Source organism: Salmo trutta, chromosome 6 (genome assembly GCF_901001165.1).
Source record: "Salmo trutta chromosome 6, fSalTru1.1, whole genome shotgun sequence".
NCBI lineage: Eukaryota > Metazoa > Chordata > Actinopteri > Salmoniformes > Salmonidae > Salmo > Salmo trutta.
In genome coordinates, this window is record NC_042962.1 from 46991008 (window position 1) to 47054295 (window position 63288).

General features: G+C 43.2%; 5 protein-coding genes and 1 long non-coding RNA gene across 14 annotated transcripts in view; 5 read left to right on the forward strand and 1 right to left on the reverse strand.

Moving 5' to 3' along the window:
- Positions 1-4246, forward strand: part of LOC115196069 (titin) — a 12848-nt gene extending 8602 nt beyond the window's left edge. For all 4 annotated transcript variants that reach the window (XM_029756582.1, XM_029756586.1, XM_029756583.1 and 1 more), the window contains 9 exons: positions 1-593; positions 916-1592; positions 1868-1982; positions 2168-2599; positions 2849-3139; positions 3250-3439; positions 3557-3676; positions 3872-3972; positions 4138-4246. The exon at positions 1-593 is cut by the window's left edge and continues 1030 nt beyond it. In XM_029756582.1, the coding sequence (XP_029612442.1) occupies positions 1-593; positions 916-1592; positions 1868-1982; positions 2168-2599; positions 2849-3139; positions 3250-3439; positions 3557-3676; positions 3872-3972; positions 4138-4188 (2570 nt within the window). In that variant the 3' untranslated portion in view covers positions 4189-4246. The remainder of the gene's footprint in view (positions 594-915; positions 1593-1867; positions 1983-2167; positions 2600-2848; positions 3140-3249; positions 3440-3556; positions 3677-3871; positions 3973-4137) is intronic.
- Positions 4247-11429: 7183 nt separating this feature from the next.
- Positions 11430-20042, forward strand: LOC115196070 (metalloreductase STEAP3). 3 transcript variants are annotated; one of them, XM_029756589.1, is made up of 6 exons: positions 11430-11527; positions 12137-12636; positions 12957-13484; positions 13701-13865; positions 15263-15313; positions 18525-18647. In XM_029756589.1, exons 1-5 carry the CDS (start codon positions 11488-11490, stop codon positions 15266-15268), a joined length of 1239 nt encoding a protein of 412 aa, XP_029612449.1. In that variant the 5' UTR covers positions 11430-11487; the 3' UTR covers positions 15269-15313; positions 18525-18647. The 3 variants fall into 3 exon arrangements, with proteins under 3 accessions (XP_029612449.1, XP_029612447.1, XP_029612448.1); XM_029756587.1 differs by lacking the exon at positions 15263-15313 and having other exon boundaries at positions 11431-11527; positions 18525-20042; XM_029756588.1 differs by lacking the exons at positions 11430-11527; positions 15263-15313 and adding an exon at positions 11544-11715 and having other exon boundaries at positions 18525-20042.
- A 157-nt stretch (positions 20043-20199) lies between these two features.
- Positions 20200-32830, forward strand: LOC115196074 (acyl-CoA-binding protein). Its single transcript, XM_029756594.1, has 4 exons — positions 20200-20311; positions 20928-21045; positions 32028-32090; positions 32192-32830. Exons 1-4 carry the CDS (start codon positions 20303-20305, stop codon positions 32263-32265), a joined length of 264 nt encoding a protein of 87 aa, XP_029612454.1. The 5' UTR covers positions 20200-20302; the 3' UTR covers positions 32266-32830.
- LOC115196071 (secretin receptor) lies at positions 32702-46865 on the reverse strand. Of its 3 annotated transcripts, none has more exons than XM_029756591.1 (13): positions 46089-46865; positions 43823-43922; positions 42943-43038; positions 41815-41912; positions 41537-41646; positions 41208-41340; positions 39835-39988; positions 39605-39665; positions 39435-39504; positions 34073-34164; positions 33780-33820; positions 33560-33601; positions 32702-33408 (listed from the first exon to the last, which is right to left on the reverse strand). In XM_029756591.1, the coding sequence occupies exons 1-13, from the start codon at positions 46152-46154 to the stop codon at positions 33218-33220; spliced, it is 1254 nt and encodes a 417-aa protein (XP_029612451.1). In that variant the 5' UTR covers positions 46155-46865; the 3' UTR covers positions 32702-33217. The 3 variants fall into 3 exon arrangements, with proteins under 3 accessions (XP_029612451.1, XP_029612450.1, XP_029612452.1); XM_029756590.1 differs by having other exon boundaries at positions 33682-33820; XM_029756592.1 differs by lacking the exons at positions 32702-33408; positions 33560-33601; positions 33780-33820; positions 34073-34164 and adding an exon at positions 37000-37163.
- A 595-nt stretch (positions 46866-47460) lies between these two features.
- On the forward strand, positions 47461-49749 carry LOC115196072 (cilia- and flagella-associated protein 221-like). Its single transcript, XM_029756593.1, has 5 exons — positions 47461-47860; positions 48023-48109; positions 48220-48315; positions 48594-48695; positions 49669-49749. The coding sequence occupies exons 1-5, from the start codon at positions 47570-47572 to the stop codon at positions 49708-49710; spliced, it is 618 nt and encodes a 205-aa protein (XP_029612453.1). The 5' UTR covers positions 47461-47569; the 3' UTR covers positions 49711-49749.
- Positions 49750-50324: 575 nt separating this feature from the next.
- On the forward strand, positions 50325-60487 carry LOC115196075 (uncharacterized). 2 transcript variants are annotated; one of them, XR_003878801.1, is made up of 8 exons: positions 50325-50732; positions 52925-53057; positions 53320-53452; positions 55910-56021; positions 57322-57408; positions 59544-59631; positions 59785-59880; positions 60409-60487. It is a non-coding gene; the product is annotated as an uncharacterized LOC115196075 (long non-coding RNA). The 2 variants fall into 2 exon arrangements; XR_003878800.1 differs by lacking the exon at positions 57322-57408 and having other exon boundaries at positions 50329-50732.
- The last annotated feature ends 2801 nt before the right edge of the window (positions 60488-63288 follow it).

Sequence of the window (63288 nt, forward strand, 5' to 3'; positions counted from 1 at the left end):
AGCTGCCCGTCTCTCCACCAGTGGAGCCCAGTGTGGTTGAGCTGCCCGTCTCTCCACCAGTGGAGCCCAGTGTGGTTGAGCTGCCCGTCTCTCCACCAGTGGAGCCCAGTGTGGTTGAGCTGCCCGTCTCTCCACCAGTGGAGCCCAGTGTGGTTGAGCTGCCCGTCTCTCCACCAGTGGAGCCCAGTGTGGTTGAGCTGCCCGTCTCTCCACCAGTGGAGCCCAGTGTGGTTGAGCTGCCCGTCTCTCCACCAGTGGAGCCCAGTGTGGTTGAGCTGCCCGTCTCTCCACCAGTGGAGCCCAGTGTGGTTGAGCTGCCCGTCTCTCCACCAGTGGAGCCCAGTGTGGTTGAGCTGCCCGTCTCTCCACCAGTGGAGCCCAGTGTGGTTGAGCTGCCCGTCTCTCCACCAGTGAAGCCCATCGTGGTTGAACTGCCCACCTCTCCACCAGTGAAGCCCATCGTGGTTGAGCTGCCCACCTCTCCACCAGTGGAACCCATCATGGTTGACCTGCCCATTTCTCCACCAGTGAAGCCCATTGTGGTTGATCTGCCTATCGCTCCAGTGGAAGCTGAGTCGCTTCAGAGATTTGAGGTAGGCTACTCACTCAACTATCCCTTTCAATTCTTAAATCATGGTCCTATTTTAACTGCAATCAGCAATGCTCACGTTTATATGGAAAGGGAAAGTGGTATTCCTAGTCAGTTGTACATGTGAATTCATTCAACTGAAATGTGTCTTCCTCATTTAACCCAACCTCTCTGAATATGGGCTTTTTGTTTTTACTTTCGCTTATTTAGTAAATATTTTCTTAAACTTCATTTTGAGTAAGCATTTCACATTAAGGTCTACACTTGTTGTATTCGGTGCATGTGACAAATGCAATTTGATTGGATTTGTTAATGCCCTTTCCCAGTTTGCCCCACCACCATGGACAAATATTCCACTGAAGGGTCTGACACAGCAACATAGAAAAAGACAGAAAGACGTGGAAATTTCAGTTCCACAGGCCAGAACTACTCAGCCTCCTCCATCCCTATCGGATTATTTCCCTCCACCTACACCAAAGAGATGCCAAAGGGCCCAGGATTTCTTCCCTCCACCTCCAGTGGATCCCATTGTAGCTGAGCACTCCATCTCTCCACCTGTGAAGCCCATCATGGTTGAGCTGCCCATCTCTCCACCAGTGAAGTCCATCATGGCGGAGCTTCCCATATCTCCACCAGTGAAGCCCATCATGGTTGATCTGCCCATCTCTCCACCAGTGGAGCACATCACGTTTGAGCTGCCCATCGTTCTTCCAGTGAAACCCATCGTTGTGGAGCTTCCTATCTCTCCACCAGTGAAGCCTATCTTGGTTGAGCTGCCCACTTCTCCACCAGTGAAGTCCATCGTGGTAGAGCTGCCCATCTCTCCACCTGTGAACCACCAGGATCAACTTGATCAATGGGCCAACTGGAGAATAGAGGCTGGTTCTTCTCTGATTGTCGACGTTCCGGCCTATCTCCCCCTCCCTACATCCTCTCATTTCCCCCAGCAGAGTCCACAGGAGCAGCCTGGAGTCTGCATAGCGTCCCATGGGCTTCTTGCAAAGTAAGTACTTTGTTCATTAACACATCAATGACATCTGCACAGCTACACTGTCTTCCAGATACATTCATGTTTGGATTTGGAGTGCTTTGATTACACTGCCTTTACAGTTAAGTTGATTGAGATTTTGGACCAATGTAATGGAGTTTCAGATTACCTCGATTACCCAGAGTACCTGGATTGAGTTCAGGTCTAAAATCTAAAGACCGTTTCATATCCACGGTGTGAAGCCTCCTTCCACCCATTCTAAACAACCTGGTGTGTTTCCTCTCCTGTAGCATTGGGACTCTTAAGGAGATGATTGAGATTGCATGGCAGAAGTGTCAGGAGTACCAATCTAAGTTCTTCATGTGGTGTTATGTTAACCTGTTGTGCACACGGAGTAGGGCACAGGTACGTTTCTTCATTTGATGAGACAGCATGGTTTAGGATGGATGATGAGGGAGAGGATGATTATTATGGTTTGCATTTTCATAAGTAAGCGAACAGGTATGTTTTAGGCCATGTGTCAATTACATTGTAATTGATCCGTGTTGTTTCTGTACTAACCTTCTGTTTTAATATCACTATATATATAGCCCATCTTTCCTTCAGTGAAGCCCATCGTGTTCGAGCGTCCCATCTCTCCACCATTGGAGCTCATTGTGTTTGAGCTGCCCATCTCTCCACCATTGAAGCCCATTGTTGTTGATCGGCCCATCTCTCCACCAGGGAAGCACATCACGTTTGAGTTGCCCACCTCTCCACCAGTGGAGCCCATCGTGGTCGAGCGTCCCATCTCTCCACCGGTGGAGCCCATCGTGGTCGAGCGTCCCATCTCTCCACCGGTGGAGCTCATCGTGGTCGAGCGTCCCATCTCTCCCCCGGTGGAGCCCATCGTGGTCGAGCTTCCCGTTTCTCCACCAGTGGAGTCCATCGTGGTTGAGCTGTCCATCTCTCCACCAGTGAAGCACGTCATGTTTGAGCTGCCTATCGCTCCAGTGGAAGCTGAGTCACTTCAGAGATTTGAGGTAGGCTACTCACTCCAGACTATCTCTTTTAATATGTAAATCATGGTCCTAGTTTAACTGCAATCAGCAATTCACACATTTATGTAGGCTTTTTTATTTGACTTATTTAGTCAGTCAATCTTTTCTTAACCAACAATGAAGTTAAGAAATTAATAGTTAAGGGCTTGTGAGTAAGCATTTCACGGTAAGGTCTACACTTGTTGTATTCAGCGTATGTAACGTATTTGATTTGTTTATGTCCTTTCCCAGTTTGCCCCACCACCGCGGAAAAATAAGCCACTGAAGGGTCTAACACAGCGACATAGAAAAAGAGAGAAAGACATGGAAACTTCAGTTCCACAGGCCAGAACTACTCAGCCTCGTCCCGCCCTATCGGATTTCTTCCCTCCACCTCCAGTGGAGCCCATCGTGGTTGAGCTGCCCATCGCCCCACCAGTGAAACCCATCGTGGATGAACTGCCCATTTCTCCACCAGTGAAGCACGCCATGTTTGAGCTGCCCATCTGTCCAGTGGTAGCTGAGTCTCTTCAGAGATTTGAGGTAGGCTACTCACTCCAAACTGTCCCTTTTTTAATATGTAAATAAAAGTCCTATTTTAACTGCAATCAGCAATTCTCATGTTTATATTATTTGTTTATGTCCTTTCCCAGTTTGTCCCACCACCGCAGAAAAATGAACTGCTGAAGGGTCTGACACGGCAACATAAAAAAAGACAAAAAGACACTTCAGTTCCAAAGGCCAGAACTACTCTACTTCCTCCCTGCCAATTGGATTTTTTCCCTCCACCACAGGGCTGCCAAACGGCCCAAAATGGAGTTAATCCATATTCAATGAGAGCAGGTGATTGTGCTTTAGCTAGCTCACATTTATTTCACAGAGAGAGAGAGAGAGAGAGAGAGAGTGAGTGAGAGATTTCAGCTCGTCATTTACCTTATATAACACTGATTTCTATTAAAGGTGCTCCAATGGGCAAATACCCAGGTTATCCATGTACAACTACCAAAGCTGGGCCTGGAATATCAGACGCTGCCCTGGCTCACATGCTCAGACCTCTCTCACCGATGTGCGTGCCAGGAGGTAAGTGCCCTTTTGAACAGTAAATATCCTCTCTACTCTCGTAACAAGCCTGAATGGGCTGGTGAACAAAATAATGTTCACCATTGACTATTCTAAATCTTAACTGGGTTCAGGCTTCAATCCCCCCCAAAATTGGTAGCACATGGTTTACATTCAGTTTAACAATTGATTAAGGCTCTCCTGAATTGTGTTCAGATGATGGTGGATGGGACTCTGCTGGGGATCACATGTTCACCCCTGGGACTCCCTTCTACATGGGTTCACTCTTCCGCTGGACCTTTTTTAAGCCCTTTAAGGTACTACATGACTTAACCCAGCTCACCTTTTTGACACAACAATCCAAATTAATATTTTTCAGTAAATGTAATTCCACAGGTTGATATACTGTTAAGTGCACCTTTTCAACAGTAAAGTATGTTTGTGGTAAGGGATGTCACAAACCTTCTCTTTTCTCCCATAAGCTGTTTTGCCCGAAAAAAGGACGCAGTGGAGCAGAGCATATTTGTTTTTAAATAAACTCAAGCATACCCCGATTGGTCTTGTTACATAATAAAATCCAATGAGACCAAGTTTGCTTAGGCCTGTTATTTATTCATTGTAACTACAGTAGATTTTAACCTAGCAATCCCACACTATCAGTTCGTTGGATACCAAAGATACCAAAATGATGTGTAAAACAGTAGCCAGTTTAGATGTTTGTATTGCTGTGACATTGGTAGGTTTTTCTAAGAGGAATAAACCAACACAAATAAGGTGATGGACATAGTTGATGTCCTGCTTTTGATGTGCTGCTTTTTCCACCATTGCAAGTGAAACATTTTTTCTCTATCTCAGACATGAAAAGGGTGATTCAACCCAACACTATCAGAGTCCCATTGTTGATAAACTATCACGTGGAGGACATGAGATGATGCTGGCTGCTGGCACACTGTCAGATCCAGACATATCAAATTTATTTATAAAGCCCTTCTTACATCAGCTGATATCTCAAAGTGCTGTACAGAAACCCAGCCTAAAACCACAAACAGCAAGCAATGCAGGTGTAGAAGCACGGTGGCTAGGAAAAACTCCCTAGAAAGGCCAGAACCTAGGAAGAAACCTAGAGAGGAACAAGGCTGTGAGGGGTGGCCAGTTCTCTTCTGGCTGTGCCGGGTGGAGATTATAACAGAACATGGCCAAGATGTTCAAATGTTCATAGGTGACCAGCAGGGTCAAAGTGGATGTCGAGGGTGCAACAGGTAAGCTCCTCAGGAGTAAATGTCAATTGGCTTTTCAGTAGACGATCCTTCAGAGTATCTCTACATCTCCTGCTGTCTCTAGAGAGTTGAAAACAGCAGGTCGGGGACAGGTTGCACGTCCGGTGAACCGGTCAGGATTCCATAGCCGCAGGCAGAACAGTTGAAACTGGAGCACGGCCAGGTGGACTGGGGACAGCAAGTAGTCATCATGCCAGGTAGTCCTGAGGCATGGTCCTAGGGCTCAGGTCCTCCGAGAGCGAGAAAGAGAGAGAGAGAGTTAGAGAGCATACTTAAATTCACACAGGACACCGGATAAGACAGGAGAAATACTCCAGATATAACAGACTGGTCCTAGCTCCCCGACACAAACTACTGCAGCATAAATACTGGAGGCTGAGACAGGAGTGGTCGGGAGACACTGTAGCCCCATCCGACGATACCCCCGGACAGGGCCAAACAGGCAGGATATAACCCCACCCACTTTGCCAAAGCACAGCCCCCACACCACTAGAGGGATATCTTCAACCACCAACTTAACATCCTGAGACAACACCGAGTATAGCCCACAAAGATCTCCGCCACGGCACAACCCAAGGGGGTTGGCGCGCCAACCCAGACAGGAAGATCACGTCAATGACTCAACCCACTCAAGTGACGCACCCCTCCCAGGGACGGCATGGAAGAGCACCAGTAAGCCAGTGACTCGGCCCCTGTAATAGGGTTAGAGGCAGAGAATCCCAGTGGAGAAAGGGGAACCGGCCAGGCAGAGACAGCAATACTGGGCCATACTACACAATCATAGGACATACTGAAGAGATGAGTCTTCAATAAAGACTTAAAGGTTGAGACCAAGTCTGCGTCTCTCATATGGGTAGGCAGACCATTCCATAGAAATGGAGCTCTATAGGAGAAAGCCCTACCTCCAGCTGTTTGTTTAGACATTCTAGGGACAGTAAGGAGGCCTGCGTCTTGTGACCGTAGCGTACGTGTAGGTATGTAAGGCAGGACCAAATCGGAAAGATAGGTAGGAGCAAGCCCATGTAATGCTTTGTAGGTTAGCAGTAAAACTTTGAAATCAGCCCTTGCCTTAACAGGAAGCCAGTGTAGAGAGGTTAACACTGGAGTAATATGATACATTTATTTGGTTCTAGTCAAGATTCTAGCAGCTGTGTTTAGCACTAACTGAAGTTTATTTAGTGCTTTATCTGGGTAGCTAGAAACTAGAGCATTGCAGTAGTCTAACCTAGAAGTGACAAAAGCATGGATACATTTTTCTGCATCATTTTTGGACAGAAAGTTTCAGATTTTTGCAATGTTACGTAGATGGAAAAAAGCTGTCCTTGAAACAGTCTTGATATGTTCGTCAAAAGAGAGATCAGGGTCCAGAGTAACGCCAAGGTCCTTCACAGTTTTATTTGAGACGACTGTACAACCATCAAGATTAATTGTCAGATTCAATAGAAGATCTCTTTGTTTTTTGGGACCTAGAACAAGCATCTCTGTTTTGTCCGAGTTTAAAAGTAGAACATTTGCAGCTATCCACTTCCTTATGTCTGAAACACAGGCTTCCAGCGAGTGCAATTTTGGGGCTTCACTATGTTTCATCGAAATGTACAGCTGTGTGTCATCTACATAGCAGTGAAAGTTAACATTATGTTTCCGAATGACATCACCAAGAGGTAAAATATATATTGAAAACAATAGTGGTCCTAAAACGGAACCTTGAGGAACACTGAAATTTACAATTGATTTGTCAGAGGACAAACCATCCACAGAGACAAACTGATATCTTTCCGACAGATAAGATCTAAACCAGGCCAGAACTTGTCCGTGTAGATCAATTTGGGTTACCAATCTCTCCAAAAGAATGTGGTGATCGATGGTATCAAAAGCAGCACTAAGGTCTAGGAGCACGAGGACAGATGCAGAGCCTTGGTCTGACGCCATTAAAAGGTAATTTACCACCTTCACAAGTGCAGTCTCAGTGCTATGATGGGGTCTAAAACCAGACTGAAGCGTTTCGTATACATTGTTTGTTTTCAGGAAGGCAGTGAGTTGCTGCGCAACAGCTTTTTCAAATATTTTTGAGAGGAATGGGAGATTCGATATAGGCCGATAGTTCTTTATATTTTCTCGGTCAAGGTTTGGCTTTTTCAATAGAGGCTTTATTACTGCCACTTTTAGTGAGTTTGGTACACATCCAGTGGATAGAGAGCCGTTTATTATTTTCAACATAGGAGGGCCAAGCACAGGAAACAGCTCTTTCAGTAGTTTAGTTGGAATAGGGTCCAGTATGCAGCTTGAAGGTTTAAGAGTCTGTAATTTGCTTTATACTGATCATGATCTTTTCCTCAAAGAAGTTCATGAATTTATTACTGCTGAGGTGAAAGCCATCCTCTCTTGGGGAATGCTGCTTTTAAGTTAGCTTTGCGACAGTATCAAAAATACATTTTGGATTGTTCTTATTTTCCTCAATTAAGTTGGAACAATAGGATGATCGAGCAGCAGTAAGGGCTCTTCGATACTGCACGGTACTGTCTTTCCAAGCTAGTCGGAAGACTTCCAGTTTGGTGTTGCGCCATTTCCGTTCCAATATTCTGGAAGCTTGCTTCAGAGCTCGGGTATTTTCTGTATACCAGGGAGCTAGTTTCTTATGACAAATGTCTTTTGTTTTTAGGGGTGCCACTGCATCTAGGGTATTGCGCAAGGTTAAATTGAGTTCCTCAGTTAGGTGGTTAACTGATTTTTGTACCTTGACGTCCTTGGGTAGGCAGAGGGAGTCTGGAAGGGCATCTTCCAGGATTATGAGGAAAAACATTTAGATCCACAACATTTATTCCATGGGACAAAACTAGGTCCAGAGTATGACGGTGGCAGTGAGTATGTCCGGAGACATGTTGGACAAAACCCACTGAGTCGATGATGGCTCCGAAAGCCTTTTGGAATGGGTCTGTGGACTTTTCCATGTGAATATTAAAGTCACCAAAAATGTGAATATTATCTGCCATGACTACAAGGTCCGATAGGAATTCAGGGAACTCCTTGAGGAATGCTGTATATGGCCCAGGAGGCCTGTAAACAGTAGCTATAAACAGTGATTGAGTAGGCTGCATAGATTTCAAGACTAGAAGCTCAAAAGACAACAATGTAGTTTTTTTTATGGTAAATTGAAATTTGCTATCATAAATGTTAGCAACACCTCCGCCTTTGCGGGATGCGCGGGGGATATGGTCACTAGTGTAACCAGGAGGTGAGGCCTCATTTAACACAGTAAATTCATCAGGCTTAAGCCATGTTTCAGTCAGGCCAACCACATCAAGATTATGATCAGTGATTAGTTCATTGACTATAACTGCCTTGGAAGTGAGGGATCTAACATTAAGTAGCCCTATTTTGAGATGTGAGGTATCACAATCTCTTTCAATAATGGCAGAAATGGAGGAGGTCTTTATTCCAGTGAGATTGCTAAGGCGAACACCGCCATGTTTAGTTTTGCCCAACCTAAGTCGAGGCACAGACACGGTCTCAATGAAGATAGCTGAGCTGACTACACTGACTGTGCTAATGGCAGACTCCACTAAGCTGGCAGGCTGGCTATCTCATTGTGGAGCTAGTGGAGTTAGAGCCCTATGTTCGTAGATAAGATGAGAGCACCCCTCCAGCTTGGATGGAGTCCGTCACTCCTCAACAGGCCAGGCTTGGTCCGGTTTGTGGGTGAGTGCCAGAAAGAGGGCCAATTATCTACAAATGATATCTTTTGGGAGGGGCAGAAAAACGTTTTTCTGATGTGGGTGGATTTGAGCTATGATTTCATCATCAACAGGCCTGGGTATCTCCAAGACAGATTCAATCTCATGTTATCACTTTAGCTGTCTGAATATCTCTATAATCTCGATAATCCAAAATGATATAGTAACAGGTCACTGAAAACATACACATGAAGAGATTAGTGGTCATCGAAGTATGTCGGTTTGTATTAGTCATTTCAAGTCAAGATGAAACAGTTCCTCAAAGAGAAGGACAACAGGACATGGTTTACACACATCTGAGTAACTGCATAACTAAGTTTCTGAGTGGCCAAAGAAAAGGCAGGCTGTTGTGTTCGAAAAGGAAAAGGAAACTCCGGTTCACTGGTTCTTATACGATCCACAATGTGTATAATGGATCTCAAAACTCCCCTCTGTTTTTTATATATAGCACCCATTACATTTCAACCAATCAAAGAAATACACCACTCACAAAAGTATACAAGTTAAATCTATGAGCTTGTTTCTGATTGTGTAGATCTTGAAGAAAAACGAATGTGAGGATCAATTTTATATTAAGTTGGACCTGTTACATATAGCACAAGTGAAATCGAACTCTCTCTGTGCTCCACCCAGTTCAGTATAAACACATTTGTTTCCACCAACAAAGGATAAATGCTTACTGCCTCATTACTCACATGGCTGCTGATGTGACCTTTACCAGGGATTTGAACAATACACCCATGCAAAGAGGGAGGCAGGGCGCACCACTATCCATGCCATGGAGGTCATTGCAATGAACCGACCGCTGCCCTGTGGTAGAGTCGTAGGGTACAATTTCCCTAATCACACATCTCGTTAGGAGGATGCTATGTTTTCAGAGGCCAATGGAGGTAGAGGACTCAATCAAATGTCACATAGCCCAGTACAGTATATCCAACCTTAGTTAGGAACATGCAGACTGACATAGGGTACAATGCAATAGATTTTTTGAAATCATGTGATTCAAATGAGCAATGCCCATTGAAATATCATCAGCAAAATCCCAGGTAAACACAGAATTTTACGTTGATCTGCGCCGCTGTCTATGTGTCTAATTTTGAAGCACCAAAGTGTTCCATTGTCAATACGTTGGCCATGAGTTGCTACTGCTGGCTATACATGTCTGCTCCCAGGCTCCAACTCTAGCCTGACCCAGTTCTCCAGCCCAGTCTGTGTTATCTGATGCAGTGAGACTGACTCACAGGGTCATGGTCCCCTGGGCTGCATTAGCGCCCACTGCCCAGCTCATAATGACAACATGTCCTCAGTTTGGGAGACAGATTTGGGCAGTGGATGACGTGGTGCCAGTGGATGACGTGGACAAAGGTTTTTAGACTTGGCTGGATCTCTGTTGACCTTTGACCCTAAAGGTCACAGAGTGACCGGTAGTCCCTTGTTCTGTTACAAATCAAGTCTTTACATTATACACTTAAAACATGTTGTAGAAGAGAAATAATTTAGCCCCTCACTGTAAATAAACTGAATGTGGCAATGGTTCTCTGCTGCTGGTAGGCAAATGCATTCTTACAGTTGGTGGCATGAAGGGAAATATTATATGTTAAAATAGACTGAACCATAGGTTAATGTATATGAAATATGTATACAATCTTCATGAAAAAACGTTGGTCCTGTATCAAAGACAGTCATTTATTTCCAATAAATCACATCAAATGCTCTGTGATTTATAGATTACAAGATGGATTAGTGTGATATTACACTCAAAATCAGTCACGGACGAGTTAAAGGATGCCAATGGTCATATTTGTGCGATTCTGTAATCAAGGCTGAGGCTTTCCACAGAAATCCCAGCTTTACGCGTTCATCTTGACCGATGGAGCCGGGAAGGTTACAGTAATGCGGCGGAGCAGCCAGGGCTTGGGAGCAAGGCAGGCAGGGAAATGGTTCGGACATGCCTGGCATCCAACATGAGCCCAGATAGAGCTGTCGGCTGAGATGAAAGTTAACCACAAACACTGATGCCATATTGGATCTCAGAGTGTAAAGTCAGAGTTTAAAGTGGCCTTAAATGCTGCAGCAATATATGGCGATGGCTGACATAGGAGAGGCATGGCAATGGAGTCACATAACATTTAGATGTAGCCTACTCATGTCAAAACATATTGCGCAATCAATGTCACATGACTTTCCAAAATTAGATTACAATATCTCCATCATGGGTTATAGTCATAGGTAAAATATGTTAATCAATTATCATCAATAACCACCATTTACAAATGGATAGAAAATGGACAAATGTAGGTTATGTGAGTAGAGAGAAACAGGTGAAACCATGTAAGCCTGAAGGATACATTTAACCTTCTACAGCTGCCAAAGGCAGACTGATGAACAAGTGTTGACAGCCTCTGACCTGCAGTCAAATCTCCCTTTTACTTTTAGTGGGCCTATGTTTTTAATTTACAGTAAATCAATCCCAGGGCTGACTTTTAACAACAGCATTTAAGATCCCCATGGAAAATAAACTTGTGATACAGCAAGCCAAACATCCAATGTAAAATGAATGCACCACAGAGAACATATTGAAAGAAAAATCCTAAATACCCACAGACACTGCAATCAATTTACATACGAGTCAGAGCTTTTTAGAACCATGTTAACAATGGGTTGACTACTGTCTTCTTGATAGGAATAACGTATACTGTTGCTACTGTTAACTGAATGGCCTAGCCTACCGTAGGCCAACTCTCATGTCAGTTTGGGGAAGAACTTATCTTCTTCACACAGAGGGGGCGGTTGGGGCGGGGACGGATTTCTGGGTCACAAAGTTATGAGCGCAAGACAAAAATACACAGACGTCAAGAAAGGAGGTGAGCCAAACAACATGAATTCAACAATAATTTGTGGCTACTGTTTTGCTGTAGCTAGTTAGTTAATGTATACATAGGACAATTTTAGAAGTTGACCAAGTTTGTCTAAAAAAGTTGGTAGTTCCGTGTTCTGTATTTTTGGGCAAAAAGTTAGCTAGCTAGCATTGCGTTCAACCAAGCAAGAACAGGTAGGTAGCCTGCTCAGCTAGCTAACTGTTAGCTAGCTAAGTAAATTAGCGTTCGCTCTCCTTTGTGCAGGAGTAACGTTAGCTAGCTATAATATAAATATGCGCAGCCATGGCTTCAATACCCCAATGTCTAAGTATTGAGGTGTGCACAAATAAAGGATGTCTAGCTAGTAACTCCGCTAGCCTAGTAGTAGTAGTAGTAGTAGTAGTAGTAGTAGTAGTAGTAGTAGTAAGTTCGCTAGCCAGTTAATAAATCAGTTATAAAGCAGGTTGCATTAGCTAGCTAGTTTGCCAGTTGAACCAAGTAGTACATCAGTGCTAGTTTGTCAATAACAAAATCATCTTTACATTGAATGCTGCACAGACACAATTGTCTGTTGATAGACATTTTACAATGTTAGCGACCTTTCGTTTTTTTCAGCTCAGGACAGGATGCCCCAGGAGGAGATGAAGAAGCCTCTTATACTTGGTGGTGCCAGCCCCAGACACCTCAAAACCTCAATTTCTGATCCAAGTACTCCCTTGGTTGGCATCATGGGCACAGGTGACTTCTCCCGCTCCTTAGCCACCAGGCTGGTAGCCTCTGGGTACCGGGTGGTGGTGGGCAGCCGCAACCCCAAGCGCTGTGCCTCCCTCTTTCCCGAGGAGGCTGAGGTGACCACCCAGCACCAGGCTGCCACCCAGGCCGACCTGGTGTTCGTGGCCCTCTTCCCCGAGCACTACTCCACCCTGGCTGGGCTGAGGGAGCCGCTAGTGGGGAAGACTCTGGTGGATGTTAGTAATGGTACTAAGATCAACAGGGATAAGCAGTCCTACGCGGAGCAGCTGGCCAGTATCTTCCCAGAGAGCAGTGTGGTGAAGGCCTTCAATGTGATCTCGGCCTGGAGCCTGCAGACGGGGCCAAGGGACGGCAGCAGACAGGTAAAGCCTAAGTCCTCTGCACACACAACAGTGCCAGAGAAGACAGACAGACATTACTACTCTGAATTACATTTGGACGTGCTGTTTTCTAGTTTTTTGCTCCAAACCGGACAATGTCCACAGTTTATGTAATGTTACATGTTTCACACATTCTCATGTTGCAACCATATTATCACAGGTGTTGGTCATATGGTGTTATTGTAGTTAAACTATGTGATGTAGGCTATTGGTAAAGTATCGTGTCTCTTCAGTTGGGTTCTCCTTGGTGAATATTCCCTTCCCTGACACTCTTCTGTGACACTCGCCTCTTTACTATCCAGGTGCTGATTTGCAGTGACAGTAGTAGGGCCAAGAGCGCTCTACTCCAGATCTGCCGCAGTCTTGGCTTCATCCCTGTTGACATGGGCCGCCTCTCCTCTGCCCAGGAGATAGAGAACACCCCCCTGTACCTCTTCCCCTCGTGGCGCGTCCCATGTCTCTCCACCCTCTGCCTCTTCTTCTTCTTCTATGCCTACAACTTCCTTCGTGACGTCGTCCACCCGTACGCCACGGCAGGGAAGAGCAAATTCTACAAAATTCCGGTGGAGATGGTAAATGTGACACTCCCCTCGGTGGCCTTGGTGACCCTGGCTCTGGTCTACCTGCCCGGCCTTGTGGCTGCCTTCCTGCAGCTGTCGTGGGGCACCAAGTACAGGCGTTTCCCCAACTGGTTGGATCGCTGGCTGCAGCAGCGGAAGCAGTTGGGCCTCTGTGCCTTCCTCTGCGCAGCTCTGCACGCCGTCTACAGCCTGTGTTTGCCCATGCGCAGGTCTGCTCGCTACAATCTTCTCAACGCTGCCTTCAAACAGGTGAGAAAGGCATCAGTAAACTATTTATAAATAGTTTAGCCTACATACTATTAATGAATTAGTATTGAATTATAAATGTATAGTTCTAAAGCATTAAAAACATTACAACTCATCAGCATTTAGAACGCTTTCAATATGGTAAAACATTTGTGATGGCTTATTCATAGTGTAACCACCTGACATCACAGTAAGCAACAATGTGTGTTTACTGTGCAGGTGAAGGTAGACCAGGAGGACTCGTGGGTAGAGGAGGAGGTGTGGAGGATGGAGCTGTATCTGTCTATAGGCATCCTGGCCCTGGGCCTGCTCTCTCTGCTGGCTATCTCCTCACTGCCCACCGTGGGCAACTCGCTCAACTGGAGGGAGTTCAGCTTCGTACAGGTCAGCACATTTGCACAGACACCTTTTCTGTGTACATGAGCAGTAGTTCAATGAAGCAGTCAAAGACTGGCAAAACAAATCAACATTGTAGCCTACTGTAGAAAGACAACCTCTGAGCTGTGTGTGTCAACTCTTCTCCTCGCATGCCACGGAATTCATAAAGGGGGAACTTTACTATTATGGTTCCATTTTCCAGGGATTTGTCCTTTGGAGCGTTTAGAACTTTCCCTTCATATGTATGCTAAGCTGATCCAGTCGGGGCCAGATTAGTCACATGCTGCTAGTCCGTGTGATAAAAGGCCTGTGTTCTGCTTGGCCTGTCAGAATGGCCTGTCTGCCTACAGCCCGAAGCCGCAGTAAAACATTTGAGCATTATTCTCCATCAAGATTACAGTCCTGCAGTCCCTTAAGCTTGCAGCCAGCCAGACAGTGTAGTGAGTTCAGTCCGGCTGATTCGTAGTGTGGACGACAGACGGCCGTCGCTTTAAGTGAGTTAGGCTGGTATTAGGAACTGTTAACTCGCACTGACTCTTAACAGAGCCTCGTATAATTATTGGTAAAATTAGATACATTAAGTATTTTAAGTAATACACGTATACTGTACAAAAATATAAACGCAACATGCAACAATTTCAAAGATTTTACTGAGTTAGTTCTCATAAGGAAATCAGTCAATTGAAATAAATTCATTAGGCCCTAATCTATGGATTTCACATGACTGGGCAGCAGTGCAACCATGGGTGGGCCTGGGAGGGTGTAGGACCACCCACTTAGCAGCCAGGCTCACCCACTGGGGAGCAAGGCCCAGCCAATCAGAATGAGTTTTTCTCCACTAAAGGGAAATTATTACAGGCAGATGCACCCCCCTCAGACGATCCCGCAGGTGAAGAAGCAAGATGTGGATGTTCTGTACTGGTGTGGTTACACGTGGTCTGCGGTTGTGAGGCCGGTTGGACGTACTGCCAAATTCTTTAAAACGACATTGGAGGCAGCTTATGGTATAGAAATGAAGATTAAATTATCTGGCAACAGCTCTGGTGGACATTCCTGCAGTCAGCATGCCAATTACATGCTCCCTCAACTTGAGACATCTGTGGCATTGTGTTGTGTGATAAAACTGCTCATTTTAAAGTGGCCTTTTATTGCCCCCAGCACAAGGTGAACCTGTGTAATGATCATGCTGTTTAATCAGCTTCTTGATATGCCACACCTGCCAGGTATATGGATTATCTTGGCAAAGGAGAAATGCTCACTAACAGGAATGTAAACAAATTTGTGCACAACATTTGAGAGAAATACACTTTTTTTGTGTATGGACCTTTTCTGGGAATTTTTATTTCAGCTCAGGACCAACACTTTACATGTTGCGTTTATATTTTTGTTCCGTGTATATTTAGGGATGAGGATGAAATGGGTGAGTCACGACTGAACCTTCCCACCTGTCAAGGGTAATTATAATTCAGCTGCTCTCTGTAGTGCCCTGTACTGTGCTAATAATTAGAGGGAACACACACACACGGACACAGACACACACACACACACACACGCTGACTACAGGGGCTCATTAAGGACAAATGTTGAGCTTGTAGGTCATACTGTTCCCTTGGGCCTCTTTACTACACTCGTGCTTCCATGATGAGCTAATATACTGCACATATAATATACCACTCAAATCACCACTTCCTTTCACCTCACTAAGATGTTGAGTTATTAAAAGGTTATGTAGAAGGTTCAAAGGTCAACAATCATCTCCCAGGTGTTCTGTACATCTGGGTACGCCAACTTCATTTGCATTTAGTCTTTCATAAAGGGGTTTGATTGGCTATGTATTGGGGGGGTTTATAATAATTTCAAGAGTTTGTAAGTGTATTTTAACGTTTAATATAATATTAATATTAGGTCTTCCCTGTGGCTCAGTTGGTAGAGCATAGTGTTTGCAACGCCAGCATGGTGTGTGCAACGCCAGGGTTGTGGGTTCGATTCCCACGGGGGACCAGTACAAAAACAACAACAACAACAAAAATGTGCATGCATTCAACACTGCATTCACTACTGTAAGTCGCTCTGGAAAAGAGCGCCTGCTAAATGACAAAAAAAAAAAACATGTAAATAACCCAGAGGTGGCACTCCTAGTGGCCGGGGACTTTAATGCAGGCAAACTTAACCAGAAGAAAATAACTCTAGACCACCTTTACTCCACACACAGAGATGCATACAAAACTCTCCCCCGCCCTCCATTTGGCAAATCCGACCATAATTCTATCCTCCTGATTCCTGCTTACAAGCAAAAACTAAAGCAGGAAGTACCAGTGACTCGCTCAATATGGAAGTGTTCAGATTAAGCGGATGCTACGCTACAGGACTGTTTTGCTACCACAGACTGGAATATGTTCCGGGATTCATCCAATGGCATTGAGGAGTATACCGCCTCAGTCATCGGCTTCATCAATAAGTACATCGGCGACATCATCCCCACAGTGACCGTACGTACATATCCCAACCAGAAGCCATGGATTACAGGCAACATCCGCATCGAGCTAAAGGTTAGAGCTGCCGCTTTCAAGGATTGTGACACTAATCTGTATGCCTATAAGAAATCCCGCTATGCCCTCAGACAAACCATCAAACAAGCAAAGCATCAATACAGGAATAAGATTGAATCCTACTACACCGGCTCTGACGCTCGTCGGATGTGGCAGGGCTTGAAAACTATTACGGACTACAAAGGGAAACCCAGAAGCGAGCTGCCCAGTGACGCTAGCCTTCCAGACGAGCTAAATGCCTTTTATGCTCGCTTCGAGGCAAGCAACACTGAAGCATGCACGAGAGCACCAGCTGTTCTGGATGACTGTGTGATAACGCTCTCAGTAGCCGATGTGAGCAAGACCTTTAAACAGGTCAACATTCACAAAGCCGCGGGGCCAGATGGATTACCAGGACATGTACTCAAAGCATGCGCAGACCAACTGGCAAGTGTCTTCACTGACATTTTCAACCTCTCCCTGACTGAGTCTGTGATAACTACATGTTTCAAGCAGACCACCATAGTCCATGTGCCCAAGGAAGCAAAGGTAACCTGCCTAATTGATTACCGCCCCGTAGCACTCACGTCGGTAGCCATGAAGTGCTTTGAAAGGCTGGTCATGGCTCACATCAACAGCATCCTCCCGGATACCCTAGACCCACTCCAATTCACATACCGCCCCAACAGATCCACAGATGACACAATCTCAATTGCACTGCACACTGCCCTTTCCCACCTGGACAAAAGGGACACCTATGTGAGAATGCTGTTCATTGACTACAGCTCAGCGTTCAACAGCATAGTGCCCATGGGCTCATCACTAAGCTAAGGACCCTGGGATTAAACACCTCCCTCTGCAACTGGATCCTGAAATTCCTCTCTACACGCTGATCCTCAACACTGGGGCCCCTCAGGGGTGTGTACTTAGTCCCATCCTGTACACCCTGTTTACCCACGAATGCGTGGCCAAACACGACTCCAACACCATCATTAAGTTTGCTGACAAAACGATGGTAGGCCTGATCACCGACAACGATGAGACAGCCTATAGGGAGGTCAGAGAACTGTCAGGGTGGTGCCAGGACAACAACCTCTCCTTCAATGTGAGCAAGACAAAGGAGCTGATCGTGGACATCAACGGGGCTGCATGGAGCGGGTTGAGAGTTTCAAGTTCCTTGGTGTCCACATCATCAACAATCTATGATGGACCAAACATACCAAGACAGTCGTGAAGAGGGCACGACAAAACCTTCTCCCCCTCAGGAGACTGAAAAGATTTGGCATGGGTCCCCAGATCCTCAAAAGGTTCTACAGCTGCACCATCGAGAGCATCCTGACAGGTTGCATTACTGCCTGGTATGGCATCTGCTGGGGATTTGAATGTAAGGTGCTACAGAGTGTAGTGCGTACGGCCCAGTACATCACTGGGGCCAAGCTTCCTGCCATCCAGGACCTATATAATAAGCGGTATCAGAGGAAAGCCCATAAAATCATCAGACTCCAGTCACCCAAGTCATAGCCTGTTTTCTCTGCTACCGCACAGCAAGCGATACCAGAGCGCCAGGTCTAAGACCAAAAGGCTCCTTAACAGCTTCTACCCCCAAGGCATAAGACTGCTGAACAATTAATCAAATGGCCACCAGACTATTACATTGACCCCCCCCCCCCCTTCATTTGTTTTGTACACTGCTGCTACTCGCTGTTTATTATCTGCATAGTCACTTCACCCCTACCTACATGTACAAATTAATCTGTACCCCCGCACGCTGACTCGATAATCTGTACCCCTGTATATAGCCTCGTTCTTGTGTTACTTTTTATTATTTTCTACTTCAGTTTATTTGGTAAATATTTTCTTAACTCTATTTCTTGAACTGCATTTTTGGTAAAGGGTTTGTAAGTAAGCATTTCATGGTAAGGTCTACAGTTGTTGTATTCGGCGCATGTGACAAAGTTTGATTTGAAATTGGCCATCACCATCAGATCTCACGACCTGACATTGTATTGAATAAAAAAGCTGGATTTCAAACCAAATTAACTTGTAGTCAGTACATCTGAAGCCGGCTATCACCCAGATTCAGTTCAACTCAAGAAAGTTATTAATTATCATGGTCCTCTCTCTTTCTCCCCTCCAGTCCAGACTGGGCTACATGGCCCTGTTGATGGCCACCCTCCACACGCTGACCTACGGCTGGGACCGGGGCTTGGACCCGGAGCAGTATCGCTTCTACCTCCCTCCCACCTTCTTGCTGGTGCTGGCCCTGCCGCTGGCTGTGCTGCTGGGGAGGCTGGCTCTGTTCCTGCCGTGCGTGGCTCTCCGGCTGAGTCGTATCAGGAGGGGTTGGGAGAAAAGCCGAGCCATACGGTTCACACTGCCTGAGGACGAGCATAACGGGCGTTCACAGGAGGACATCAGTAATGTTTGAGAGAGATGCTTGGTTTAGTCTTACATGCAGGATTGAATGAAGGAAGCATGGAAGACACACACACACACGCAGGCAAGTGGAGATGGGAGAGAAGTACTGACTGTGTCATATTAAGGGATGTAATGTCACCAACAGTAACCTTATGCATCAAAAGCAATTTAGGGATTTCATTGGCCTTTCTTATACTAGTGAACGTGCTTCTTTTTTGGTACACATGTCATCTATAGCACTACCATTTAACTTGGTATATTTATCAAGAGAAATTAACTATGGTTCTATTGCTCACTAAGACTCCGGCACATGTACAGTGATGCATTTTGGAGATTACTATTATAGTGCTGCTTTTAATTTGCTGCCACTACTCTCTTTAACTAAACTGGAAACCAGACATTGTCATTGTCTTTCTACTGGTTTCTTAGCCAGTCAGATACTGGGCATCCAATGCTATCAGGTAAAAAAACAACAACCTTGTACTGTCTCAGGCTTTCACTTCAACGTGAGGGAAGCCTGGGCATCCGACACTGTAGTTGTAGTGCTGTTAGATGCCTCTGTTCTGTCTGTCTGCCCTGCTCGCGGCTGAATCTGGCTCAGCTGTCTGATTTGCCTGCCCTGATGCTATGGTCAGTCAGAGCTAAAATGTTGCACCTCACAGCAATGTCATCGGTTGTTCAGTGGTGTCATGCCTGCTTCTGCTGTGTAATCACTTCTTACTGCTGCATCGGCGATGTGTTAAAAAAATAGACCTATAGAATTTTTGCCTTAGGCTATTGTTGCATTGTTTTGATGCGTCAATGAATGCACTATAATGTTTATACTTTACCTGGTCAGAGTCTTTCAAAGATCAAATGTGTACCAAAGATTGTGAAAATATATTGTCGAAGATTGTAAAAATGTACTATCGAGTCCCAAATTGTTGCTGGCACCAAACCCAATCAAGGATGGCTCATGTTTTGTTTTTGTGTTGAAGTTACACTGTTATAGGTATAATTAAATATGATGACATTGTATAAAATGTACTAATTTTATTGAACAATCAAACTAACCTGCTGTCATGGTGACTCTATGGTACATGTGAAATTGTAAGAGCTATTTTATATTCTGACTGTTACATTTCTTCTTCTGTTAAATGCAATAAGTTCCATAGGTTTATCCACAAAATGAAATCAAAGACATGTATATTCTGATAGTGCTTATTGGCCGAATAAACACACTATTTTCCACAACTTACCCATTCTTTGTTATGCAGAAGTTCATGAATGTATTTAATTGCCACTCACTATCCTTACTGACCTGGAGATCGACTGTGGACACATGCTGTCCTCTTGTGGTAGCTATAGGCTATTGCATTTGTCACCTCCCTATTTCTTCCGCATTTCCAATGGAATTTGAGATGTCACCACCTACTCAAAGGTGAAAGTTAAGACGGAATCGCGGAAGTGAGCATTTTCACATGCAAGGAGTAGCTGGGTCTTTTTCTGGGGAACAACATGTCTATGGTAAGCAGAAATGTAGTTATTTTTTATTTTATTTGGGCAGTATCTAACTCAAAGTCATCTGTCAAAATGTTACTGATACCTTCCAGGTGTTAATACTTGAATCTACTGTGCATTTCTTTTTAGAAGTTATTTTGTTGCAGTTTATCTGTTATGAAGCTACTGCATTTAGCTTAGTGTAGATATTAATTTTCACTGTGTGGCACATAGGATTGACTTTGTCATAGTGAGATGTTTTTTTGTGCTAAGGTACTCATCCTATTTTCAGTCGGATACAAATATTGTTAACACATGGCACAATGTGATGTGCAAGTATTTTCTTTGGCATAAGCTAAGTTATTATATACATATTGTCTGTATATATGGATTTTTGTATATTGTTTTTACCTTCTGGGTACCAGAAGTCCTCACAAGGATTGTAAAACAAGGAAAATTTGAACAAGTGGGGACATTTTGTTGGTCCCCACAAAAAAAAAAGAAATGCTATGTTAGGTTTAGGGTTTGGGGTTAGGGTTATGGTTAGGTTTAGAGGAAATAGGATTTTGGATGGGAATCAATTCTTTGGTCTCCACAAAGATAGCAATACAAAACAATTTATTCTTTTTATTTTTTTCTAAAGGCTGAATTTGAAAAGGCTGCCGATGAGGTGAGGAGGCTGACGGTACAACCTAGCTACGCTGAACTAGCAGTAGTATATGGTTTGTACAAGCAGGCGACACTTGGCAACGTCAACACAAGTGAGTCATTCTGTTCAACCTGTTCTACAGGCTGCACCTCAAATCCAAATCCCTGATATTTGCCTAATCTTTCTGGTACCACTTTAAGCATCAAGATATAATTACATAAAGTGCATTCGGAAATTATTCAGACCCCTTGACTTTTTACACATTTTGTTACTTTAGCCTTATTTTAAAATGGATTAAATAAAACATTTTCCGTATTCATCGACCTGGCTAAGGCTTTCGACTCTGTCAATCACAACATTCTTATTGGCAGACTCAACAGCCTTGGTTTCTCAAGTGATTGCCTCGCTTGGTTCACCAACTACTTCTCCGATAGAGTTCAGTATGTCAAATTGGAGGGTCTGTTGTCCGGACCTCTGGCAGTCTCTATGGGGGTGTCACAGGGTTCAATTCTCAGGCCGACTCTCTTCTCTGTATACATCAATGATGTCGCTCTCACTGCTGGTGATTCTTTGATTCACCTCTACGCAGATGACACCATTCTGTATACCTCTGGCCCTTTGTTGGACACATACAACTCTCCTTCTGTGGCCTCCAACTGCTCTTAAATGCAAGTAAAACTAAATGCATGCTCTTCAACCGATCGCTGCCCGCCCGTCCAGCATCACTACTCTGGACGGTTCTGACTTAGAATATGTGGACAACTACAAATACCTAGGTGTCTGGTTAGACTGTAAACTCTCCTTCCAGACTCACATTAAACATCTCCAATCCAAAATTAAATCTAGAATCGGCTTCCTATTTCGCAACAAAGCATCCTCCACTCATGCTGCCAAACATACCCTCGTAAAACTGACCATCCTACCGATCCTCGACTTCGGCGATGTCATTTACAAAATAGCCTCCAACACTACTCAACAGATTGGATGCAGTCTATCACAGTGCCATCCGTTCTGTCACCAAAGCCTCATATACTACCCACCACTGCGACCTGTATGCTCTTGTTGGCTGGCCCTCGCTTCATACTCGTCGCCAAACCCACTGGCTCCAGGTCATCTACAATTCTCTGCTAGGTAAAGCCCCACCTTATCTCAGCTCACTGGTCACAATAGCAGCACCCACCTGTAACACGCGCTCCAATAGGTATATCTCACTGGTCACCCCCAAAGCCAATTCTTCCTTTGGCCGCCTCTCCTTCCAGTTCTCTGCTGCCAATGACTGGAACAAACTGCAAAAATCTCTGAAGCTGGAGACTCTTACCTCCCTCACTAGCTTTAAGCACCAGCTGTCAGAGCAGCTCACAGATCACTGCACCCGTACATAGCTCATCTGTAAATAGCCCATCCAATCTACCTCATTCCCATACTGTATCTATTTATTTATCTTGCTCCTTTGCACCCCAGTATCTCAACTTGCACATTCATCTTTGCACATCCTACCATTCCTGTGTTTAATTGCTATATTGTAATTACTTTGCTAACATGGCCTATTTATTGCCTTACCTCTCTTATCCTACCTCATTTGCACATGCTGTATATAGATTTTTCTACTGTATTATTGATTGTATGTTTGTTTATTCCATGTGTTACTCTGTGTTGTTGTATGTGTCGAACTGCTTTGCTTTATCTTGGCCAGGTCGCAGTTGCAAATGAGAACTTGTTCTCAACTAGCCTACCTGGTTAAATAAAGGTGAAATATATATATATATATTTTTTATCAATCTACACACACTACCCCATAATGACAAAGCGAAAACAGGTTTTTATAAATTGTTGCAAATGTATAAAAAAAAAATAACCCCAGATATTTACATAAGTATTCAGACCCTTTCATCCTCTGTGGGGACAAACCCGACTCAATCGTTCCGCCCTCATCTTCCGGACTTGTCTCCGTGCTGTTTGTTGCTACTTTGCTATCTGCCAAAATGTTCGGTTTTTACTTTTAATACATTTACCAATTTTTCCTCGCTCATCTTTTTCACCCCGGACGCTTTATCTGGATATGGTTCTACAGGACCTCCACCAGCCGAAAAAGCAAAGTAGTTAAATTAACACTGCCGTCTAATTGCAGTCGCTGTACTCATAATATACAGGAGAACTATCGCCTTACGGTGAGGATAGCCGTCTTGCAAGCACACCTTCAGATGCAGTCGTTAGGCAAGGGCAATTTAAGTGTAGGAAAGGATGAACAGCATCTGTGCCTCCAGTTAAGTACAGATAGTAGTATAAATCCCCCGCACAGTCCCCGCATCCAGACAATTTTCTCAAGGCTTCTGGAAAGAAATGCTGTCGGCATGCTCAACCGGTGTCGCTCAGAAACTTTCAACCGCTTGTCCCCATTTAAGCAACGCATCTGAGGCCGAGCCTTCTCAGGTCTCTCCTCCACCCGTTACAGGGTCTGAGCCGCCGATGCCTCCCACCATTAGCTGATAAATTGAAAACCCTAGTCATTGGCGACCACATTACCTGCAATATTAGATTTAAGATGAATCATCCAGCGATCATACGCTGTTTACCAGGGGGCAGGGCTACCAACATAAAGGCTAATATGAAGATGGTGCTGGCTAAGGCTCAAACTGGCGGGTGTAGAGATTATAGGGATTTTGTTATCCACGTCGGCACCAACGATGTTAGCATGAAACAGTCAGAGGTCACCAAGAGTAACATAGCTTGTAAATCAGCTAGAAAGATGTCGGCATCGAGTAATTGTCTCTGGCCCCCTCCCATTTAGCGGGAGTGACGAGCTCTACAGCAGTCTCTCACAACTCAATCGCTGGTTGAAAACTGTTTTCTGCCCCTCCCAAAAGATAGAATTTGTAGATAACTGGCCCTCTTTCTGGGACTCACCCACAAACAGGTCCAAGCCTGGCCTGCTGAGGAGTGACAGACTCCATCCTAGCTGGAGGGGTGCTCTCATCTTATCCCTCAACTTAGACAGGTCTCTAACTCCTCTAGCTCCACAATGAGTTGGGTACAGGCAGCCAGCTTAGTGGAGTCGGCCTCTAGCACAGTCAGTGTAGTCAGCTCAGCTATCCCCAGTAAGACCGTGCCTGTGCCTCGACCTAGGTTGAGCAAAACAAAACATGGCGGTGTTCACCTTAGCAATCTCACTGGAATAAAGACCTCCATTCCTGTCATTATCTAAAGAGATTGTGAGATCTCACATCTCAAAATAGGGCAACTTAATGTTAGATCCCTCACTTCCAAGGCAGTCAGTCAATGAGCTAATCACTGATCATAATCTTGATGTCATTGGCCTGACTGAAACATGGCTTAAGCCTGATGAGTTTACTGTTTTAAATGAGGCCTCTCCTCCTGGTTACACAAGTGACTATATCCCCTGCTCATCCCTCAAAGGTAACATTTATGAGAGCAAATTTCAATTCACAACAACAACAAAAATGACGCCGTTTTCATCTTTTGAGCGTCTAGTCATGAAATCTATGCAGCCTACTCAATCACTTTTTATAGCTACTGTTTACAGGCCTCCTGGGCCGTATACAGCATTCCTCACTGAGGTCCCTGAATTCCTATCGGACCTTGTAGTCATGGCAGATAATATTCTAATTTTTGGTGACTTTAATATTCACGTGGAAAAGTCCACAGACCCAGTCCAAAAGGCTTTCGGAGCCATCATCGACTCAGTGGATTTTGTCCAACATGTCTCCGGACCTACTCATTGCCACAGTCATACTCTGGATCTAGTTTTGTCCCGTGGGTAAATATTGTTGATCGAAATGTTTTTCCTCATAATCCTGGACTATCGGACCACCATTTTATTACGTTTGCAATCGCAACAAATAATCTGCTCAGACCCCAACCAAGGATCATCAAAAGCTGTGATATAAATTCTCGGACAACGCAAAGATTCCTAGATGCCCTTCGATTCCCTCCACCTACCCAAGGTTTACAAAAATCGGTTAACCACCTAACTGAAGATCTTAATTTAACCTTGCTTAATACCCTAGATGCAGTCTAGGGTAACAACAAAAAACATTTGTCACAAGAAATTTGCTCCCTTGTATACAGAAAATACCCAAGCCCTGAAGCAAGGTTCCAGAAAGTTGAAATGGAAATGGCGCTCCACCAAACTGGAAGTCTTCCAACTAGCTTGGAAAGACCATACCGTGCAATATCAAAGAGCCCTCACTGCTGCTCGATCATGCTATGTTTCCAACCTAATTGAGGAGAATAAGAACAATCCCCCCCAAAAAATGTGATACTGTTGCAAAGCTAACTAAAAAGCAACATTCAACAAGAGAGGATAGCTTTCACTTCAGCAGTGATAAATTCATGAACTTCTTCGATGAAAAGATCATGATCATTAGAAAGCAAATTACGGACTCCACTTTGAATCTGCGTATTTCTCCAAAGCTCAGTTGTCCTGAGTTTGCACAGAACTGCCAGGACCAAGGATCAATGGAGACAATAGGCATGGACTCTAAACCTTCCATCTGCCTACTGGACCCTATTCCAACTAAACACTGAAAGAGCTACTTCCTGTGCTTGGCCCTCCTATGTTGAACATAATAAATGGCTCCCTATCAACTGGATGTGTACCAAACTCACTAAAAGTGACTGAAATAAAGCTTTTCTTGAAAAAGCCAAACCTTGACCCAGAATATGTAAATAACGATCTGCCTATATCGAATCTCCCATTCCTCCAAAAGCATGTTTGGGAAAAAGCTGTTGCACAGCAACTCACTGCCTTCCTGAAGAAAAATGATGTATACGAATTGCTTCAGTCTGGTTTTAGACCCCATCATAGCACTGAGACTGCACTCGTGAAGGTGGTAAATTACCTTTTTTAATAGTGTTAGACCAAAGCACTGCATCTGTCCTCATGCTCCTAGACTTTAGTGCTGCTTTTGACACCATTGATCACCAGATTCTTTTGGAGAGATTAGAAACCCTAATTGGTCTACACGGACAAGTTCTTGCCTGGTTTGGATCTTATCTGTCGGAAAGATATCAGTTTGTCTCTGTGGATGGTTTGTCCTCTGACAAATCAATTGTAAGTTTCAGGGTTCCTCAAGGTAAAATTTTAGGATCACTATTGTTTTCACTATATATTTGACCTCTTGGTTGTGTCTTTCAGAAACACAATGTCAACTTTCACTGCTATGTGGACGACACACAGCTGTCCATTTTGATGAAACATGGTGAATCCCCAAAATTGCCTACCCTGGAAGCCTGTTTCAGACATAAGGAAGTGGAGGGTGGGATATTTTGTACTTTTAATTCAGACCAAACAGATGCTAGTTCTAGATCCCAAGAAATAGATCTGCTGTTGGATCTGACAATTATTCTTGAAGGTTGTAAAGTCGTCACAAATAAAACTGTGAAGGACCTCGGCATTACTCTGGATCTCTCTTTTGACGAACATATCAATAATATTTCAAGGACAGCTTTTTTTCTATCTCCGTAACATTGCAAAAATCTAACTTTTTGTCCAAAACTGATGGAGAAAAGCTAATCCATGCTTTTGTCACTTCTAGATTATTCTACTGCCAATACTCTACTCTCCGGCTACCTGGATAAAGCACTAAATAAACTTCAGTTAGTTCTAAACACGGCTGCTAGAATCCTGATTAGAAACCAAAAATGCGATCATATTACTCCAGTGTTAGCCTCTCTACATTGGCTTCCTGTTAAGGCTAGGTTTGATTTCAAGGTTTTACTGCTAACCTACAAAGCATTTCATGGGCTTGCTCCTACCTATCTCTCCGATTTGGTCTTGCCATACATACGTACGCTACGGTCACAAGACACTGGCCTCCTTATTGTCCCTAGAATTTCTAAGCAAACAGCTGGAGGCAGGGCTTTCTCCTATAGAGCTCCATTTTTTGGAATGATCTGCTTATTAATGTGAGAGACGCATTCTCTGTCTCGACCTTGAAGTCCTTACTGAAGACTCATGTCTTCAGTAGGTCCTATGATTGAGTTTAGTCTGGCCCAGGGGTGTGAAGGTGAACGGCAAGGCACTGGATCGAGCCCTTGCTGTTTCTGACTGGCCGGCTCCCCCCTTCTCCACTGGGATTCTCTGCCTCTGACCCTATTGCTATTCCATGCTGTCCCTAGGAGGGGTGCGTCACTTGAGTGGGTTGAGTCACAGACGTGATCTTCCGGTCCGGTTTTGCGCCCCCCTCGGGCTCGTGCGGTGGAGGAGATCTTCGTGGGCTATACTCAGCCTTGTCTCAGGGTAGTAAGTTGGTGGTCTGTTGATATTCCTCTAGTGGTGTGGGGGCTGTGCTTTATCAAAGGGAGTGGGGTTATATCCTGCCTGGTTGACCCGGTCCGGGGATATCGTTGGACGGGGCCACAGTGTTCCCCGACCCACCCCTGTCTCAGTCTCCATTATCTATGCTGCAATAGTCTATGTGCCGGTGGGCTAGGATCAGTCTGTTATATCTGGTGTAATTCTCCTGTTTTATCTGGTGTCCTGTGTGACTTTAAGTATGCTCTCTCTAATTCTCTCTCTCGCCCTCTCTCCCCTCCTGGAGGACCTGAGCCCTAGGATCTTACCTCAGGACTACCTGTCCTGATGACTCCTGGCTGTCCCCAGTTCACCTGGTCATTCTGCGGCTCAAGTTTCAACTATTCTGCCTGTGGCTATGGAACTCTGACCTGTTCACCGGACGTGCTACCTTGTCCCGTAACTGCTGTTTTCGACCCTCTCTCTACCGCATCTGCTGTCTCGACCTCTGAGTGCTTGACAATGAAAAGCCAACTGACATTTACTCCTGAGGTACTGACCTACAACTAATGTGATTATTATTTGACCCTGCTGGTCATCTATGAACATCTTGAAGAACAATCTGGCCTTAAATGGCCGTGTACACTTAGAATCTCCACCCGGCACAGCCAGTAGAGGACCCCCCCCCCCCCCCCCCAGAGCCTAGGTTTCTTCCTAGGTTCCTTCTTTTTATGGAGTTTTTCCTTGCCACCGTGCTTCTGCATTGCTTGCTGTTTGGGATTTTAGGCTGGGTTTCTGTATAGCACTTTGTGACATCTGCTAATGAAAAAAGGGCTTTATAAATGCATTTGATTGTTATGAGACTTGAAATTGAGCTCAGGTGTATCCTGTTTCCATTGATAATCCTTGAGATTTTCCTACAACCGTATTGGGGTCCACCTGTGGTAAATTCAATTGATTGAACATGATTTGGAAAGGCACACACCTGTCTATGTAATGACCCACAGTTGACAGTGCATGTCAGGGCAAAAACCAAGGCATGAGTTTGAAGGATTTGTCCGTAGCGCACCGAGACAGGATTTTGACGAAGCACAGGTCTGGAGAAGGGTACCAAAAAAACTATGCAGCATTGAAGGTCCAGAACACAGTGGCCTATATCATTCTTAAATGGAAGAAGTTTGGAACCACCAAGACTCTTCCAAGAGCTGGCCGCCCAGCCAAACTGAGCAATCTGGGGAGAAGGGCCTTGGTCAGGGAGGTGACCAAGAACTCGATGGTCACTCTGAATGAGCTCCAGAGTTCCTCTCTGGAGATTGGGCAACCATCTCTGCAGCACTCCACCAATCAGGTCTTTATGGTAGAGTGGCCAGATGGAAGCCACTTCTCAGTAAAAGGCACATGACAGCCCGCTTGGAGTTTACCAAAAGGCACCTAAAGGACACAGACCATGAGAAACAAGATTCTCTGTTATGATGAAACCAAGATTGAACTCCTTGGCCTGAATGCCAAGCGTCACATCTGGAGGAAACCTGACAGCATTTCTACGGTGAAGTATGGTGGTGGCAGCATCATACTGTGGGGATGTTTTTCAGCGTTAAGGACTGGGAGACTAGTCACGATCGAGGGAAAGATAAACGGAGCAAAGTGCAGAGATCCTTTCTCCCGAGTGCTCAGGACCTCAGACTGGGGCGAAGGTTCACCTTCCAACAGAACAAAGACTCTAAGCACACAGCCAAGACAACGCAGGAGTGGCTTCGGAAAGTCTCTGAATGTCCTTGAGTGGCCCATCCAAGCCCCGACTTGAACCTAACATCTCTGGAGAGACCTGAAAATAGCTGTGCAGCAACACTCCCCATCCAACCTGACAGAGCTTGAGAGGATCTGCAGAGAAGAATGGCAGAAACTCCCTAAATACAGGTGTGCCATCTTGTAGCGTCATACCCAAGAAGACTTGAAGCTGTAATCACTGCCAAAGATGCTTCAACAAAGTACTGAGTAAAGGGTCTGAATACTTATGTAAATGTAATATTTCCGGGTTTTTTTTATATACATTTGAAAGAATTTCTAAACCTGATTTTGCTTCGTCATTCGTGCTGTGTGTAGATTGTTGAGGAAAAGCAACAATTGAATCCATTTAAGAATACGTCTGTAATGTAACAAAATGTAAAGGGTTCTGAATACTTTCCGAATACACTGTACTTACAATTCTTATAAGTATGGCCAGGAGTTTTGGGGCACTTTGAGGCACTATGCTTTTACCGATATTTCCAGCATTGTCCACTAGTGCTGCTGCAGGTAGGAAATGTTCTGCAATTGACACAGGCTGTCTCCACTTAATCAATCTATGTCTGGTTGGCGCGGGGATCGCTTAAGCCAAGGGAGGTGTAGCTCTGTGAATCTTAATCGCACAAAGCCTATTATTTGGCAGGGAATACTATTTGTACTCCTCACTGTACGCTCTTGGCGTAACGGTTCATGTGTTGGCTTGACATTCACAGGTTCAAGTCTCGGTTGGGGCTACCCCCGAAGTTTGCTACAACGTATAGCACTTTTATGGTTGGTTTCATTGACTCTCCCTTAAACTGCCCCTAATTGACAACTTTGGAGTCCGTTGGGGAGGATCAGTTTGAGCAAAGTGAGGTTTAGAGTCACTGATCTACAAACAGCATTCCCTGCCAAATAATAGATTTTGTGCGATTTAAGATCAGCAGAGCTACGCATCCCCTGGCTTAGGCAATGCCCCTGCCAAACACACACATATGGATAATTGGAGACAGCTTGTGTCAATTATAGAATATTTCCTAGGATTTCCTACCTGCAGCAGAGCTAGTGGATGATGCAGTAAATACCAATAAAAGTAGTGCCTCATTGCCCCAAAACCTCTGACTCTACTTATAAGCAGGTATCAGCCTTTTAAAGTGTCTTATTACAAGGCTTCTAATTATGTCTCGATGTACATTTCTCAAGAGTTACGAAATGTATTGACATATCAATTGTTTAGCTGCCTTTTTGTCTGTGAGTAAACAGGTTTAAAACCATTCAGGGATTGACATGAAGGGTTGTCCTATTTCCTGCGGCAAGTGACCTGAACAGTTGCACCAGTTGAGCATGCTGAGGTTGCCCCATTGGGCAGGTTATTTAAGACTTGAAAACAACCAAATTGCAAAGAATTCCTGTAAGCCTGAAACTGATCTTTGTGAAAGACAGACAATGGCAGTCGGGCAAGTTGAGCCTGCTCTGAGAATATATTTACTATGTGGCACTTCTGCATGTAAATATACTGAAGAAAAAAAATGCTACATGTAAAGTGTTGGTCCCATGTTTCATGAGCAGAAATAAAAGATCCCGCAAAAATGCACAAAAAGCTTACTTCTCCCAAATGTTGGGCACAAATTTGTTTACATCCCTGTTAGTGAGCATTTCTCCTTTGCCCAGATAATCCATCCACCTGACAGGTGTGGCATATCAAGAAGCTGATTAAACAGCATGATCGTTGCATAGGTGCACCTTGTGCTGGGGACAAAAGACCACTCTAGAATGTGCAGTTTTGTCCCTCAAGTTTTTACTGAATGTGCAATTGGCATGATGACTGCAGGAATGTACACCAGAGATGTTGCCAGAGAATTTAATCTTCATTTCTCTATCATAAGCCGTCTCCAATGTCGTTTTAGAGAATTTGGCAGTACTTCCAACTGGCCTAACAACCGCATACCACGTGTAACCACGCCAGCCCAGGACCTCCACATCTTGCTTCTTCACAAGCAGGATGGTCTGAGACAAGCCACCCGGACAGCTGATGAACCTGGGTTTGCACAACCAAAGTATTTCTGCACAAACTGTTAGAAACCATCTCAGGGAAGCTCATCTGTGTGCCAGTCGTCCTCACCAGGGTCTTGACCCGACTGTAGTTTGACGTCGTAACCGACTTTAGTAGGCAAATGCTCACCTTCGAGGGAGACTGGAGAAGTGTGCTCTTCACGTATGAATCCCGGTTTCAACTGTACCGGGCAGATGGCAGACAGCATTTGTGGGTGAGCGATTTGCTGATGTCAACATTGTGAATAGAGTTTATGGTATGGGCAGGCATAAGCTATGGACAACGAACACAATTGTATTTTATCGATGGCAATTTGAATGCAGATATACCGTGACGATATCCTGAGCCCCATTGTCATGCCATTTGTCCGCCGTCATCGCCTCATGTTTCATCATAATAATGCACGGCCCCATGTCGCAAGGATCTGTACACAATTCCTGGAAGCTGAAAATGCCCCAGTTCTTCCATGGCCTGCATACTCACCAGACACGTCACCCATTGAGCATGTTTGGGAAGCTCTGAATGGATGTGTACGACATAATACAGCAACTTCGCACAGCCATTGAAGGCAAGTCGGACAACATTCCACAAATAACTGCCTGATCAACTCCATGGGAAGATGTGTCGGGCTGCATGAGGCAAATGGTGGTCACACCAGATACTGACTGGTTTTCTGATCCACGCCCCTACTTTTTCTTTTAAGGTATCTGTAACCAACAGATGCATATCTGTATTCCCAGTCATGTGAAATCCATAGATTAGGGCCTAATGAATTTCTTTTCAATTTAATGATTTTCTTACATGAACTATAAGTCAGTAAATTCTTAAATTGTTGCTTTTTACATTTTTATTCAGTACATCTTATTTTTACATTAACAATCAAGTGATCATAATCTTCGGGTAACCAAAAAAGACTCCCGGCTTGTCCGATGGGCAAGTGTCTTTCAGACTGCCAATACCTGCCAGTTAAAGCAATATTTTTGGTTGTAAGAGTAACTTTAAGATGTATGCGTTGTGTCCACAGAGCGTCCGGGAATATTTGACTTCCAAGGAAAATCTAAATGGGATGGTTGGAAAGCACAGGAAGGTAAGTGTTTTGGACAATGTATTATTCTGCTTTTGCACTCTCTCTGTTTTGAATGTAACACAAATCTTCAATGTGTCCTGTTTCTATTTTCAATCCAATAGGAAAGTCCAAAGAAGATGCCATAAAAGAATATATTACCTTTGTGGAAGAAATGAAAGCAAAGTACCCAATGTAGATGTTATCTTAAGGACATTAGTGTGCATTTTTCTTAGAAGAACCATTTTATAATTAAGCAATAAGGCCCACGGGGGTGTGGTATATGGCCTCCACTTTGCGTTGTGCCTAAGAACATTCCTTAGCCATGGTATATTGGCCATATACCACAAATCCCAGAGGTCCATTATTGCTATTATAAACTGGTTACCAATGTAATTAGAACAGTAAAAATAAATGTTTCGTCATACCCGTGGTATAAGGTCTGATATACCATGGCTGTCAGCCAATCAGCATTCAGGACTCGAACCACCCAGTTTATAATAAGTTACAATGAACAAGAAGACGAGGGACCAAATCTGACATTTACATGGGTAAAGTGTCAAGAGACAACCAAGATCACAGTTTTAGACCACTCACCAGCAATTTGTTGTTATCCTGTTGAAAAAGTGCAGCCCTTGATCTTAGTATTTATTTCAGAAAATGTCAAATTTTTGGAAAATACAGTACATTGGTGTTAAAGAACAGTAAATTATGTTTCTTAAAAGGTCTGTCTTCAAAGTATAATAAAAAGTGAGAATTTTCAATCATGTTGATAAATTCTCTGGACAAAAGGCTGGTCATAACCAGACCTCTTTCCAGGATTTCTCTTTCACATGTTGATGATGAAGATCTGAGTCCTACTTCCGCTTTTTGAATATGTTCCTATTTCTTAGGATTTCCACTGAACCCAAATGTCTTAGATCTTCAGGCCTAGTCCACTGTCCATAGTCCTAGAAATGTTGCTTGAGCTTGAGGGAATGGCACAAAATCACAGTACAGTGCTGTTTCCCATGCCATGTCCAAGTCTTCAAGAGTGGCCAAGTGATTCTGTGGACCATTCCTCAAGTTCAAGAAAGTTTCAGAACTTAAGTTAATTTGATGTCTTGAGAGAGTCATCAATATAAGCGTTTTTAACCGGTATGTCTAGGAGATCACCAGTGATTTGGTGGGTTGAGAGGGGGTTCAAAGGTCATGCCAGGCTGGCCGGTCCGGAACAGGGAAGCAAGGAGACCTGGGTAAGGGGAGAGACGCTTTGGCTCATGGAACCATGCTGTCTGGGCTCCCCGTGTAGATGCTGCTTCAGCCTCCACCTGCGCCATCTCCGCTGTACCTCGTACTGTACCTGTGTGTGGAGGTTTGGAGGGGATGGGGATGGAGATAGTGTATAATCGAGCACTAGTTAATCAGGGCTGCTGCATAATATTAGCAATAGCACATTTATACCACTTATTTCAACTTACATAATAGTTTTGAGAAATGGGACAAAAACCTACCTCCCCATTTAGAAAACAGTAAAGAACAGCAACTCCAAAGCCCTGGAAAGGAAGAAAGGGGAATTTAGACATCAAATAGTATTCCCGCAAAGTAAAAAAAGAAAAGTCAAAGTCAAAATTACCTGTGTTGACGCAAGAGCCAGCTCAACAAAGGTCCATATTTTGTAAGTTAAACCACTGACTTTGATGGGTAAGAAGGCAAAGAGGATGTAATACAAACCAAAGAGGGTCACCAAAAGAAAAGTCGATTTGGTAAGTCTCCTGAAAATATCCAAGGAAAATATGCAATTTTACAATACACAAAAGACACGAATCAATACTGTACACATGTTTTGAGAGATTCCATTAGTTTGCCGTTGTGCTGGTCTTTCAGGTTTGACAAGGCAACGCTTACAGAAAGTTAGCACAGGTACTGTAACACTCGTAAGCATTTAAGTTATTGTTTTAGCCTGCAGAATAAACATCCTTGAAATCCTTTGGTATTAGTACAGTATGGTCATGTTGACAACTCACTTGTATTGGCTGAATTCATTTCCATGCATGTCTGGCATCCGCAGTTTCCCCACCAGAATTCTTATGATACTCAGAAAAAATACCAAATTAATCTGCAATGAAATGGCAACGAATGATTACCATAGGGAGTGAAACTAATATTTACATGATCAGTTACATACAATTTGTTTTTTATGTCACCTACACCGGATACAATGGGTGGAGACTAACAGTAAAAATGCTTGCTTACGAGCCTTTTCCAACAATGCAGTAAAAAATATATATAAAAAATACAAGAATGAAGCTACAGTGCATTTGGAAAGTATTCAGAACCCTTGACTTTTTCTTTTACGTTACAGCCTTACAAAAATTGATTAAATAGATTGTTTCCCCCCCTCATCAATCACCCCATAATGACAAAGCAAAAACAGGTTTTTAGAAATGTTTACAAATGTATAAAAAAATTCACTGATCACATTTACGTAAGTATTCAGACCCTTTACTCAGTACTTTGAGGCACCTTTGGCAGTGATTACAGCCTTGAGTCTTCTAGGGTATGACGCTACAAGCTTGGCACACCTATATTTGGGGAGTTTCTCCCATTCTTCTCTGCAGATACTCCTGCGTTGTCTTGGCTGTGTGATTAAGGTTGTTGTCCTGTTGGATGGTGAACCTTCGCCAATGTCTGAAGTCCTGAGCGCTCTGGAGCAGGTTTTCATCAAGGATGTCTCTGTACTTTGCTTCATTCATCTTTCCCTCGATCCTGACTAGTCTTCCAGTCGCTGACGCTGAAAACATCCCCACAGCATGATGCTGCCACCACCATGCTTCACCGTAGGAATGGCACCAGGTTTCCTCCAGACGTGACACTTGGCATTCAGGCCAAAGAGTTCAATCTTGTTTCCCATGGTCTGAGAGTCTTTAGGTGCCTTTTGGCAAACACCAAGCGGACTGTCATGTGCTTAGGAGTGGCTTCCGTCTGGCCACTCTACCATAAAGGCCTGCTTGGTGGTGTGCTGCAGAGATGGTTGTCCTTCTGGAAGGTTCTCCCATCTCCACAGAGGAATTCTAGAGCTCTGTCAGAGTGACCAACGGGTTCTTGGCCATCTCCCTGAGCAAGGCCCTTTTCCCCTGATTGCTCAGTTCGACCCTGCGGCCAGCTCTAGGAAGTCTTGGTGGTTCCAAACTTCTTCCATTTCAGAATGATGGAGGCCACTGTGTTCTTAGGGACCTTCAATGCCGCAGAAACTTGTTTGTACCCTTCCCCAGATTTGTGCCTCGACACAACCCTGTCTCGGAGCTCTACGGACAATTCCTTCGACCTCATTGTGTGTAGATTGATGAGAAAAATGTATTTAATCTATTTTAGAATAAGGCTGAAATGTGGAAAAAGTCAAGGTGTCTGAATAATTTCCGAATGCACTGTAGCAGGGAGTACCAGATCAATGTGCAGGGGTATGAGGCACAGCAGGGTAAAGTGATTAGGCATCAGGATACATAATAAATAAAGCACAGAGTAGCAGCATATGAGGGTGTATGTTTTTTCTTGTGTACAAAACATTAAGAACTCCTGCTCTTTCCATGACAGACCGACCAGGTGAAAGCTATAATCCCTTATTCATGTCACTTGTTAAATCCACTCCAATCAGTGTAGATGAAGGGGAGGAGACAATGGATTGTGTGTGTGCTATTCAGAGGGTGAATGGGCAAGACAAAAGATTTAGGTGCCTTTGAATGGGGAGTGGTAGTAGGTGCCAGGTGCACCGGTTTGAATGTGTCAAGAAATGCAAGCTGCAGGGTTTTTCATGCTCAACAGTTTCCTTTGTGTATCAAGAACACTCCACCACTCAAAGGACATCCAGCTAACTTGACACAACTGTGGGAAGCATTGGAGTCAACGTGGGCCAGCATCCCTGTGGAACGCTTTTGACACCTTGTAGTCCATGCCCACTGGAAAGGAGGACCCAGAGTTACCTCTGCTTCAGAGGGTAAGTTCATTAGAGTTAGCTTCACCTCAGATTGCAGCCCAAATACATGCTTGACAGATTTCAAGTAACAGATACATCTCAACATCAACTGTTCAGAGGAGACTGCATAAATCAGGCCTTCATGGTTGAATTGCTGCAAAGAAACCATTACTAAAGGACACCAATAAGAAGAGACTTGCTTGGGTCAAGAAACACAAGTAATGGACATCAGACCGGTGGAAATCTGTCCGTTGGTCTGATGAGTCCAAACTTGAGGTTTTTGTTTCCAACTGCCGTGTCTTTGTGAGACGCAGAGTAGCAGAGTAGGTGAACAGATTATCTCTGCATGTGTGGTTCCCACCATGAAGCATAGAGGAGGTGGTGTGATGGTGCTTTGCTGGTGACACTGTCAGTGATTTATTTAGAATTCAAGTCACACTTAACCAGCATGGCTACCACAGCATTCTTCAGTGATACGCCGCTCATCTGGTTTGCGCTTAGTGGGACTGTCATTTGTTTTTCAACAGGACAATAACCCAACACACCTCCAAGCTGTGTAAGGGCTATTTGACCAAGGAGAGTGATGGAGTGCTTCATCAGATGACCTGGCCTCCACAATCACCCAAACTCAATCCAATTGAGATGGTTTGAGATGAGTTGGACGACAGAGTAAAGAAAAAGCAGCCAACAAGTGCTCAGCATATGTGGGAACTCCTTTCTAGACTGTTGGAAAAGCATTCCAGGTGAAGCTGGTTGAGAGAATGCCAAGAGTGTGCAAAGCTGTCATCAAGGCAAAGGGTGGTTACTTTGAAGAATCTAAAATATATTTTGATTTGTTTAACATTTTTTTGGTTACTACATGTGTGTTTTCATAGTTTTGATGTCCTCACTATTATTCTACAATACAGAAAATAGTAAAAAATAAAGAAAAACTAAATGAGTAAACACAGAAAATAGTAAAAATAAAGAACAACTGAATGAGTCAGTGCAAGATAGGGTCAATGCAAATAGTGAATTAAATGGTTACCCGGGCTATTTATGGCTATTTAGCAGTCTTATGGCTTGGGGTAGAAGCTGTCTCGGAGCCTGTCGGAGAGATGATGCTCCGGTACCACTTGCCGGACTGTAGTAGAGTGAACAGTGAACTTTGGTGGGTGTCTTTAGCAATTTTTCGGGCCTCCCTCTGACACTGCCTGATATGGAGGTCCTGGGGCCGGTGTTGTGCCAAAAATCTCCCCCCTGACAGAACCCCCCCCCTTCTAATTTCCTTAATTTTGTGGTTAGAGACAAATACTTTCTGTGGCACACATAAGAGTCAAATACTTTCTATAGAACAAACTTCACGTCAGGATAGGCAACCAAAATGAATAATGAATGTATGTGTGTTATATTAAACATAGAGGAACCGAAATGAATAATGAATGTATGTGTGTTATATTAAACATAGAGGAACCGAAATGAATAATGAATGTATGTGTGTTATATTAAACATAGATGAGGGAATAAAATGTTGGCAAGCAATAAACATTTCAGAACAGCTATGGCTGAATTATTATCCTTACACTTTCAAAAACACTAGTCGAATAAGACATGGGAGAGATGACGAATTTTGGCGAAGAGATTTATTTATAGACTAATACAAATCAGTAGCGGATTTAGGTACGGACGAAATGAGCAGACGCCCAGGGTGGCATCTTGCCGTGCGGGCGCTGGAGGGGGGTTCGCCCAGGGCGCCATACAAGCTACAACCGCCTCATACACTTGAATCAAATAGCCAAAACGAAAACTGCAGACAAAAATGCTTTCTGCTACTAAGATCAGTGAAATGTAGTCTAAACTGACAACGGAGTACAGAGCAGAACTCTCAACTAGCAAGCAAGTCGCAGCAATGAAGAACGCGAAGGTGGGGAGAATTCTGGAAGGGGGAGATTTTCTGTGTCGGTGGCAGTGGCGCAAGAAATCGTTCATGGTTACAAAAGTATCCATTCGTCAGAAGACAAGGGTTTAGCTGTCCTAAAGCTAAGTACATTTCCAAGAAGAAATCCTAAAACATTATTTTCAAGAATATCATTTCTTCTTAACTTTTTTACAAGAAGAAATCCTAAAACATTATTTTCAAGATCAAGAATCCCATTTCTTCTAAACTTTTTTTATTAGGAAGAAACATAGGGAAAACATGTACATTTCCAATAACTTTGAGGAATAGCAACTTTGCTTAACTTTCTTCATATAGTTAAGGAAAAAATGGCAGTTAAGAAGAAATCTCTTAAGGTTTTGTGAATCCGGCCCATGGATGGCAGGGAGCTCGGTCCCAGTATAATAGTAAGCCTTCCGCGCCACCCGCTGTAGCGCTTTGCTGTCGGGGGCGTTGAATTTTCCATTCCAAGCGGTCATGCACCCAGTCAAAATGCTCTCTGGTGCAGCTGTAGAACTTTTTGACGATCCGAGGGCCCATGCCAAATCTTTTCGGCCCAAGGGGTAAGAGACATTGTTGTGCTCTCTTCACGACTGTGTGGATGTGTGTTTACACCATGTTAAATTCTTAATGATGTGGACGCCAAGGAACTTGAAACACTCAACCTGCTCCACTACAGCTCCGTCATTGTGGATTGGGATATGCTCTCCCCTCTCTCCTGCAGTCCACGCTCAGCTCCTTGGTCTTACTGACGTTGAGGGAGAGGGTGTTGTCCTGGCACCACACTGCCAAGTCTCTTACCTCCTCCTTGTAGGCTGTCTCATCACCATCGGTGATCAGGCCTACCACCGTTGTCGTCAGCAAACTTGATAGTGTTGGAGTTGTGGGTGAACTAAGCACACACCCCTGTAGGGCCCCCGTGTTGAGGGTCAGCATGGCGGAGGTGTTGCTGCCTACCCTCACCATCTGGGGCCGGCCTGTCAGGAAGTCCAGGATCCAGGTTCAGTCCAATGGTCCCGAGTTTGGAGGGGAATATGGTGTTGAACGCCGAGCTGTAGTTTATGAACAGCAATCTCACATAGTTATTTCCTCTCTTGTCCAGGTGGGAAAGGGCAGTGTGAAATGCAATTGAGAGCATAATCTGTGGATCTGTTGGGGCAGTATGCTAATTGGAGTGGTTCCAGGTTGTTTGGGATGATGGTGTTGATGTGTGACATGACCAGCCTTCCAACGCACTTCATAATTACAGATGTGACGTGCTACAAGGTGATAGTTATTTAGGCAGTTTACCTTGGAGTTCCTGGGAACAGGTACAATGGTGGTCAGTTTGAAACATGTTAGGATTATAATCTGGGACAAGGAGAGGATGAAAATGTCTGTGAAGACACTTGCCAGCTGGTCTGTGCATGCTCTGAGAATGCGCCCTGGTATTCCGTCTTGAACAATCTTGAACAATGCATTGGCCTAATCATTAGTTATAAACAGCGATTGATGCACTCACGATTATGAAGAGCAGGACTGGTAATCTGAGAATCCACCAAACCCAGTCATGTACCCTTGTCTCCCAGCAGCTTGAGGAGAAAGGGAAACATATTCATGTATGTGAACTATGATGATGCAATTGTCATCTGTTTAAAATAGTCTATGACATCCCATTAATCTGTATCTTACCCTTCATCCTCATAGAAGTATTTTGCCAAGCCCCAGGATACAATGACAATCATTGGCAAACCTATGTAGAAAAACAAAAATGGTTTAGTTAAATCCAATCCCTCTCATTTCAGTTAATAGTTCACTATCAAGTCTGTCTCTTAACAGATCGAAATGACTTGACATTGCTAGATGACAATGACATGGTATCAGTAGTGTTGTTGTAATGAAGAGTGGACAGGGGTCCGTACCCCAGCCCAGGATGATGTACCACCAAAGGTGTTTCTTCTTGGAGAAGAAGGAGAGGCTGACCAGGGTGTGGAGGTAGTGTCCCTCCACCAGCAGCCAGCTGTAGTTAGCCATGATGCAGTAGTTGGAGAACATCACCACAAACTTACACACCACCTACAGGATATGATGAGAAAAGATATGTACACTACATGACCAAAAATATGTGGATACCTGCTAGTCAAACATCTTATTCCAAAATCATGGGCATTAATATGGAGTTGCACCCCCCCATTAGTGAGGTCGGGCACTGATGTTGGGCGATTAGGCCAGGCTCGCAGTCAGCGTTCCAATTTATCCCAAAGGTGTTCAATGGGGTTGAGGTCAGAGATCTGTGCAGGGCAGTCAAGTTCTTCCACACCGATCTCGACAAACCATTTATGTATGGTCCTCACTTGTGCATGGGGGAATTGTCATGCTGAAACAGGAAAGGGCCTTCCCCAAACTGTTGCCACAAAGTTGGAAGTACAGAATCGTCTATAATGTCATTGTATGCTGTAGCGTTAAGATTCCGTTCACTGGAACTAAGGGGCCATGAAAAACAGCCCCAGACCATTATTCCTCCTCTATCAAACTTTACAGTTTGCACTATGCATTGGGGCATGTAGCGTTCTCCTGGCATCCGCCAAACCCAGATTCATCCGTCGGACTGCCAGATGGTGAAGCGTGATTCATCACTCCAGAGAACACGTTTCCATTGCTCCAGAGTCTAATGGCGGGGGTCTTTACACCACTCCAGTCGACGCTTGGCATTGCGCATGTCAATAGCCGAGCAGTCGCCTGCTCTGCCATTGAAACCCATTTCATGAAGCTCCCGACGAACAGTTGTTGTGCTGACGCTGCTTCCAGAGGCAGTTTGGAACTCGGTAGTGATGGTTGCAACCGAGGACAGACAATTTTTACAGTTGACCGGGGCAGCTCTAGCAGGGCAGAAATTTGACGAACTGACTTGTTGGAAAGGTGGCATCCTATGACGGTGCCTCGTTGAAAGTCACAGACTTCTTCAGTAAGGCTATTCTACTGCCAATGTTTGTCTATGGAGATTCCATGGCTGCGTGCTCGATTTTATACACCTGTAAGCAACGGGTGTGGCTGAAATAGCCGAATCCACTCATTTGAAGGGTTGTCCACATACTTTTGTGTGCATATAGGATGGGTATTTTAGTATGTCCATATCATGTTGAAAGATGAACAGCCTTTATCAAAACAAATATTTTCAATAGTTACAAAAGTGAGATATTCCACTTTCACACACTAAATGACTAATTTCTCTATCAATGTGTTCATCCATTCACACATGCATTGACAGTCACCACAAAGTACAGTAGATACGTACTGGGTAGTCGTCACAGTGGTAGAAGTCTTCATCGGTGAAGAGCACAGAGTCTTTGATGAAGATGAAGGTAGCACGCAGGATGAAGGAAACGAAGAGTTGGATGTGGATGTAGTTTCTGGTGCAGTGCAGTTTCCTAGACAACAGGAGAAGTGTAAAAGCAGTTTGAAATGTCCTCCCTGACCAACATGCTTTTGTAGTATGTTTAATCCCCCACTGAGACCCAATATGAAGATACGCATGTTGATGACAGCGTAGTTTATTGGGTACCCAAATGGATTATCATATTTCTTATCGTAACAGTTTCTTAGACTTGATTCTCTGTTTCTCACCTAAAGAGACAGAGGATGGTGATGGCGATGGTGAGAGAGATTAGAGAGAGAGCGTAGCCTGCGGTGTACATGGTCTTCACGTAGGGGAAGTACATGTGGGAATCATGTGACTGGGAGGAAAAAGAGGCCTGGGGTAAGAATTGTTTTACATAAATTGTCCATGTATTTTTAAATCAATGCTCAACACTTATTTGGCTTTCCCTTATTTTTAAGTAATTGTCCTGAATCAAAGACAAAACCAGTAAAGTAGCACATACTATAAGTACACATGTACCCACCTCTCCAAGTAAGTGTAAGGTTTCGTTGAAACATGCATGCTCGTAAGGAGGGAATGGGTCCGTCCAGCCTGTGTCTGTGCAGTTCCGGTACACTTTACCTGGAAATTCATACAGCCTCATCAAGACTTACTTACTGTACTGTTCAAATAACCTAATTATGGCCAGCAAAATAGTCGGCATCAGAGTAAAAAACCTTGACCATAGAACAGACCAAAGATTTTCTAAGACCTACATAGTACGCAGTTTCAATCTCTCAGGTATTTTAGTGCAGGCAGTAGTTATTGCAGGCTTCATTTGTGTTATGTAAGGTTGTCATAAACCACTTCGTGATGCCGCTGTTTCCACAAGCAGACCTTTTATGAACTCTATACTACTCCTCTGTCCTTTTAGTCGATCGCCTGTATGAGCATCAATCGACAGTTTATGGTAGAAAGACAAACATTTTTGTATTGAATGGAAACAAATGATCTTGGTGGTGGATCATTAACTAACTAACACACATAACAGCCAGGGGTGGGGGTCAAACACAAATAACAGCCAGGGGTGGGTTGGGGGTCTAACACACATAACAGCCAGGGGTGGGGGTCTAACACACATAACAGCCAGGGGTGGGTTGGGGGGTCTAACACACATAACAGCCAGGGGTGGGTTGGGGGGTCTAACACACATAACATCCAGGGGTGGGGTGGGGGTCTAACACACATAACAGCCAGGGGTGGGTTGGGGGTCTAACACACATAACATCCAGGGGTGGGTTGGGGGGTCTAACACACATAACAGCCAGGGGTGGGTTGGGGGGTCTAACACACATAACAGCCAGGGGTGGGTTGGGGGGTCTAACACACATAACAGCCAGGGGTGGGTTGGGGGGTCTAACACACATAACAGCCAGGGGTGGGTTGGGGTCTAACACACATAACAGCCAGGGGTGGGTTGGGGTCTAACACACATAACAGCCAGGGGTGGGTTGGGGGGTCTAACACACAACAGCCAGGGGTGGGTTGGGGGTCTAACACACATAACAGCCAGGGGTGGGTTGGGGGGGTCTAACACACATAACAGCCAGGAATGGGGTGGGGGTCTAACACACACATCGTAACAGCCAGGAATGGGGTGGGGGTTTCTCACCTTCTGATTTGAAAAAATTGGGACAGTTCTGTGATGCAGTTTCCCCTACAAAAGCAGGAGACCAGCAATTCAAGTGGTCCCACATACCCTGGCAGTCTGAATAAGAAAAACAAATCAGGTACTGTTTTCTTTTATCTCTCAAATTATAATCAAAGTGTGTAAATCATTTTTTTTTTTAATTTTGGGGGGCTATCTATACATGTGTTTGGTGGTTTGTTGTCATGCATTATAAGGCAAACAGTACAACGGCAGTCCTTGTTTGGTCATTGTGAATTATTTACATTTTAGTCATTTATACTCTCTTATCCAGAGTGACTTACAAGAGCAATTGGGGTTAAGTGCCTTGCTCAAGGGCACATCAACAGATTTTTCACCTAGTCGGCTCGGGGATTCGAACCAGGAAACTTTTCGGTTACTGGCCCAATGCTCTTAGGCATAGTCGCCCATAGTCCAGTAATAACAAGAGGAACAAGACAAACAGTTCTGATAATCTGATGAACTGTTCTCACCAACGTGACAGTAATGTTGAACTCAAAGTGGGTAAGTAACTACAACGATAATACTGTATGTGGAGATGTAACCTACTCTATACTGCCACTAGAGGGAAACCTAGTCCACTGTCAAACTGGCCTGGTTCCCATTGATGCGCTGATGTGTGGCGCTGTTTCAGATTTTGATACCTGTGGGACTGGAAATGATTTTACTCTTATGTTGCATGCATATCATATAATGTCATTAAATGAACAAATTCTAAGAACATTGACTATCATGGAATAGAGAAGGAACATGTTAACCTATATTTGTTTAGCTTAGGAAAATATGACAAACCACGCTGGGTATGAATTTCTAAGGGGGAAAAATACAAACGGTCTCATCTCACCTGGTTGGGGAGTTTTGGACACATTATGCAGTCCCAACTCATGAAGGCACCGCTCCTCCTCTCTAATAAGAATGATGTACGGCTCACAGTCTGCTTGAACCTTTCATAGTTAAAAAGAAAAAGAATGAGTGCATGTGTCATCTCCCCATAGCCTACAGTGCCTTCGGAAGGTATTCACACCCCTTGACCTTTTCCACATTTTGTTGTTAGACTGTATTTAGAATGGATTAAATTGAGTTTTTTGGTCACTGGAATTAAGAGGTATTATGTATTTTTTTGTTGTTTTACGTTTACAAATTAATAAAAAGCTGAAATGTCTTGAGTCAATAAGTATTCAACCCCTTTGTTATGGCAAGCCTAAATGAGTTCAGGAGTAAACATTTGTTAACAAGTCGCATAATAAGTTGCATGTTGATTTATTTTTTTATGACTACCTCATCTCTGTACCCCACACATACAATTATCTGTAAGGTGCCCCAACTCGTCAATTTCAAACACAGATTCAACCACAAAGACCATGGAGATTTTCCAATGCCTCGCAAAGAAGGGCACCTATTGGTAGATGGGTAAAAATGTTAAAAAGCAGATATTGAATATCCTTTTGAGCATTGCGAAGTTAATTACACTTTGGATGGCGTATCAATACACCCAGTGACTACAAATATACGGGCGTCCTTCCAAACTCAGTTGCTGGAGAGGAAGGAAACCACTCAGGGATTTCGCCATGAGGCCAATGATGACTTTAAAACAGTTTGAGTTTAATAGCTGTGATAGGAGAAAACTGAGGATGGATCAACATTGCAGTTACTCCACAATACTAACTTAATTGACAGAGTGAAAAAAGGGAAGCCTGTACAGAACAAAAATATTCCAAAACATGCATCCTGTTTGCAACATGGCACTAAAGTAATACTGCAAAGAATTTTGCAAACAATGTACTTTTTGTCCTGAATACAAAGTGTTATATTTGGGAGAAATTCAACACAACACATGGAGAGTACCACTCCATATTTTCAAGCATAGTGGTGGCTGCATCATGTTATGGGTATGCTTGTAATCGTTGGAATGGGCACAGGCAAAATCCTAGAAGAAAACCTGGTAATGTCTGCTTTCCACCAGACACTGGGAGATTAATTCACCTTTCAGCAGGACAATGACAAAAAACACAAGGCCACATCTACACTGGAGTGTTCCTGAGTTGCCAAGTTACAGTTTTGATTTAAATCTGCTTTAAAACCTATGGCAAGATCTGGTTGTCTAGCACTGATCAACAACCTATTTGACAGAGTTTGAAGAATTCTGAAAAGAATAATGTGCAAATGTTACACAATCCTGCTGTGGAAAACTCTTAGAGAGACATACCCAGATAAGACTCACTGCTGTAGTCTCCACTAAATGTGAAAATAATATACACTGAGTATACCAAACATTAGGAACACCTTCCTAATATATATATATATATATATATATATATATATATATATATATATATATATATATATATATATATATATACACATATATTTTTACAAAGTTTTAGATTTTTCCCCCACTTTTATATTAAATTATTGTGTAGTTCGTTGACAATTTAAAAATGGTTTATCCCACTTTGTAACAACACAATTTGGAAAAGGTTAAGTGTGAATATTTTCTGAAGGCACTGAGTGCACAAAACATAAAAATAAGTATTCCTTAGTTTCTAATTTTCTCGAAATCTAAAAACATAACCTTCAACCTAGATTCTCTTTCCATTACATAGTAGACTGCCCAGGTATAAGCTATGATCTATTATTGATGTCACCTGTTAAATCCACTTCAACTCAGTATAGATAAAGGTGAGGAGACAGGTTAAAGAATGATTGTGAAGCCTTGAGACATGGATTGTGATATGTGTCAATTCAAATGTGAATGGGAAAGACAAAATATTTAAGTGCCTTTGAACAGGGTATGGTAGTAGTTTGAGTGTGTCAAGAACTGCAACACTGCTGGGTTTTTCCACGTTCAACAGTGTCCCGTGTATATTAAGAACATCCAGCTAACTTGATACAATTGTGGGAAGCATTGGATTCAACATGGGCCAGCATCCCTTTGGAACGCTTTTGACACCTTATAGTCCATGTCCCGACGACCTGAGGCTGTTCTGAGGGCAAAAGGGGCTGCAACTCAGTATTATGAAGGTGTTCCTAATGTTTCGTACACTCAGTGTATATGTATGTACCTTTGCCAAACATGCCCAGCTTTTTCAAACACGCGTGTGCATTCTTACCTTCAAGTACATGCCCAGTAGGATTCCAATAATTCCAATGTGCATTTTGTCAGTCACAAGCATCATTTACCAAAAAAATGTAACCTAATTATAGACTTGAATAAACTGTAAACTGACTTTCGGTACTAAAAGTCTGAAATAGTCGTCCTATTCAAAGCAGCAAGTCATCAATCAGCATCCACTGGCTTTGTCCAAACCAACCGCATGTGTTCTGTTTGTGCGGTTATTACACCTAACGTTTTTATAATATACTAGTACCAAAGACAATACAGTATGAAGATAGGCAGAAACTGCTTCTCCAATAGAAATCCCCGAAAACGCTTGTAGGCGAAGTCATGGTGATGTTGGCTCGCTAAACTCATGCGCAGAAATACGTAATCGGGTTTAACGGTCTCACGCTGTACTGCGCATGTGCATGCCGTCATATCAAAAGCACTCCTTCGATATAACGTTGTTTTCACTTTCACGAGGTTGTAGTAATACCATGTTCAACTGCTTAAAACATTGACTCGAATCTAGGTTGTGCCTTTAGATAAATTAACGACTAAAGAATAATGTTTTGCTTCTCTCATTCACTTCTCAAACCCCCAAACCCGGTTTTGTATGCTGGGTCTATTTTGCAAGCGTTCCCAGAAGTCTGGCGATGTTGCGCCTCTGGGCTTAGAAACTCTTTGCTAGTACTAACCACGTCCCACCGAAGCATTACTATGGCGACGAGAGTGTTTGTTGGCTGTTCTGTCGGTGAAACAACAGGTACGTGCCGTTTTCAACCCTGAAAAGCACCGACATCATGCAACGAATAAAAAAGTGTGTTGTTTATGAGCTACCAAATCGAACCTAAAAAAAAATCTGTTTACAGGCTAATATATCCAGAAAGTCGCACGGTTGTCATGTTCCTCTTGGCTAGCTGCTCCTCTCTGTTGTGCTAGCTTCCACTCTCTTGCTAACCCGTCCCTAGCTAGTTTGTTTACTTTCCAGTGTCAACCACTGTAGCTGCACATGCACAAAGTTGGCTTGCTAGCTTTGTGTCATTTGGTTCTTCTCATTATCATATGGACAACATTGCATCTTTGAAATGCAAGCATTTACATATCTGATGTGATATAATTTGTGATATTGTTTGCTATCTTCTTCAGCCCTGTTTTTAATCGAGAAGTGATGGAAGTGGCACACTGAATCAGAGACATTCACAGACAGTCAAAGGAAGAAGACCCCTCTACCCCTGTGCCAACTGGTGGAGGACAGAAAAAGTCCCTCATCACCTACTAGAGACCCGTAGGACCTTTACACTTTAACAATTTGATACATCTCAGTCATATATTTAACAGGCTATATTCAGTCAATAAGAATATGTTTATTGTAGTAGAGTGCTTAGGCTAGCATGCTCATGATGCTATCTGAGTTACCGTAGCCTATATTATACAGTGTGTGGCTCCACAGGCATTTTGGTTTCTTATATTTCCATTTTAGTCATTTAGCAGATGTTCTTATCCAGAGCAACTTACAGTAGTGAGTGCATATATTTTCATACTTTTTTTTGTACTGGTCCCCCGTGGGAATCAAACCCACAACTCTGGCATTGCAAGCGCCATGCTCTACCAATTGAGCCACATGGGACTAAGCAGATGGTGAATGCATATATCTCATTTATATTATACTTATACCTTCCCGAAACCTATACCAAATTCAAGAGCAAAAGTGCAATCCAAGCAGAACCCTCAGCACTTCACTTCAGTGGGTTTAAACTGGGGAAGAATTATCAGAGGAGCTTGGTGAGTGAAGCAATGAGCTTCAGCAGTGTGTTGACTGTTCCATTTGAACAAAAGACAAAGCGCTGACTTTAGATAAAATTGTGCAGTTATATGCACTTCCATCAACCAGTACGTTCTTATACAAGGCATCATCTAATTCATCTTTGTTTTAATCTTCCTCAGAAGCTTATCAACATATCATCTGAAGTGATCAACATTCACATTATCCCCACCCAAACAAAGCATTTCAAAACAAAATATTTAAAAAAGGTATTTGTTTATTACTATTTGATGTCATGTTATGCATTCCGTCTATAATCTTTGATTTGTATGAGTGTTAGCGTTGATGCTTAATTCCTCCATTTTGATTTTCTGTGCAGCATCGTCTCGTCCCCGGGCTGTCCTACACAGTGAAAGTACACTTCTGTCCTGCCGAATGGCGCTACTTCTACGACTGTATTCGGGTTCATTGCAAGGTTGGAATCCAGTGCTATGTTAGTTTCTAATCAAGTTCGCTTGCTGTCATGCCTGACAGTGATCTTTTCAACTTCTACTTCTAATCTATTCAACTGTCAATCAAAATAGGGATTTGCTGTGTTTATGCATCACATGTTGTTTGTTGTCAACGTTTCTCTCCATAGTTGCTGCAAGTTAAGTGTACTGACCAGTGTACTGCTAAAAGGTTTCGTCCTGCTTAGAACTCCAGGAAATCTGCATCAGGGAGCGTTGTTATTCTCTCTCAATCTCTCTCCAGGGGGAAGAGAATTTACAGGTTCCAGTCCATGCCTACCCCATCACCGATGACTTGCACATCCCAACACACATCACCATACCAGCTGTCCCACTGGGCCAAAAGGTGAGGTGAAGTGGGCATTTGTGTCTCTCTGTGCATCTTTGCCTTTTGAATAGTCTTTAAACCCATCAATGAAACTTTACAAGAGGATTGTACATGAGTTGCATGGCCACTCATATCGCTTACAGAAAAAAACACATCATTTGTGAAATCATGTGTTTTTAGAACACTTCACATATGATCACGTTTCCACATGTGTAGTTTCATGTTCTCACATGTTGCTTTAAATGTGGTCACATTTTATCACATTAACTTCACATAAGATCACATATGATCACATGAAAACATGTGTTTTTGGAACACTTCACGTGTTCACATGTGAAATTCATGTGTTTTTTCCGTAAGGGATAGGCAACAGCTACAGCCTAGTCTGCTAAGTGTTTGCTAAGTGCACCAGTTTTTGAATTAGCCTGCCAGATAAACATGATGAGTGGCAACAAAGGCTTGTTTGTGGAATAAACTCAGTGTGTTATTATGGTCATGTAACGGATCATAAACATTTGTTATTAATAATCTCTGTTGACACTAATGATGCCGTGAGAAGTCAATATATTAGAGTCCATTTGTACAGGTAGATAGCTAATCGTAGTTCTCTAACTAAGCCTTATGCTGGGGTATATACTAGGGTCAGTAGTATTTGTCTTGCATATTCAACAATCGTCAGTTAAAACAATACGCTTGGAAAGAGAATACTTTACAAATATCAGAATATAAACATTTGTAGAGCCCTAGAGATATAATAATTGTTTACATTTTACAGATTGTGACGCAATCCACTTTCCATGTTGTTTTTTTCAGAGGGTATTTTTATCTCTTGATGAAAATGATTGTCTTTTGAACTGAGTGGCTGACTGAATTTGATTTAGCTTTACATTGTAGGTCTCAATGAACATGTAGGCTGTTGCCCTTTCTCTCTGGGGCTGTGCGATATCTATGCTTGTTATCTTTGACCTTTGACTCGTCTTTGACCTCCCAGTGTCAGCCATGTGATCCCTCTGAGCTGCAGCTGTCCCAGTGACTTTGAGTTCCAGGAGTACATCATCCAGCCCCACAAGGCCTTGTCTGTCCAGCCCCTGTCAGGTAACTCCAATCAACAGACTTGGTAGCACTTTACATTAGGCCACTGAATAAAGTGGTAAAAACACCATTATGTTAGAGTCCTGATGACAGATGATAGAACAAGATAGCAACAACCTCTTAACTGCTCAGCCAGACAGACAGTGAGGATAACACCTGTATTATTATATCTACAGTTGGTATATATTGATTAATGTATTAAGCCCACGAGTCTCATTACCAGATGTGTATCAATTTATTTTGAAGTATTTGACGGTAGGATCATTTCTGGTTCACAATAAGATTCCGGCTATGTTTTTGTCTTAGTTCCTTGAGGTGATTAGTTTAAACTTTGAACCACATAATCGTTTTTTTTTTTTGCTGACTGACCTCTTATGAACTCACGTAATATTATTCGCTCATTACCTAGCCCTGACCTGTGATTCCTCAACACCACCATCATGTCTTGTGTCTGAATTACTGTGGAAAGATGCTCATGGTCTGCAACAGCCACATTGACATAAAGCAGTCAGGGACTCAGTGCATCTAGCACAGGGGGAACTGTGCTGTTTTGTCTCTGGCATTGATGGTGATGCTTTCCAGACAATGAGTGATGCTGGATTTCCGGGGTTACGCAAATAGCCTAGTACTCAGACTGGGTAGAGAGATCTGAAAGACTATCTCTATGTTTTCCGTGGTTTGAGGGGTTCGAAGTGTTGACTTTAGGTAGGCCTACGTATTGTTTTCCTTTCAAAAATGCATTATAGGTCAAAATTCTGAGTTCGTCAAGACCAGTATAATCCTTTGTTTGTGTTTGATTCTAGGAGTGATTCCAGCCAATGAGAAGGTGTAGGTGACCGTCACGTTCAGGCCGTTCCAGTATGACACGTCCCAGGTCACTCTACAGGTGGTCATTTCCCAGTTCAACTCCAAACCCTACGTCTGCACCCTCAGCGGGTCCACCTCGCCCCACCTGGCACTCAGGTATCCCAGAACCATTTTGAAATGTTAAAGGTTAATTCATCAAACACTATATTGAATTATGCAATTTTTACCAGGTCATAGTTCCAATTATATACATATTTGATATATGGTCAGCAATGTTCCTGTTTTCTTGGTTTGTGTCACGTTATTGCTTGTTATTTTGTGTCATTGTGACTTCCGTCAATTGATGCACTGAGCCAAATATATTTCTTTACTGATAAGACTGGAAAATATGTGATTGTTAAGTGGTTACAATATCCTTGTGTAAACAATGCTTACGCACATTTCATAGAGCGAGTGCTATTGTGAGAGAGACCAAGTGCAGCACATGTACCGTATTGAAACTCTCTGTCTGCAAACTTTGAAAATAGAAATTGTACAAACATTTAGAGAGATAAAAAATGAACTCTTGCAGCGAAGAACCATACAAGTGCATACTGTTCCATTTTCATATAATCAAATGTTTCTCTGTTTCTAAGTGTGTATATAACACATTAGGAATTTTACGGTTGATAGATACTTTAATAATTCCCCCCCCCCAAAAAAAAAATTATAATGATGTATCATGTTTATCTACATTTCTTGAAAATGCACATATATGGTTCTTCTGCACGATTCTAGTTATGATGATATCCTTTTGTTTCATTGATTTCTGTTCATGGCTAACTTCTTTGTTTAGTCCTGAGCTACAGACTCAAAACCACGCACAGTCACTTATAATGATAAACAGGTTATTCTTGTTCCTAGTCTGTATATAAAATATCATTTTTGATTCAGTTCCCATGAGAAAATGGGTGTACTCCATCACTGACAGTGGACGAGTTTTACTCCCCTGTGTTATGACTAATTGAAGTTAATGATTTATCAAGCAAGGGAACTGCAGTTATACCAAAATGCATCGGTATCCAATCCATTCAATGTGTGTGCTTCGGATCAAATATTCCCATGTTTACTTCTCCCTGGACCCGCAATAAAAAATATGAAGATAAGATATGAATGAGTTAAATGAAGAATTGGCGGATTTCAGTTGCACCCTCTTTTGCCCTCAGAACAGCCTCAATTCATCGAGACATGACTACAAGGTGTCAAAAACGTTCCACAGGGATGCTGGCCCACGTTGAGTCCAATACTTCCCACCGTTGTGCCAATTTGATTTGATTTGAAGTTGGCTGGATGTCCTTTGGGTGGTGGACTATTCTTGATACACACGGGAAACGGTTGAGCTTGAAAAATCCAGTAACATTGTAGTTCTTGACACCATCAAACCAGTGCGCCTGGCACCTACTACCATACAAAGGCGCTTACATCTTTTGTCCTGCCCATTCATCCTCCGAATGGCTGTCACGACTTCCGCCGAAGTTGGTCTGTTTATACCAAGTTCACTCTCCTGCGCCTGACTTCCCTGCCACCAGCACGCACCCATTACAATGGCACACATATACAATTCATGTCTAAATTGTCTCAAGGCTTCAAAATCCTTCTTTAACCTGTCTCCTCCCCTTCATCTACACTGATACCATGGGAAGATTATTGCTTATTTTGTTCAGCAAATATTGATAGGGTATATCTACTCTTACAATGCCAACAGCCCCAATGACAGTGTCAAAGTCAAATTATTAGCTAAGTACACAATTAAGTTATTAATGGCAGATAAAGCCTGGTAAGTTATTAGTCAACTATAGCTATGTTGAGCTCTGGAGGTCTTCCAGCAGGCAGTCCCCAAGATAGAGTACTTAGAGCTCTCTCTTTTACTCCATTATTAGCATTAGGTTTGTGCCGTAGGCCTAGAGTGATGGAAACAAACTATTATTGACATTTCACTGCAGTGGGCTAAATCAGGGTCACACGGAGTGTTTCTTGGTAGTCTTAAACAAATCTACTGTGAAACAAAAGTTTACACCTCACACACATGGTTATGGGCTTAAAAAAAGAAGACACCTGTACCATGTCAGATATAGCGTTAAAATGTGTTACATTTTCAGTTTGCGTGCCAATATTACTGAAATATCACAAAACCGTTTGACATAGAAACATCGGATTTTCAGCATTTAAAAAAAAAAAAGTTTATTAATTATGAAATTACAAAAGAAAATATGAGTAACATTCCACAGATGAGGCCACTAGAGGGTAATTTGGTCATTTGACTGCAGGAAATGTGCTACATACATTTATTGGTGTTGTTTCTGACCCAGTCAACAGGAGAAAGACATGGGACATGCAAAATAAGTTTTGTTTGTTGACAGTCGAGGGCCTCCACCTGTCTCCTTGATACAGCCTCTGACCAAAACCAAGCAGAGGTCAATGCGGACACCTGAAAAGTCAAAAGTACTGCAACCATTAATCTCCTGCTGTACTTTCGGGTGCGTTTCCAGAAAGCCTTCTAGCTGACATCACACCTTATTTATCCTGAAAACCCAGCTGCATAGAGATAAGAGTCATACTAGAAATAAAGGACAATGTTAGCTACGGGGCTTTCGAGCGACTCACTCAAGTTCATTTAGCAGACTATACTATGATGTAGATAATGAGGTAATCATATGAATATGAACATATCTGGTGTGTGATTGGTATTGTTTGATTTCAATAGACTGTAAGGGAGAGAAGAGAGAGTGATGTGAAGCTGAGCCTGAAGACAGCAGTTGATGTGTCCGCCCCAGCTGGAGTGGTCAAGATACTGATACAACAGACTGATAAACTGAGCTCTAAAGACCTGAGGGAAGGTAGCTGGACAAGTTTTACACCCGTAATCAACTTTCACACCAGTAATCAACATACGTTAGATTTTCTCTAAGAGATGAAGGAGTGTCATTCACTATTCACTTAATGTAAAGAGGGGAGAAACCGGGTTTGTCGGATGACTTGTTTGCTAGTATGAATGAAAGCTAACTCAGATGATTCAAAGTCTGGAATGCTTAATTCATTGCCATTTGGGTCTGCTGCAGACTGTATTTGCTGTTACTAAGTTACAGATATACAGTTGAAGTCGGAAGTTTACATACACTTAGGTTGGAGTCATTAAAACTCGTTTTTCAACCACTCCACACATTTCTTGTTAACAAACTATAGTTTTGGCAAGTCGGTTAGGACATTTACTTTGTGCATGACACAAGTCATTTTTCCAACAATTGTTTGCAGACAGATTATTTCACTTATAATTCACTGTATCACAATTCCAGTGGGTCAGAAGTTTACATACACTAAGCTGACTGTGCCTTTAAACAGCTTGGAATATTTCAGAAAAGGATGTCATTGCTTTAGAAGCTTCTGATAGGCTAATTGACATAATTTGAGTCAATTGGAGGTGTACCTGTGGATGTATTTCAAGGCCTACCTTCAAGCTCAGTGCCTCTTTGCTTGACATCATGGGAAAATCAAAGGAAATCAGCCAAAGACCTCAGGAAAAAAATTGTAGACCTCCAGAAGTCTGGTCCATCTTTGGGAGCAAACGCCTGAAGGTACCATGTTCATCTGTACAAACAATAGTACGCAAGTATAAACACCACGGGACCACGCAGCTGTCATACCGCTCAGGAAGGAGACGCGTTCTGTCTCCTAGAGATGACTGTACAGTGAGTGTTGTTGTTATTCTGTCTCTCACTGTTCAAATAAACCTACCATTAAAAATATAGACTGATCATTTCTTTGTCAGTGGGCAAACGTACAAAATCAGCAGGGGATCAAATACTTTTTTCCCTCACTGTACTTTGATCCGAAAAGTGCAAATCAATCCCAGAACACCAGCAAAGGACCTTGTGGAGATGCTGGAGGAAACAGGTACAAAAGTATCTATATCCACAGTAAAACGAGTCCTATATCGACATAACCTGAAAGGCCGCTCAGCAAGGAAAAAGCCACTACTCCAAAACCGCCATAAAAAAAACTGACTACGGTTTGCAACTGCACATTTGTCACGTCCTGACCATAGAAAGCTTTTATTTTTCTATGGTAGAGTAGGTCAGGGCGTGACAGAGGGTTTTGTCTAGTTTATTTATGTCTATGTTGGTTCTAGTTTCTTTTTTCTATGTTGGGGGTTTTGTCTAGTTGTTGTATTTCTACGTTGTTTTTTGGGATGATCTCCAATTAGAGTCATCGTTGTCTCTAATTGGGGATCATATTTAAGTGGTTGTTTTTCCCACCTGGGTTTGTGGGAGATTATTTTGAGTAAGTGTATGTTGCACCTCTTCGTCACGGTTTGTTGTTTTGTTTATTTGTATGTCTTGCATAGTTTCACAGTTATAATAAAAATGTGGAACGATACACACGCTGCGCCTTGGTCCCATTCTTCAGACAACCGTAACAACATGAGGACAAAGATTGTACGTTTTGGAGAAATGTCCTCTGGTTTGATGAAACAAAAATAGAACTGTTTGGTCATAATGACCATCGTTATGTTTGGAGGAAAATGGGGGACGCTTGCAAGCCGAAGAACACCATCTCAACCGTGAAGCACGGGGGTGGCAGCATCATGTTGTGAGAGTGCTTTGCTGCAGGAGGGACTGGTGCACTTCACAAAATAGATGGCATCATGAGGGAGGAAAATTATGTGGATATATTGAAGCGACATCTCAAGACATCAGTCAGGAAGTTAAAGCTTGGTCGCAAATGGGTCTTCCAAATGGACAATGACCCCAAGCATACTTCCAAAGTTGTGGCAAAATGGCTTAAGTACAGCAAAGTCAAGGTATTGGAGTGGCCATCACAAATCCCTGACCTCAATCCTATAGAATTTGTGGGCAGAACTGAAAAAGTGTGTGCGAGCAAGGAGGCCTACAAACCTGACTCAGTTACACCAGCTCTGTCAGGAGGAATGGGCCAAAATTCACCCAACTTATTGTGGAAAGCTTGTGGAAGGCTACCCGAAACGTTTGATTCAAGTTAAACAATTTAAAGGCAATGCTACCAAATACTTATTGAGTGTATGTAAACTTCTGACCCACTGGAAATGTGATGAAATAAATAAAAGCTTAAATAAATCATTCTCTACTATTATTCCGACATTTCACATTCTTAAAATAAAGGGGTGATCCTAACTGACCTAAGACAGGGCATTTTTACTAGGATTAAATGTCAGGAATTGTGAAAAAATGTGTTTAAATGTATTTGGCTAAGGTGTAGGTAAACTTCCACTGTGCATGTGTATATATATATATATTAAAACATTATTTTTTACAATTCAGTCATGATGGCCCAACCTTAGCTGGGCCTCCAGACAAGACAGATGAAGGAGGCATTCTTTGAGACCAGGGTTTGACAGGACATCCAGGAGGAGAGAGCCAATCATCTCAGATGGTGAGGCACCATAATTTACTCACATTAATAATCATAAACAGTGCATTCGGAAGGTATTCAGACCCCTTGACTTTTTCCACATTTTGTTACATTACAGCCTTATTCTAAAATGTGTTAATTGTTTTTTTTCTTCAATCTACACACAATACCCCATAATGACAAAGCAAAAACAGGTTTAGATTTCTTTGCAATTGTATAAAAAAAAACATGACATTTACATAAGTATTCAGACCCTTTACTCAGTACTTTGTTGAAGCATCTTTGGCAGCAATTACAGCCTTGATTTTTCTTGGATATGACACTAGAAGCTTGGCACACCTGTATTTGGGGAGTTTCTCCCATTCTTCTCTGCCAATCCTCTCAAGCTCTGTCAGGTTGGATGGAGAGCGTTGCTGCACAGCTATTTTCAGGTCTCTCCAGGGATGGTCAATCAGGTTCAAGTCCGGGCTCTGGCTGGTCCACTCAACGACATTCAGAGACTTGTCCCGAAGCCACTCCTGCGTTTTCTTGGCTGTGTGCTTAGGGTCATTGTCCTCTTGGAAGGTGAACCTTCGCCAATGTCTGAGGTTTTCATCAAGGGTCTCTCTGTACTTTGCTCCATTCCCTCAATCACCTCCCTGACCAATGGCCCTCTTCAACGATTTTTCAGTTTTGCCTGGCGGCCAGCTCTAGAAAGAGTCTTAGTGGTTCCAAACTTCTTCCATTTAAGAATGATGGAGGCAACTGTGTTCTTGCGGACCTTCAATGGTGCATTTTGTGGTACTCTTCCCCAGATCTGTGGCTGCAACGATCATGTCTCGGAGCTTTACGGACAATTCCTTCGACCTCATGGCTTGGTTTTTGCTCCGACATGCGCTGTCAACTGTGGGACCTTATATAGACAGGTGTGTGCCTTTCCAAATCATGTCCAATCAATTGAATTGACCACAGGTGGACTCCAATCAAGTTGTAGAAACATCTCAAGGATGATCAATGGAAACAGGATGCACCTGAGCTCAATTTCGAGTCTCATAGCAAAGTGCCTGAATAAGGTATTTCATTTATTTATTTTTTAAAAGTTAATTTGCAAACATTTCTAATTACCTGGTTTTGCTTTGTCATTATGGGGTATGGTGTGTAGATTGATGAGGAAAAGTACATTTTAGAATAAGTCTGTAACGTAACAATGTGGAAAAAGTAAAGGGGTCTGAATACTTTCCGAAGGCACTGTAGATGATCATATCTATGGTTATGTACTAAATGTCATAGGTCACTCAAACTGTACTGTAGATAAACGTTGAAGGATTTTTTTTGATAAAAGCAAGTTCACCTTGGGAAGGACTCTGTCTCGACACAGACCAAAATACAAGTTTTGGAGGAGAGAGATTTTGCAGATTATGAATATATGGTAAGATTTGTAATTATTCATGATATGAAGTCATAAAACACTGTTGCTGTATGTTGTATATCCAGCATTTTTCATGTTTTCCTCTGCTCTGGCTTTGTTTTCTCATCACTTGTGCAGCAATCTGGGCAACCAGTATTTCTCCGGTTTGCATACCGTATTGTTACTATGATTTATATACACAACATGACCAAAAGTATGTGGACACCTGCTCGTCGAACATCTCATTCCAAAATCATGGCATTAATGTGGAGTTGGTCCCCCCTTTGCTGCTATAACAGCCTCCACTCTTTTTGGAAGGCGTTCCACTAGATGTTGGAATATTGCTGCAGGGACCTGCTTCCATTCAGCCACAAGAGCATTAGTGAGGTCGGGCACTGATGTTGTGCGATTAGGCCTGGCTTGCAGTCGGCATTCCAATTCAAGTCAAAGGTGTTGGATGGGGTTGAGGTCAGGGCTCTGTGTAGACCAGTCAAGTTCTTCCACACCGATCTCGACAAACCATTTCTATGTGGACCTCGCTTTGTGTGCGGCGGCATTGTCATGCTGAATCAGGAAAGGGCCTTCCCCAAACTGTTGCCACAAAGTTGGAAGCACAGAATCATCTAGAATGTCATTGTATGCTGTAGCATTAACATTTCCCTTCACTGGAACTAAGGGGCCTAGCCCAAACCATGAAAAACAGCCCCAGACCATTATTCCTCCTCCACCAAACTTGGCATCTGCCAAACCCAGATTCGTCCGTCAAACCCAGAATCACTCTTAACTGGGGGTGGCAGGTGGCCTAGTGGTTAGAGCGTTGGACAAGTAACCAAAAAGTTGCAAGATCGGGTCCCTGAGCTGACAAGGTAAAACTCTGTCGTTCTGTCCCTGTACAAGGCAGTTAACCCACTGTTCCTAGGCTGTCATGGTAAAAAAATAAAAAATAAACATCTGCTTAAGTGTGATTCATCACTCCAGAGAATGTGTTTCCACTGCTCCAGAGTCCATTTGTGGTGGGCTTTACACCACTCCAGCCAACGCTTGGCATTGCGATCTTAGGCTTTGCTTCCAGAGACAGTTTGGAACTCGGTAGTGAGTGTTTACCACGCTACGCGCTTCAGCACCCGGCGATCCCGTTCTGTCTGGCCTACCACTTCATGGCTGAGCCGTTGTTGCTCCTTGACGTTTACACTTCACAAAAACAGAATTTACAGTTTGACCGGGGAAGCTCTAGCAGGGCAGAAATTTGACGAACTGACTTGTTGGAAAGGTGGCCTCCTATGACGGTGCCACGTTGAAAGTCACTGAGGTCTTCAGGAAGGCCATTCTACTGCCAATGTTTGTCTATGGAGATTGCATGTCTGTGTGCTCAATTTTGTACAACTGTCAGCAGCGGGTGGGGCTGAAATAAACGAGTCCACTAATTTGAAGGGGTGTCCACATACTTTTGTATATGTAGTGTATTAAGTTATTTTTCTTAGAACTGCATTGCTGGTTAAGGGCTTGTAAGTAAGCTTTTCACTGTTGTATTCAGTGCATGTGACAAATACAATTGATTTGATTTGGTTTGGTTTGATGTCAGGCTGTGCAACTGTATTTGAGTTTTATTGAGAACGGCCAGTATATGTATAAAGCCAACCGTAGTGACTTTAAATTAGATATACAACATGACGCTGTAATGTCAGGAAGAGCTACTGCTATTGCTGATTCTTCTAAAGGGGAACAGATGACAGATCTCTCCCAGGACACTTAACAGCACTTCCTCTCCCCTCTCTCTGTTTATTGGCTGTATTTACTCTGTTCTTTACAGGCCACCATTGTTTTTAGAGAGGCCAATCACTCCACTTGGTGATTAGATAAACTCCTTTCATATGTCTTCTCTGGAATCTGGAGCTCAGGCCAGGAACCAAAACAGCCTTTACACCTCTTCCCTATGCCTTGTCCTCATCTGTGTTTCATACGTTTGTGTAACACAGGTAGTTTAGTGACCATGCTAGTGTGATGATCAGTAACCTTACCTGACACTTGAAGAGTTGCAATGGCTCCTCTAGCAAATGCCTAGGATTTGGCTTAGTGGGCTAATGCATTCTCCCGGGATCCCTGTTAGTCACACTTGCTCGTATTCTGAACATGACAAATGCCCGTCTTAATTCCAGGTTAGAAAAGGAGAGGTGAGGAAGGAGAGTGACTTTGCTACAGGCCAACCTAAGCTCTCTACCAGACGGGTCCTACATAACAGGACAGGTAAGCATGTCGAAGTCAAAATGGACCTGTTTGCCTCTAAAATGGCATCAAATGGAATGCATATTGCTCCCCCCCCCCCCCCCGAGTATGAGAGCTGCTTTCATCCATTTTCTTTTTCACAATCAAAGCGTCTATTCTGTTTGTACCTTCCAGGCACCGGTGGGCACGCCTTCCTTTTGCATGTACTCCAGCAGTCATCTGGAGATCAGGCAAAGAGCTCTGAGGCTCTTCCAGCAGGCAGCCCGCAAGGTACAGTACTTAGCCCTCTCTCTTTCACTCCATTGGCCTTAGATTAGGCCCTAAAGGCATCAAGTGCCTCATCCCAGCCCACTCAACACAATGGTTTCACTCACAAACCACAAGCCAAAACCCTGTGAGACGGTGTGTATACTCTCTATGATAACGATCTTAAGCCATGTCATAAGATGGTGTAGTAGTCCCTGTAGTATGTCTGGGAGGGGAATTCCTAAGGTCAGCTATATTTAATGATGTAGCCTACATTCAACCAAATGCCAAACTGTAAAACCAGTATGTTATACAATACCTCATAGGCAGTTGGAAAGCTGACAATGTCCAAGACCTGGTTCTCTTTAATATCATATTTCTCCCAATGCATACTTGAAAATATTTTGGGGTTTTGTATTTATATCATTCTCTATTTGAGCAAGACAGATGTACCGTAACAGATGTCATACAGCACGAAGAGGGTTATACTTATAAACATGCATAACCTTTCGAAGCAACACGACTTCTAAGTGAGTGCACCATGTGTTTCAGGTGGTGATTCAATGTCGTGTGAACAACAGACTGGTCTCGTTGAGGCAGCTGACTCAGAGCCTGTCCACAGGAGTAAGCGGTATTGCACTGTTGAGACCCCACAGGGCAAACATGTTCTCTATTTGACACAGGCATATGATCAAAATACATACCTGAACGATGCAGCACACACTTTTGTTGTGCCAAAATATTATTTGACCCCCAAATCATTTTGATGTTGGAAGCAAGCAAGATGCATGCATTCTTCTGTTTCAGTTGAGGAGGAGACTTTTCATCCACCGAAGATCTCACCAGACAACGTGATTCCTATCTTCTCTCTTCCTAACCAGTCTGATTGATGAACTGGTAAGTGCAGTGCACTTTGATAAAAAGCCATCTTGTTCTTGCATGGATAACTTGCAAAGAAGGAACACTGATTTAATTTGCCCAGTAGCTTGTATTCATTGAAATGATTTAGTGAAAATGACCATAACGTAGTGTTGGCCTTGTACTGTATGCCCAGGCTCCCAATGCATTGGGTGCCGTCCCTGTTAGGCCTATTGAGGTGCTGGTCAAACGACACACTCCATTCTTCAATCTGAAGGTACGTTTACACGAGAGGTCTTTGCCTGAATAAAGAATCGTTGACGTTGCTTGTACATTGTAGCACTAACAACTAGCTATTTTTGCCTTTCAGTCACTGCTGATGATGACAGGGATTTTGCTTATAAATTGTACAGTAACATGCTCACTTCTGTCCCGTTACATGTGTTGTTTTTCAAGGTTTCCCAGCACTACAAATTAATGGGGTACCAGCTTGTTTCGGCCTTTGAGGCTGCAGTTAGCTACATTCCCCCAACCCAGCCCGGGACTCTGCACTGGGGCACAGGTGAGCCAAGAGACTCACCACCAACACTGTGGGACGCTCACGTAGGTGGTGTGTAATACACAGATCCATTTATACAAAAGCAAATAAATCAAAGTCAATCTTTGAAGCCTTTTATGAGATGATGTACAAGTGATATAACATAAACAATGTAATAGAACAGCAATAACCCTGAGAACTCTGAATGGTTTGATTGATTACTTAATGGGGTCACAGTCAGAGACTAGGATCTGCTCTGCTCCTCTGACATCCAATAGCGTGTGTGTATTTGCTCAAACTGATGCAGCAATAACCTCATTGTTTATGTAATCAAACCATTACTTTTAAAAATGTTCCTATAGTTTCCCATGGTTGACAAGACCGTGACAAGACAACCATTAATCACCCTTCTCCAGAGCTCATGGTCCCCACTTAGCTCCCATCATACAAACACTTACTCAGTTGCAGGCAGCTCTCCATAGCAAACTCTTTACCACAACATGACTTATTATAGAAACATCCTACAACTGTCAGATCTGATCTTACTTTAGCACAACGTCAAGTAGGATTTTTGCAATTGCAGAACTCGAGTTTCTAATAGATCTCATTGATATGATTTTTATAGTGTATCTCTACTCTTGCCAGCATGGCTGTTATACAAGACTGATAAATCTTTTTTTCTTTTTTTCTCTGCTGGGTCATATTCATTAGGGAACACTGTAGGAAAACTTTTTGTAACGGAAAACAAAAATGTGTGTTTGGTATTGAACAAGTTCAGGTCGTCTCTCCTGTTTCAGTCTTTCGTTTGGTTTCCTAATGCACTGGTTGCTTACGTGGTTGTGTCCCTGTCTTTCAGGATGAACTGTCGCCCAGTGTGATCCGTTCTCCCACAGGGTGTGCAGTGGGCGAGGAGGATGTGGAGCAGGACGAGTGTCCCAGTCTGAGCTTCACGGCCCCCACCGCCCTGCTGAAGCCTCCCTACGCACACCCCCTCAGAATCTTTGTAAGGCAATATCACAGAATGTGATAGAACACATGTATTTATTTATTTACAGTATATCAGTGGAGGCTGGTGGGAGGCACTATAGGAGGACGGGCTCATTGTAATGGCTGGAATTGAATAAATGGAACGGTATGAAACATATGGAAACCACGTTTATTCTATTTCATTCCAGCCATTACAACAACCCCGTCCTCCTATAGCTCCTCCCACCAGCCTCCACTGCTGTATACATAAATGTGTTCATCATGCATATCTACAGTATGGACCACGTCTATGTCATATCTCTAGTAAATATCTCCTGGTTGTCCATCATAAGGCTGTATACAATAGATGTAGTCATAATGATTGGTCTTGCTATCATGCATAGTGTTGGAAATGTTTTGTTAGAATCTCTGTCCTGATGACTCCCACAACAGCTGTTCCTCTTCTCAATAGTGGAATCCTTCACTGGGCCTGTGAATATCGATAATTGTGAATCATTTTGCATTGATCATTTATACTGTTCATGTTCCATGTTGGACTTTGTTCTGCTCTGTAGAACCCATCCCCCCGGTCTCCATGCCTTCAAAGCGGACCCCCTCTACCTAGAGTGTGACCTGGAGTTCCACCTGTGTCCACTGCCCCGGTACACCATCCCAAAGCCCTCTGTGTTCGGAATGCACACCCCCAGCACTCAGAAGACATTTTTAGACCGAACAGTAAGTCTCTTTCATATCAAGAGGAGTTATTAAGCAAAAACGCTTACATTTTTGTGTACTAGCATTGCATTTATATATAATTAAAATATAATTAAAAAAATAATAGAATACCTTGATTTTTCACACATTGTGGACATTTGTGGCAATTGAGACTAAAGCCAAAGCCGTTTTTACAACCATTACACAATTCTTTATCCTGATCAAATTGCAGGATGTGATCCGAGGCGTGATGACCTGCGAGAAGTTCCCATAGGCTGCCCTGGCCTCTCTGTCCAACAGTCCCACACTCACCAGTAGCTGGGCCCCGCGCATGTAAGGATCCAGTAGCACAGCTT

Bases quoted from the DNA above. Each gene is read 5' to 3' on its own strand.
- LOC115196070 (XM_029756587.1), top strand. From the start codon at position 11,488: ATGAGCGCAAGACAAAAATACACAGACGTCAAGAAAGGAG. The intron at 12,637-12,956 runs GTAAAGCCTAAG...TTTACTATCCAG, and splicing joins CAAGGGACGGCAGCAGACAG to GTGCTGATTTGCAGTGACAG. The intron at 13,866-18,524 runs GTCAGCACATTT...TCTCCCCTCCAG, and splicing joins GGGAGTTCAGCTTCGTACAG to TCCAGACTGGGCTACATGGC.
- LOC115196074 (XM_029756594.1), top strand. The intron at 21,046-32,027 runs GTGAGTCATTCT...TTGTGTCCACAG, and splicing joins ACTTGGCAACGTCAACACAA to AGCGTCCGGGAATATTTGAC. The intron at 32,091-32,191 runs GTAAGTGTTTTG...TCAATCCAATAG, and splicing joins TGGTTGGAAAGCACAGGAAG to GAAAGTCCAAAGAAGATGCC.
- LOC115196071 (XM_029756590.1), bottom strand. From the start codon at position 46,154: ATGATGCTTGTGACTGACAAAATGCACATTGGAATTATTGGAATCCTA. The intron at 43,039-43,822 runs GTGAGATGAGAC...TTTCTTATTCAG, and splicing joins GTCCAAAACTCCCCAACCAG to ACTGCCAGGGTATGTGGGAC. The intron at 33,821-34,072 runs GTGAGTTGTCAA...GGATATTTTCAG, and splicing joins AATGAATTCAGCCAATACAA to GAGACTTACCAAATCGACTT.
- LOC115196072 (XM_029756593.1), top strand. From the start codon at position 47,570: ATGTTCTTATCCAGAGCAACTTACAGTAGTGAGTGCATATATTTTCAT. The intron at 48,316-48,593 runs GTTGGAATCCAG...ATCTCTCTCCAG, and splicing joins GTATTCGGGTTCATTGCAAG to GGGGAAGAGAATTTACAGGT. The intron at 48,696-49,668 runs GTGAGGTGAAGT...TTGACCTCCCAG, and splicing joins CTGTCCCACTGGGCCAAAAG to TGTCAGCCATGTGATCCCTC.